The 72,089-nt window shown below is 41.8% G+C and overlaps 3 protein-coding genes and 2 pseudogenes across 4 annotated transcripts; 3 read left to right on the top strand and 2 right to left on the bottom strand.

The window, feature by feature from the left end:
• Nucleotides 1-16,661: 16,661 nt before the first annotated feature.
• LOC127785686 (protein DETOXIFICATION 16-like) lies at nt 16,662-19,502 on the top strand. 2 transcript variants are annotated; one of them, XM_052313086.1, is made up of 8 exons: nt 16,662-16,965; nt 17,064-17,608; nt 17,822-17,908; nt 17,999-18,055; nt 18,151-18,389; nt 18,512-18,630; nt 18,726-18,812; nt 18,918-19,502. In XM_052313086.1, the coding sequence occupies exons 1-8, from the start codon at nt 16,690-16,692 to the stop codon at nt 18,966-18,968; spliced, it is 1,461 nt and encodes a 486-aa protein (XP_052169046.1). In that variant the 5' UTR covers nt 16,662-16,689; the 3' UTR covers nt 18,969-19,502. The 2 variants fall into 2 exon arrangements, with proteins under 2 accessions (XP_052169046.1, XP_052169048.1); XM_052313088.1 differs by having other exon boundaries at nt 16,771-16,897.
• A 5,700-nt stretch (nt 19,503-25,202) lies between these two features.
• On the bottom strand, nt 25,203-27,839 carry LOC127752850 (protein DETOXIFICATION 16-like). Its single transcript, XM_052278283.1, has 8 exons — nt 27,538-27,839; nt 26,884-27,428; nt 26,543-26,629; nt 26,390-26,446; nt 26,049-26,287; nt 25,807-25,925; nt 25,583-25,669; nt 25,203-25,480 (listed from the first exon to the last, which is right to left on the bottom strand). Exons 1-8 carry the CDS (start codon nt 27,784-27,786, stop codon nt 25,430-25,432), a joined length of 1,434 nt encoding a protein of 477 aa, XP_052134243.1. The 5' UTR covers nt 27,787-27,839; the 3' UTR covers nt 25,203-25,429.
• A 3,066-nt stretch (nt 27,840-30,905) lies between these two features.
• Nucleotides 30,906-31,773, top strand: LOC127785823 (metal-independent phosphoserine phosphatase-like; annotated as a pseudogene).
• A 1,541-nt stretch (nt 31,774-33,314) lies between these two features.
• LOC127785822 (protein DETOXIFICATION 16-like) lies at nt 33,315-56,650 on the bottom strand (annotated as a pseudogene).
• Nucleotides 56,651-61,311: 4,661 nt separating this feature from the next.
• Nucleotides 61,312-71,088, top strand: LOC127752767 (protein DETOXIFICATION 16-like). The gene is made up of 8 exons (XM_052278175.1): nt 61,312-61,650; nt 61,754-62,298; nt 63,694-63,780; nt 63,864-63,920; nt 69,891-70,129; nt 70,284-70,402; nt 70,552-70,638; nt 70,731-71,088. Exons 1-8 carry the CDS (start codon nt 61,312-61,314, stop codon nt 70,779-70,781), a joined length of 1,524 nt encoding a protein of 507 aa, XP_052134135.1. The 3' UTR covers nt 70,782-71,088.
• The last annotated feature ends 1,001 nt before the right edge of the window (nt 71,089-72,089 follow it).

Here is a 72,089-nt window from a genome sequence, read left to right as displayed (position 1 = left end):
TGGGATGGTAAGGACGGGCCCTCTACACTTGTTCTTTATTTCTTTTGGGGGTGGGGGCAGTCGCAAATGATGGTAATTGATGCATAATTTCTGAGCAAAACTGAGGCCAAACTTATTGTATGTCATGACTTGTGTTTTTTTAGGTACAAAAATAATATATATGTGACTTGTGTACTATGGGCTGTTTTGGGTGATTTTGAGGGAAATGTGATGGATATGCATAGGGCTGTTATTAAATGAAGTTAGTGAAATTATGGCATTTAGGAGAATACGAAGTGTTCCGATTGCCAAATATGGTTTGGTCGGGTTACTGCCTACACGCTACCGACCAAGACAAATTGGTAAACATAACATTTCGTTCAAATAAGACATGTCTAGAAATCTATTATCGTTACCAATATCCTAGATTGCTTTCAAGGTCATTTCTTTAGGGAACCCCATTCCCATAAATTCAGTATCCAAAGCTGGTTGCTGTATCTATGGGAATAAGGGTTCCCTTACGAAATGATCTTGGACGTAATCTAGGAGTTTGCTGACGATAATGTTAGGGATCTTGGATGCAATCTAAGGATAGGAAGGGTTTTGGTTGCCTGTGTGTTCTATCTGCGTCCGCCTCGTCAGCAGATATGTAGCATCCATGTTCCTCAAGGTCGGAGCAGATGGGATCTCGACCTCCACATCCATATCCCACTGGAACTTGCTACCGTTGCCATTATCTTATGGTAGTGACATTGATAGGTAGTTCGAGTGGGATACTGATGTCGAGGTCGAGTTCCCGGCTACTCCGGCCTTGTTGAGCATGGATGCTCGTGTTCCGTCGACGAGGCGAACGCAGGTAGGAGATAGAGGTATATCAAACCATCAGAGAATATGTGTAGATGCAATTTTCTGTTTAAAAAGTACTTTCTTCCTGTACAATAGGACATGTCGTAGCAAGGCGAACCAGTGTCGACGACCACTACTGGGACTACTTCGAGCCGGAATCCTAGGACCCAGAATAAGATTCCTAAGTAAGTCTACACCATAACAGAGGTGGACGATGTTGGATATCCGACGGCTTCGACGAAAGCTGTCAAAAAGTTCCCTACGATATGCGGAGTCCTAGGGAGGCGGAACTTCACTATTCTGAAGGACCACATCGATCTGGTCCCTCAAGAAGAAAAAGAAGAGGCCTGGAGGCAGTTCAAGGAAAGCTTCCAATACCCTACAGGCAGGACTCAAGCGGCAGGCTATCCGCAAGATGGGGAATTGTTGGAAAAATTTCAAGACAACGCTAGTCACGGAGTACGTCCTCAACCCCGCCTAGCCAAAACCATTTGGGAAATACCCATTCATCACTCGAACCGTGTGGGATGAGTTCCATGCCGCCAAATCAACGAAAGTGTCTCGAGCAAAAAGCCAGGCCTACCGGGATCTGCAGGCAAGGAACCTTCACCCGCACCGGCTTGGCACCGGAGGCTACGCGGGGAAACAGGAAGAATGGGACAAGGAGGATGAAGCTGCAGCAAAATCTAACACCCCGCAAGTGCTTGCTGATATCCCGATCCAGCGGGCAAGGAACTGTGCAAGGGCAAGGGTGAAGAAGAATAGTGATGGAACTCTTTTGTTCCCAAATCCCGAAGATCAAGCGGTGTACCAGAAAATCGTAAGTTGAACACATAGAATAAGTTTCATTATGTTGTATCGTATTCTTTGTCTAACGCGTCCTAACTGTACCCCAGGTCGAACTGAATGCTGAGAGACAAGCCTCCCAAGAGGTCTGCTCACAAAGATGCGAGGATGACATCCTCACGAAAGCGTTGGGAAACGAAGAACACCGTGGACGAACAAGGGGCATTGGCTCCAATGTTCCATGGAAGTTTAGGTTTCCCCAATACGCGTGGCAGTACAAGAAGCACAAGCTTTCAAACGCATAGAAAACTGCACGCCTTAAGGACCAACTTCGGGTGGAGCACAATCCCACGCAGAGGCGTAGCAGCTGCACATCAACTGAGGCTCCGGCAGAACAGCCTGAAGGCCCCGCCGCGGTGGACCATATAACGGTAAAAACAACTTAATAACGCAAATATTGTATGAGCACCACAATACATTGCAACATATTCTAAGGACACCAATGAATCTATCGCAGGAACCCACATCGTGTACCCTAGTCATTAGAGTGACACCAGGATTTGCAATTCCTGCCGCAAAGGGTCAAGCGTTCAAGCCTACCTCGGAGACCCGAGTGCATGGGGCGCAGCTGCTAGCCAGCAATGCCAAAGTTCAGGTGGACTTAGTGAAGCCTGATTGGGTTGGCTACACTATCCCGCACCCTCCTAATGACGAAATTCTGACCCTTGGGGCTGCACGTGGGACCTTTATTCAATGGCCCAAGCACAGTATTGAGATCAATATAACTCCAAGGCCAGCGCCAACTTCTCGTCCGCCGCCGTCGTGTCCCCATCCAACTGTTGTATCTCTCCCTCCTGCCGTTGAAGAAAGAGATGAAGATCTCCAATTACAGTATGATACAGATTTTGGGGTTGATGATATGGAGGTCGACAGCGGGCCGCACCTCCCCCCTACTACCAAAAGGAGCAAGAGGGCGAAATCTTCTCCACCCAAGCTTGACACACGCAGAAAAGCTGCTGGAACGGGGAGAGGAAAAGGAAAGGTGCCATTAGCCCCAAAGAAGCTTGATCTTGGCAAGGCGCCAGTAGCTGCTCAAAAGCCTCCGACCGAATTCACATTGGGCATGCCATTGGTCGGAGACGATGCCTTATTCAAGATGGACCATGCATGCAAGGAGTTGCACGGGTACTACATGGGGAAGTCCAACGCAAGGAGGAAGAATAGAGAGACCTCCATGTTGGGCTAGCATGATAGTCAGCCGTTCCTCGGGCCTACTGCCTTCATCACCGTAAACTTCAAAGATCTATGGGACCTCTACAGGGTGCGAGCGATCGATACCAACCTCCTTGAGTGCTACTCCTTGTAAGTATTTCTGGGTACGCGATATGGTAGTAACTGTCCATAAATTACGCTTACCCTAACTCTTGTCTTTCTCGTAGGTTAACCTGGAAGCATGTCCATCGTAAAGCACCCCATGTTGCCTTACTCGATCCAGCTGTCGTCAATGAGACAATGCTGAAAAACGATCGAGCCAACTTGGTGGACTATATCAAGGACTACTTATTTGCCCGTCAAAGACAAGGACTTCATTATGTGTGCCTACAATCAACAGTAAGCGTGTACCCCCTACTTATACTCAAATGCGCGACGCGTACAGCTGTAGTATGTAACTAGCAATTTATTAATTTCGCAGGCGTCATTGGATTCTTCTGGTAATAACGCCGAAGTGGAGTTTGGTACACTACCTTAACTCCAATATCAATCCAAAAATATACGATTGGTCGGCCATCGAATCTGCCTTGAACGAGGCATGGGACCAATACGTGGCAAGAGGCGGGAGGCATAAGGATGGGCATTCCCAAACTCGGTCACAAGAAAGACTTCCCAATACGTCAACAAGTTGGCAACCAGTGCAGGTTCCATGTCTGCCATAACATGAGGACTTCGCAGATAAGGTGACATTGCTCAATCCTGAGGTGTGTCCTTCAATTGTTTATACACACATAGGACGACAATTTACAAGTATGTAGACAAACTTGGCGCCGAACATGCAGGAAAAAATTTCAACGATTACGGAAATCAACTTCAATATCATTAGAGAGGAGATAACATAATTCATACTAGATGATCTCTTGTCACCGAAAAGGATGTTTAAAGTGAAGTCCTAGGTAGCTCGTCTCGGAATGGCAGAACATTTGCAATGTATATGCGACAAACATTTGAGTTTTGTAAATATTCTTTGTAATACAATTAAATTCTTTAGAGTAAAGTCCTAGGTAGCTCGTCTCTGTATATACTTGTATTTCTAATTACATATAAAATTGTTCCAATTTATAACTTAGTTTTGCATGTTTTGATGCATGTCGGTGGTTTGGAGAAAAAATGGTTGTGAATGACATATACTTCCTCCGTTTCACAATGTAAGACTTTCTAGCATTGCCACATTCATTTAGATGTTAATGAATCTAGACATATGTATGTGTCTAGATTCATTAACATCTATATGTATGTGACCAATGCTAAAAAGCCTTACATTATGAAACGGAGGGAGTATATGTGATGTGAATGCATGTGTTGTGATGGAATATAAATGTGAATGAGTTGTGATTTGGCTGTGAATGCATGTGTTGTGATGGAATGTAAATGTTGTGATACTGAGAATATAAATGCTATGAATTGGCTATGAATGCTGTGATGCTAGCAATGGGGTTGCTGGGAATGGGACTATATATATATGTGCTTCTGTCAATTTTTGCTGCGAGCATGGCTAGCAAAGGCCTGAGGCTAGCCAAATTATAAAATTTTATTTTTTTGTTCCAAACTCATCCCGGACAGGCATTTTAGTAATGCCCGAAAGAGATATGTCATCCTGTTAACGACCAAATTTGGTGAGTTTTGGACCTGCACTGGAGTTAAGCAGATCTCCCAGGCCTCGTGTTTTCTGTCAACACATCCATGACGGGCTTTTAGAGTAAACCCGATAGAGATAAGTCATCCGAACCGGGACTCGTTTGACTCAACACGTGGGGTTAAACCAATCGGTGATGGGCTCTATCTAAATGCCCGATTGAGATGACTACTCATCCGTGACGGGCTTAGTGGTGTGCCCGATTGAGATTAGTCATCCATGACGGGCTCCTAACTACGCTGGTTTGACTGGTCATACTCATCTGTGACGGGCTTTGTTTTCGGCCCGATTGAGATAACATCCATCCGTGACGGGCTTTTGCTCGATTGAGATTTTTTTCTCACATCAGTGACCTTTGCCTAGTGACGGAGGCCTTACCCGATAGTGATGAGGCTTTCAGCCCATCACAAATATGCGATCCCGTTCTAGTGGCATGCATTCCATTGGAGAAGTGTGGAACTTTAATTTTGCATTTATATAGGTGTAAACACGAAAATACGGTGACAAAAAAAAACACATTTTAGCAATTCGATCATTTTGTACATCTTTTCATATCATCAAAATGTCAGAAATGCTAGAAAACAAATGATGTGTTGTACTCAAAAGGATGTATCTCATTGTGTTGTATTCATACATTGTCCCTCCCTGTTGATGGCATGTACTATTTTCGTGCATTTTTTCCCATAAGAATTTTTTATGGTTACTTCCTTACAATCAGACAATTTTTTTAACCATTATGATATGATGATGCTTACATAAAAAAAAGAGAGAAATCATACTTCATAATTCATTGTGCATGTCAACTTGCATATATATATAAGACTTACCAGCAATGTGGAGCATTGAGCCCTGAGCAACTTCAACATAAAAAAATTGGACAATTACGGTTTTATGTTTCTACATCTTTTTACTTAGCTCCATATTTAATTTCTTTTACAACGTATACTTTGTGAATCTCTACTCTCTAACAATATGAAAAAATGGACATAGCTAAGGGGGTGTCTTGGTAAAAAAAGATGTTACAGCTGAAATAAACACGATAGATATAATTCTTTCTAATTGATATCAAGAAAAACAGGCTGGGGACATACTATCACTGTTATCGTTGGCTGAGATCATCAGGATTGTTGTAAATACTGAGTCCCTAGAGCTGAGAGACACAGTGGCGGATCCAGGATTTCAACACGTGGGGAGCAACTTACCGAGTAATAATATAAATGATATTGCCCATATAGTTATTTTCAGATAGAGGTAGTATATAATATTTACAGTTTTGTACTTCCCTCCCTAAATTATAGTAATTTCATATACACATGTTTTTGAGAATTTAACAATATAGTAGACTCGTGTTCAGCCGCGCATATCATTTGGCAACATAAAGTTTTATCATGGTGAACTAGGCAAAGCAAGGATAACTTAGTAGTAATCGAAATGTTTTGATGCGACTGTTGAATGCACATCCATAGGGACTAGACAGCTAGCACAAACTCCACGGTACCAATGGCCTAAATCTCAGAGGACTAACCTTAATGCTTATTTAATCCTATGATTAGTTAGATGTAATTAGGAACATATGTACCGCAGACTAGTAATTAACTTACTTATACTCCACACCAAGTGTTCATTGGTTCCCTTGTAGTATATTTGAAGATCAAGGATCTTTTTAGCCTTTTTAATTTACTTAATCATAGTTCAGAGATTAGGTCAGTTATGGAGAAACCAGAGATCTAGTGTGACTGAAGAAATAATTAAAACCGTATGGTGTGCTCAGGCAGAATGCATGGAACGTTGCACGTACGTACGATCGACGTGCGCTTATTTTAATTTAACTCACAAAGACAACTAACCCATGAGCAAAAACATGGGCTTAGTCTCACTATTATGTTCTTCATCACCTCACCTAACAAAAATGCTCGATGCCTGAGAGAAAGGAAGACCAGCACTCCAACAGCCACGTGGATATATACATTTCATAAAACTCATTGGTAATTTGGTACACATGCACCGTCATGCAGCTCTGGAGTGCACAAGCAGCATAGAGCAAGACCAGTGCAAACCAACAGCAAAACATACACAAACAACTCCATGGGTATTAATCTGCCCATTGAACCCAGCAGTCCGTGGAATGGTGACCCAACACTTGCGACAAATTTCCAAGGGAGAGGAAAAAAAATGATTTCTTGGACGGCTTGCTCATGTATACTTTTAATTTGGAATGTATGGAAGGAGCGCAATATGAGAACTTTTCTAATAATATGTATCAAACTGTTAGACATATGTGCAGATATAAAGTACATAATAGAGAGAGTGCTTTGAGAGCATAGCCTTTCATAGGTTGGGGCCTAGGGCCAAGTCCCACCTAAGATGGCATGAGTTAAACTTATATAGTTTAGCATTTGAAGATTTATGTTCATAGATTTACTATGAGAAATGCTTTCATAATACATATAATTCGCATGTTTTAAAACTATATAAATATTAAGAAATTGATGGTTAAAGTTAGAAAAATTTGATGTAAAACTTAAAACAAAGGAAGTAAAACTAGTCCCTACTCGATCTATACATAACTTGAAGTAAAAAAAAAATCACGATAATTTATGTCTTTGCTTATTGCATGATTTGGTTATATATGTTCTCCAATACATATATATCTTCAATCCTATTTCCTCCGTTTCATATTATAAGACTTTCTAGCATTGCCCACATTCATATATGTTAATGAATCTATACATATATATATATATATGTGTGTGTTTAAATTCATTAACATCTATATGAATGTAGGCAATGCTAGAAAGTCTTATAATAGGAAACGAAGCAAGTGTCTTATAATTTCTTAGATCAATTTTAGTCATCAACAAGTCTATAATTTTGATGATCAAGTTTACCGGTGAAAATTAGAAAACCCCATATGCCAATCTGTTTGTGGTACGATAGAGAATTAATATAGACGATATCAGTTCATCCCAATGACTGATTGACTGCATACAAGTTTTATGTCAAAACATCCAACTGGAGCTTCAAAATAGGATATATCAAAAACTGCATCAGGCCCAGCTTCCTCATCTTTTATGCATTACCAACATCAAAATGCAGCCAACATAAGTCAGCATTAGGTCTACACATGGCTGCATTTTGAGACATTGGCGTGCGTCATGGCTGCGTAGGTGGTGGACACAACAGCTCTGATGTGGATTGTCAATTTGTAGGATTGGCAATATAATTTATGGGATGCGCTAGATTAAGGAGAGATTGTGATACAGATTTATGCTGGTTCAGTCCCTCAAGAAGAGGTAATACTCTAGTCTAGTTAGAGTAGATTGGATCTGCATCGGGGTTCACAGATCAATAATAGAATGGCTGATGGCGCGTAAGTGTGGAAAAGCGCATAACCCTTAGGGTTCCTGCAGACGCCCCTTATATAGTACTAGGCCATCCGGTGGTATACATGTTGCGGTATCCCTTATAATCCAAATACCTACCATCTATTTACATGGGATTGAATAGACTTTCTTAGCTCTTATCCATTTCTATACAACTGAAGTGCCGCATGGGTCTAGGGCACTCGGCCCACCCTATGCAATATAGCCCAAAGGCCTCCTGTGGGACATCCGGGTATCATATCCCCACATGAATAAAGGTCGGTTGATATAGTAATGTACTGGCAAAATTATTCTGAACTCTTCGAGACATCTTCTCATTATTTACATGATATCTAAATGGTTATGAATTTTTTTTAACAAAATAGATTAATATGTAATAAATTACTCTATAAATATGCAAGGTTAAATTTAATTTCTACAGGTTGCAATAAAAAAATAAATTTTAAATATGAATATACACTAACTAGTCATTGTTTAATTTATTTTTTCTGCAATTTGTAAAAGTTAAATTTTAACTTCTCTGTGAGTAAAGTGTTGTATCACATATTAATTAATCTATCTAGTTTAATTTTTCATAATCATTTAGATGACATACAAATAAACAAAAGGATGTTGCGAATGTAAGGTAGAGCAGGTAGAGCGGAAGCAGCTTGCAAGGGTGTGCGCTGGATGGCTCGATCGAGTGGCCTAGCCAAGCCCGACTTTTCTTGAGAAAATAGCGTTGCCTCCGTAGACAGTCAACACTCAACAGAAAATCCGTAATTTTCATATGAATATTTAGGGGGATGAGTCTACGGGTCGGGCGCCTGATCAATTTGGAGAAAAATCGGGCGCTGACGTCAGCATGACGTCAGCGCCCGATTTACGTGCAAAACTACTTTAAACTAATTTTTCTCTTAAATTACTTATAAAAAATCATAATCCGATTGCACCATTAAATTCGTTGCAATTAAATCTTCAAAACAAGACCACACATGGATATATTCCGATGAAAAAAAATTTTAGCTTATTATTGAATTATTTTGAAATATTGCACGATGTTCCACTAGGTATATCGGAATTGTTTCACTAAGTAGATCAAAAATGTTTCACTCGTTTAAATCGGGTGTTGTTTCACCTTATAAAAAAACAATGTTTCAGTAAATAGCGAAAGAATGTTTCAGTTCACTGTAACATTTCATCCACACATAGTGAAACATTATAAGTATACTAGGTAAAACATTTTTCGGTGGAACAAAAAATAAAATGAATTCCCTTAATAAGGGGTTTCCAAAATATGTGGGGTTTTTGTTGCAATGGAATATTTCAGTTCACTGCAACATTAGATCTATACATAGTGAAACATTGTGAGTACACTAGGTGAAATATTTTTCAGTAGAACAAAAAATAAAGAACCGCTATATGGCTGCCGACAGAAAAAAGATGGCTAAATCATTCGTTTTCTAAGCCGTTGATATTTCTTTGAGATTAGTGCAATGCTGGATCAGGCTTAGCTAGTTTTCGTTTGGGTTTCTTGGTTGGATTGGGCTTTTGCTTGGGCTTACGTGGGACCCACTTACATTGTTCATTTTGAAAGCCAACCCTGCTTTGGTTTTCTCGTTGCTTCGAGAGAGTGAGGGAGAGAAGAGAGAGATACAGAAAGGAGAGAGGAAGCTTACCTTTTCTCCTCGCCAAGGTGGAGGCAACGAGGTGGGGATTTTGGCTGTCGACGCCGTCTCGCCGGCGAAATGCCGTTTCCTTGCTCCGGTGACTGTTCCTGCTTTGATGCCTACGTGCTCCTGGTACTCTTGTTGATTTTTGTTTGGTTGTATTTTCTCCTCCTTTTTAGAGTTTTGATTTGTATTGTGTTTGTTCTGTAGGTATTTTCTGGATCTGTCATTTCGATTTGGTGTTTGTAGCGGAGATCTGATGGTGGTATCTATGGTGAGTTGTTTTGTGTTATTTGTATTCGATTAGGTGGAGCTAATGTTGATCATTCGTGGATTTATGTTTTTTTTTTGTGGGGATTTGATTTGTGAGCATCGAGTTCGATATGGTCTCAGTTTATTGTTCGATTTTGACTCGGTGAACATTTGTGATTTGTCCTACATTGGAGATAGATAATTGTTCAGACCGAGATAGATAAACATTTGTGATTTGTGTATTGTGTTTGATTCGTATGAACTGTTCATCAGAACCTTACATTCATCATATATAGCTTTTTTGGTTTACGTGTTGTTGAAATATTTTAGGGTTTGGATGTAGATCTGAATGTATTTGTACCTGCTATAATGTTTTTGTCTGTGGCCGAGGCAGCACTATATTGTGAGAATCTGTTGATATGATGGAATTTTTTGTTTGCTCGATGTGTGTGGTAAAGAAGGTTTCATCCCCCCCTACAGGTCTCAGTGCTTGTATCTAGCCTGCCTCTGTTCTCCTGCTTGTGCAAACAAATACTATAACTGATGAAGTCTGCCTATGTGTCACTCTCCATCCAACTACAATTTCTCTCTCTGGTTGAAAAGCAGCAGACTTGTAGGCAATGCCACTCTATTCTTCTGCCTTTTTGCATCATTAATATGCTAGCAGTGCCTTTTTTTATCCATAATCGAGTGTTATTCCTTCAGCTTTCTGATTTAGTGTAATGATACATTAGTTTATCTGATCATCCATCTATGGTCTATTTTAGATTAGTGGTGGTGAGTGCGGATGTATACATCGATCATCCCCGGAGATGGCGATGCATGTATTGATGTACATGGATGCAAATGGCTGGTTCTTGGTAAAATACATGTCTACTACTGTAGCATCTGTCTCAATTTGACAAAGAGTATAATTAATTACTACTATACTACCAATACTACCTAGCTACTATAGATGTCATGATTGATTATTCACTTGCTTATTATTTTAATTTTCTCCTGATCATCAACTTGTTATTTTTGTTTTGATCGATTGATTCATGGAACTCAACATCAGATGTTCATTAGAGCTAAGCTCGCGTATGTATGGTAGGATTGAATTAAGGAGAGAATTGACATTCACCTGAGTCCATACATGCATAGGCACATGTGAGTGTGAGTGCTCATCTTTTTTTTATCAGCTTAATTCTTCTTGCATTGTTGAAACACACAAAAAAAAATCAATCAGTGGGGGTGGGGGTGGCGGTGGGGGTGGGTTTGGTGATTCACTCAGTGGCTGTGGCTGAATTGGAGGTGTCATTGTTGTGGTTTGAGCTCAAGATTTAGGAAGGTCTTGCAGTGCTGTAGCCTATATTTTTTGTGCAAATGTCGATGAATCACCCTCTTTTTGGTTTGTATGAAACATAGCATTTGATTTAGCTCTCATGTTGTGCCTATGTGCATTTGCAACTGTTGATGTTGACTAAATTGCCAAGGTTTTGCTTGTTTGATGTGTGTATTGGCCCTTAGCTTTTGCATGATATTTTGGCAATCCCTTAGTATTCACTATGAATGTCAGGTGTTCTGAAACTTGAATTATCACTGCAGTATTCTATTTGTCAGACTTGAAGTTGTCTAATTGCAAATTTCAACTTATTTTTCTGCATTCTTGAATCTGAATTTAAGTTTTGCCTTCAGTTACATGATTTTAACATTGTAACTATAATATTTTTCTATGTAAATATAGTACAAATGAACTGTAATTTTTTTGTGTGTACTTGGATGAAAGTAGGAATTAACTGTGCTAACTTTGTGCTATTTGGTCATATGTTAAGACTCCTCTTTTGACCTGTTCTATATAATTTTTAACTCCTTTGAACAATGAATCATTCACTTTTAACTTTGAAGTTATTATTTTGCATTTGATTTAATTTATATATAATGAAACATAATAAAATACATGGTAATTTCTTGATTGTTTTCAATTCCTATCCTTTTTTGGCTGCATCTCTATGGAACCCAAAATTGAAATTGTAGAACATTAGTGCAAAAATCATAACTGAATCAGAATATTTTTGTACACTTAAAATAATTTGAAGATCCAAATTTCTGTTTATGCATGTAGATTTTAAATTGAAAATTATGATCTAGATTAAGATAAATCTATACATAATAACCTTTTTTTTTAACTTTTTACCTAAATTTGATTGTTTCAGAATGAAAAGCTTTTGAAGATTGTAGTTGAAGAATATCTTACCTCTTGATGTCTTTCCTCATTGGAATTGCTTTTCATCACCCATGTTTAGAACATTTGATGTTTTCAAATTCTTCTCTTTTAATTCTAAACATAAAAGCATTTCAATTAAATATGTACAGATTTTGCACTAGTAATCATGATCATAATTAAAATCTTGGATTCATTTACATGATTTTAATATTGAAATTACAGTATTTTTTCTATGTAAATATAGTAGAAATGCACTGTAATTTTTGTGTGTGTGCGCTAGGAAGGGATTAGGAACTAATTGTGCCAACTTTGTGCTATTTGGTGACAAGTTAACAATATTTGTGGACTATTCTATATGATTAGTTTGAATTTTGTAACTTTAGGAATTTGTATGCTTTCAAATTTGAAAATTGTATAGTATTAGTGCAAGAATCAAAAAATATTATTCCAACATTGAATATGTAGTTTATTTATGTTCACACAAATCATCTAGTTTATTTTTGTAGATAAACTGGAGTACATTTGTGCTATTAATCTCACACGTCAAATTTGCATATTTGCTCCAACAAACTGACATGGCACAAACTTTGAATTGAAGTTATTTATTTTTCTTGTTGACGTAACTATTCCATATGATTAGTTTCAAATTTTATTTTCTACTTGCATTATTCTACTTGTTGTGTGGATTCCTGACTATGAAATGCATTGCCTAGGTATATAATTGCATATCTCTTCAGTTTTATGAATTTGATTTAAAATTGAAGTGTACTAGATTGGTGGACTATTTGAAGAATAATCTTCCAGATGGCTGAGGACACATTTTATAATAGAAATCTTGATTTAAAATAAACATATGGCATCCTTTACATGAGCTTTATATTGAAGTTACAGTGTTTTTTCAATGTAATTCCTATACAATTTCACTGTAATTTGATTCAAAAGTTATAAAATATTTTTTCCAAATAACTGAGATGCATATAGTTTTGAATACAAATGAATTCCAACATATCTAAATAGATAAAATTTGTCACATTCAGCTATTTTGAAACAGAAGGGTAGAGTTGAAATTGAATAATTACATACCTTTGGATTTTTTTTTTCCAGAATGGAATTGCTTTTCTTCCACCATCCTTAGAATATTTGACATTCCTGAATCTAAATGCATTTACAAATTGAAAAATACAAGTAAGCATGGAAGGTATGCAAATCATCCTTCTCGTGCTCAGAATTAACATTGTATAATTCTTAAATGAACAGAGTACACTCTTTTCATATTATATACTTGCAGAAAACAAATGTTTCAAACTCTACACAATAAATTTGACATATGTACTTTGCAAAGAAAAGCAAATTGAAAATTGTGCAAATATCTGGAAGAATTGTGTACCTGATGATTTTTTGATACCATCACAACTAATTTCATCTTGTTCACCATGCAAAACTTCTATGACATTGAATTCTGAAGATGGTTAGTGCATTAATCAAAGAATAATAATCCAACATTGAACACTTACTCAAAATTAAAAATTAAAACATACAGGGACAATGTTCAATCAGAATTTATTGTACTAATTGTTTTTAATTGAATATTCTGATTGAAATAATATGAAAACAAATGTTTCAAACTCTATAAAATAAATTTGACATATGTACTTTGCAAAGAAATGTAAAGTGCAAACTCTTTATGTCAATTTTTTAGAATTCAAAAGTTAAATTCATGGTTTAACTTTAGTTACATAGTTTTACTATTGAAATTATAGTTTTTCTTCTATGTAAATGTAACACAAATGTACTATAAGGGCCTCTTCAGATTATAGTATTTTCAAAGGATTTTTGGAGGAATACTGTTCACAGGGATTTTTTTCCTTTCCTATCATTCGGAAGGCACAAACAGGTCATAGGAAAATCTAAGGAAATATTCCTTTGCTGCTGATTACAAAGAAAAAACACAGGAAAAATAACATCCACTCCGACCACATTTTTGTTTTCCTTTGCGTAAGACCGAGGTAATCAAGCAGTAAACAAGAACTTTTACGAATACAAGCAAAGCAACTGAGCAAGAACTCTGAAGGATAGGAATAAGAAGCAATCCAATTAGAAAACAACAAGGGGAAGAAGCAACTCGAGGTTGCCAGCTGCTCGAGCTTGTGATGGCCATGACGGCAGCTCGTTCCTGCCTCTGGAAGATTGGGGAAAAGGATGATGCGGTGAAGAGGATAAGGCTTTCCTGTCTAGAGAGTACTCGAGAATAGTGACTAGATAGAAAATAGTATTCTATTGCTTAATTAGATTATAATCTACGCGGTTACTCTTGATCGTAAAATTCCTGTGTTGTATATATTCCTGTATTCCGAATGCTTTCTATCATCAAATTCCTTAGTTTTTCAATCCTCCGTTTTCCATATGAAATCCTATGCTATTCCTATTCCTGCATTTTTCCTATCCTGTGTTCCGAATAAGCCCTAAATTTACTTTTCATGTACTGGAATGTGTTTGTGTAGTAAACTTCAATGAGAATATTCAATTAAAAACAAATAGTTAAAATCAAAATTGAATAATCATGTACCTTTCAATTTTTTCCAGATTGAAATTCGTTATCTTCAACCATCGGTAGAATGTTTAATATTCCTGTGTACAAAACATTATCAAATCATTCCTACTTTGAAAAAAGACTGTTGTTGATTCCAATTCAAATGTATTTTTTTATTAAAGACATTGTTATTTGTGTCTTCTTTACAAACAGTTATTTTCTCATGAAAGGCATTTGTTCTTTATTTTTTCTTTTTGTGAATAGTTTGTTCTACTGTCCTCAATTTGTGTTTTGTTTATGTAATCGTACTGCTGAATTGCTTTATGATCGAAAAGATAGGTATAGAGTCAATTACTGCAAAGTTATATTGGAAATACAGAAAAAATTTTATGTAATTTGATTATAAAGTTATAAATAAAACTCACAGAGAGAATTATCTAATCATTTCTACAACTATTAAATTGATAATCAATTTTGTGTACCTAATTGCTTGTAATGCTACTGTTCAAGATTAAGACTTAATTTTTGGTTTAAGTGTTCCTGTTCATAACTTTTTGATTAATCTGATTTGTAACAACTTATATATACAAATTATACTAGAAATGTAATCAGTTGTTGATATCACTGTTGTTACAAATAGAATCTGATTAATTTATTTTGATTGCATTTTTACTGAGTAATGTTGAGATCGCCGCAATCTGAATTTGTTTTCATTTTAACTGAATAATGTTGACCTCGCTGTGGTTATACGAATTATACTACATGTTCAGCAACTATACTGCCTTTGAGTTTGATCAGATGTTTTATTTCTTAACTTTGTGTTTGATTTTTGAAATGTTAACTGAACTGCAGCTGTAATCTCAATACGGAATGTGATTTGTTGAATAAGTAATCTGGACTCTCTGACTCAACATATCTGATTTTGTAGTGACTACATGGATCTAAATTGCAAGATTCAGAAGAAGAAAACGATGAAGAAGAAGAATCAGAAGATCAAATCAGAAGAAAACGATTCCTACATGGATCTGAGTTTGCTTGTGTGACTTTGCTGTTTCCAGAATTGATATCTGATCACGTGCTTTTGTCAGCCATCTTCTTGGCAAACATGTTTTCTGATGGGTCACGTGAAGAAATCACCAAATTGGGCTTTTCACTTTAGAATCATTTCGGTTTGGGCTTTGGTTTGGATTTGGGCCACGATAAATAGGCCCTGAAAAATTGTCCATACTTTATTTTGCTGTTTGTATGGCCCATTTCTTTTTTTATATTTTTTTGCTGAAAAAAATGTGAGCTGTTAGATTGAAATCGTATGGTGACAAAATTTGACAGATTCTAGATGCTATTTTCTGTCGACAGGCTATAGACGGTCCCAAAAATAAAACGAATGCCATAATAGGGGGTTTCTAAAATATATGGGTTTTTTTTCAATGGAATATTTCAGTTTACTGCAACATTAAATCTATACATAGTGAAACATTATAAGTACAATAGGTGAAACATTTTTGGTGAAACGAAAAAATAAACCAAATTCTCATAATAGAGGGGTTCTAAAATATATGTGTGATTTGTTGCAATAGCAGATAGGAGCGGAGCAGATACACGGGAGGACAAGGCCTGCATGCAGCGTGGGGGAGGGGAGGGGCGTCGCGGTGCGGTCCCCCGCGCCGGTCGTGCGGGTCAGAGCATTCGCGATATTTAGGGTCCTAGCACTGCGGATTTTCTATTTTGCCGACTTAAACAAACCACAACGGGGAAGACCAGTACTCTCATTGCCGTGGTCCACGCGTCGCACGACTGAGTACCGTGCCGTGACTTCCTTCTCCTATCGACCAGGGACGGACGCAGCAAGTTATAAACAGTAAGGCTCAACTATCTAATTCTATTAATTTTGGTCAAATCTCATCTGAAATTTAGTGTTTTTTCTTTGAATTTGTTTATGCCACGTGAGCTGCCTCACACGTGTCACACGGCGCCGACGGCAGCGAGCGAGAAAACAAGCTCGCGGACAGCCGCAACATAAAAAGGCAAAAAAAAAAAAAAAAAAAACAAAATCTGTTACTACGCCGAAACCCTCCAATCACCAGTTCACAATCCCCCCATAAAAGGCGGCCCGCCTTACATTTCGGCACGCCCCCAAATACACCCGTCCAATGGCCGCCGCCGCCGTCCACGAGCCGCTTCTCGCGGCGGCGCCGCCAACGCCCGGCAAGGCCGCCGACGGCGACGGTCCGGAGGAGGGGCGCCGGCTCGCCTCCGCGGAGGCGAAGCGGCTGCTGCGGCTGGCCGGGCCGATCGTGGCCAGCTGCATCCTGCAGTGCGTGGTGAACATGGTGTCCGTCATGTTCGTCGGCCACCTCGGTGAGCTCCCCCTCGCCGGCGCCTCCCTCGCCACCTCCCTCGCCAACGTCACCGGCTACAGCCTCCTCGTACGCCTGCACGCACGCACGCCCGCTAGAAATTTGAATCGTGGATAGATTGTTTGGGATTCTCCATCGAATTGATCTTTCAAATTCTCCTCTCGCAGACGGGCATGGCGACGGCGATGGACACGCTGTGCGGGCAGGCGTACGGGGCGAGGCAGTACCACCTGCTGGGCGTGTACAAGCAGCGCGCCATGGTGGTGCTCGCGGCGGCGTGCGTCCCCATCGCGCTGGTCTGGGCGTCCGCGGAGCGGATCCTGCTGCTCCTCGGCCAGGACGCGGGCATCGCCGCCGAGGCCGGCGCGTACGCGCGGTGGATGCTCCCGTCGCTCGCCGCCTACGTGCCGCTCCAGTGCCACATCCGGTTCCTGCAGACGCAGACCGTCGTGCTCCCCGTCACAGCGAGCTCCGCCGCCACCGCGCTCCTCCACCCGCTCGTGTGCTGGCTGCTCGTGTTCAGGGCCGGCATGGGGAGCAAGGGAGCCGCGCTCGCCAACGCCATCTCCTACGCCGTCAACCTCGCCATACTCGCCGTCTACGTCAGGGCGTCCAACACCTGCAAGGGCAGGTGGAGCGGCTTCTCTGGCGAGGCCTTCAAGGAGCTCCGCCAGTTCGCCGCGCTCGCCATGCCCTCCGCCATGATGATCTGGTGAGAGATGGGACCATCGATGTAGAGTTGACTCTCAAAATACATATCTTATTTCAAATATTCAGTTTGTGATCGAAAAGAGTGATCATATCTGCAGCTTAGAACATATCTTATTTCAAAAATTCAGTTTCTCATCGACAAAGGTGTAGGAGTAATTTTTTAAGCTATGCTTCAACCAAACCGTTTAATTTTCTAGACAATTTTCTTTTGCAGCTTGGAGTGGTGGTCATTTGAAATCCTTGTGCTGCTCTCTGGACTTCTGCCTAATCCTCAGCTTGAGACATCAGTGCTGTCAATATGGTAACCACACAGTTCTACTTTTAGTGGTTCAGATTTTGTTTTAAAGGCACATTTTGTTCTTAACTCCAGCTAACAGTTTTCAATATTCAGCTTGAACACTGGGGCTCTGCTGTACATGGTACCATTGGGTCTATGCTCTTCTATAAGGTGCAAGTTGTCAACATGAAACTCCACAGTTTATAGTGTTCATGTAATAATTTCCTTGTCGATTTCATGTTTTTTTCTTCTCTGTCTTCCTGCAGCACGCGTGTTTCGAACGAAATTGGAGCCGGGCAGCCTCAAGCAGCGAAGCGAGCAACGCGAGTGGTGATGTATATGGCTTTGTCCGAAGGATTGGTGATAAGCTTTACCATGTTCTTGCTTCGCAATGTCTGGGGGTACATGTACAGCAACGAGCAGGAAGTTGTGACATACATTGCTAGGATGCTGCCGATTCTCGGCATATCTTTCTTCATAGATGGGCTTCACAGTTCTCTGTCAGGTAGAATTAAAATGCATTGCACATGACAAAAATCTGAATCACAAGTTCACAACCACCTAATAAGCAAGTTATCCTGTACATCATTTTTAAGAGTTAAAATGAGTTGTTCTTGCACTTTGCAGGCGTGCTCACGGGTTGTGGCAAGCAGAAAATTGGTGCAGCCGTGAACCTCGGGGCATTCTACCTTGTAGGCATTCCGGTGGCTGTTCTGCTTGCATTCTACCTCCATCTGAATGGAATGGTACTTACCTCTGCTGAATTTTTCCCCCATGTAAAAAATGACCTGTAGAACAACATGGATGCATCTGAATTCTTAAACTGATGTGCTTTCAACAGGGCCTGTGGCTTGGCATCGTCTGCGGCAGCATCATCAAACTACTGGTGCTTATAATTGTCTCGTGTTGCATAGACTGGGAAAAGGAGGTAAATATAGCACACTAAACGAATTCTTTCAGGATAATGATTAGGACCTTCTGCTGTTAAATCTGGACAACAATATGATGTCTTTTTTGATGTATCCAATTTCAGGCGATCTTGGCAAAGGACAGGGTCTTCAGCTCATCTCTTCCAGTAGCATGAAAATGTAGTGTGCCACATCTCACATGCAGTGCACCAGGCAATTAATAGGATGCAAAATTGGTCTATAGCACATCAGCATCAATCATCATTCTAAAAAGCATACGAATTGATCATCGTTCGGAAAAGCATACGAATTGATCTGCAAGAGGAGAATAGGAGCCGTCTTGTAACTTCTATTGGGATTTCGAAGAAGTCGAAGGAAAAACGTAGTTGAGGACTGCATCAATCACAATATGATCGAGGCCATGACAGCAATTTTGGACTTCGCGTGTTGTGTATGACTATTGTTTTTGCCAACAGTGTACAACTGAGCTCTAGTTAGGATAGGTATAGGTACAGTGAGAGTATGTACCTAGTATGAATTTTGATGATTTTTGATGTCTCTGTCAGTGACATTGTAATGAGCAGCGCACAACATCTCGGAATGAACAAATGAAAACTTTGACCCTTTTTGTCTCTGAAATATTGGGCAGTGACAAGAAAGCACAATCCTCACCTGTTTTGATCAAAGGAGTTTACATGGTAAATCATAAATGACTTCAGATCAATCCATTAATCATTATTGGTATTATTATTATGTGCATTATAGTAGACTGTCTAGCAAAAGCCACATTATAAAATTGATGATGATACTCCCTTTGGGCTGATAATATTTATCTTTTGGACAGAACACGGTCTCAAACAACAACTTTGACCACTATTTTTCATTATAATATAAATAGAAATATCAATAAATATATGATTTTACTGGAATACTTTTTAAAACCAACCTATGCATATGTTCTCCATAATTTTAAGATAGATATTTTAGAAATTATTCATAGTCAAAGATTTTAAAATTTAACATCAACCTTATCCAAAATGATAAGTATTATCAACATGAAGAGAATAATGAGTTTCCAACACAAAGAATTATCATCACTGAATCCATAAAAGCATCACTTATGTTGCCATCCACGTGGATTGGGCAATACTAGCTCAAAACATGCTTTCCAATGAAAATGCAACCACAAAATTTATAATTATGATCTATCAATTAATACCACAAAATCAAATCGACCCCATGTTTCATCCATAGAAAATCGAAATCGAAGTCTTATTAAAAATCCATTCACATTATTCACAATCGCCTATACCATCCATAAATCTATGCAATGGCGGACCTCAAGATGCTACAAGTATGGTACTCCAGAATATTGACTTCTTCTTCCACATGCTCTTATCTTTAGTGCTACTAGCTTTCTTCTCTTTGCAAAATCGTTGGTGATTCCCCTCACTAAGGCCCTGTTTCTTTCAGCTTGGGATTATTATAATCCAGATTATTGGGAGTAAGTTGAAAGAAACAGACAACTTATTGAAGTAGCTTATTATAATCTGGAGTCCAGCTTATTACAATCTGATAAGCTCATTTAGGTGAGCTTTTTCCAGATTATTGGGTGAAAAATTACCCACCATGCCACCCCACTCCCTCTTTAGACTTGCAAACCCAATAATCTAGGCTCTAATAATCAGGAAAGAAACAACTAACCGTTTATTCTACTATAGATTATAACAATCTACCTTATAGTAATCTGACTCAATAATCTAGATTATAATAATCCTAAGCTGAAAGAAACAGGCCCTAAGTCATGCACTTGTAGCCCTGTTTGATCCTGCGAGGGACTAGCTACCTCTCTGTGTCCACTGAAATTCTTCCACATATTTCTGTAAGGGTGATACCTTGGGAGAAATCTCATGTGCCCCATGTAGACCATCTTGCATGAATGCTTCAACTTGACTTTTTGTTTCATCCATACACTCCGACACAAGCCCTCCATCCTATGACAGTTTACCCAGAAAGGATACCAAGGGTCGTATAATCGTTTATGGTGCAAAACAACAACACTTGGAGGCTGAAGCACTCCCACCTAGATGCGTCCCAAGTTCGTGTGCCATAGCCTTTCTAAGTCATGATTATTGGTTCTATGAACATATCGATATCATTGCCAGGTTATGTCAGTCTTTGAACGAGCATTGCAGGCATAATGTACTTCCTCTTGAAGCACAACCAAGGAGGAAGATTGTAGTTCACAAGAACTGGCTATATACTATGACGACTGCTCAAATCACTGAATATATTAATGTCGTATGTACACATGGCGAGATGCATGTTCCTCGGGTCCTTTGCAAATTCGGGGTAAATTCTATCAATTGTTCTCCATTGTATTGAATATACTAGGTGCCTAAGCTTACCGTCGACCTTCCGTTCTTTAGCATGCCATCGCACTAACTTATCTTGCTTCAGATTTGCAAACATTATGTTCATGCGCTCGGCAATTGGAAGATACCACACCACCTTTGCGGAGCCACCCCTATTTGACTTACGACCTTCACCTTCACTTAAGTCTCACTTATATCTAGAAGCCTCACAAATAGGGCAAGCATCCAAATCGGCATACTGTTTGTAATACAATATGCAGTTGTTCCGACAAGCATGAAGTCTTCTGACCTCCAGACCCAATGGGCATAGGACTTGCTTTGCTTCATATGTCATCTGCGGGATTTTGTTCCCCTCTGGCAATAAGTCCTTCAACAACTCAAGAAGTTATGTAGAACTTTTGTTGACCAACCATTACTTATCTTAAGCTTCATGAGTTTCAAGACAGCGGATAACTTGGTGTGCTTTGGCTTACACCCAACATACAAAGACATCTCAGAATCTACCACCAATTTACTAAACTTCTCAAAATCTCTCTCGTTGTGATATGGGTCTTCAACATCACGCAACATATCAGACAGTTTCAGGGTCCAAATATATGGTATCACCGCCTAATGGAGATGGGACAAACATGACATCTCTAGCTGTTGCATTGTTCACTATATCTGGCACTTCATCAGCTGCAACATCATGTGTCTCTTGGTCTCCATGCTTCCTCCAACATTTGTAGTGATCCATGAATCCTCTACAGATCAGGTGAGAATGTACCCATGAACTCTCTTCGAACATTTTCTCATTTTTACAATCTGCATATGGACACAACATATATTTGCTCATCGTATTTTTCCTATCATTATCCGCAAAATTTACGAATTCAGTGACCCCCTCCCTAGGTTGAACGGTGAATATCGTATATCCAACTTCGGTCCATATGCAACTAATAAGATAACAATTGTAAGACACGATATGTAATATACGTAATTAAATAATAATTAGCACAGTTTTTTTACCTTCGATTTCAACAAAAATTCGCCCCCTTGCTCTCCTACCCGAAAAATGAACAGTACACTGAGTTAGGATGGAAAGCGGTTGGTAGGTTGGGGGTATAAATAGGCCGCAACTCACCTCAAACGAGTTAGGGCTAGAGCTCGTTTGAGATGAGTGAAGGCCATCTCTGACGGGCTATATCTTTATGGCCCATCACAGGTACGTGTTTACCTTTGACGGGCTGAAACTAGCATCCGATAGAGGTGTCACTTTAACGGGTGTCAGATTCAGCCCGTCATAGGTGACCACCTATGACAGGCCGTGACCGGATGCCTCATTTGTTACGGGCTGCCAATGGACCCATCAAAGGTGAGGCCATCCGTGACGAGCTCTTCAGCCCATCACTGGTGGGCCATAAGAGATAAGCGGTTCTGACGTAGTGGGTACATTAGAGCTAGTTGACTCTGGGGCCATGAGAATCTTTCATTATTCACACATACCTAGTGAATTCTTCGGATGTTAATACCGGTCACCAGAATATCATTTTTGAGGGATAAGGCAAGAGCTTTGCCGTTCAATATTGCAAGTAGTTTGAATGCACTTCGATGCTGGAACTATCTAAAGCAACTTCATTGTACATATGTAACTCCATAAATTATTTATTATATCAATATATACACACTCTCCTACATATTTACATAAAAAAATTATTGTCTAATTGTAATTGTCCGATGGTCAAAGTCAGGTGAAAGGATCATATGTAACACTTTAAACCACATCACCATCAACTCATTGTCACCGAGATATATAGTGGACCCCATCCGTGCATGCTTTATATATAGAGTAATTTTACGGTCCTTGAGGAGGTATCATGAGGTACCAAATTTTACACTATTTTTTTTACCTCATATAGTACCTAAGTACCAATCTTGGTACCAATTTTACAATAGAAAAAGTGGTACCTCATAGTACCTCCTCAAGGACTATAAAATTGCTCTCATATATAATACTCTTTTTTCAACCAAAAGTTGGAATATTTCATTTTCTTGTTTTCCAAATGAGATTATCATATTTATAGTTTCCATACCTCCGAGACTTAAATAAGGAGATTGTATTTTTTATTTTGCAGCGAAGATTGCATGGGTTCAGTTTCGTGGTCTTCGTTACCTGCGGGATGGGTTAAGAAAAGTAATACGCTTGAGACCTTTTCGATGGTGATAGTATCATCAATCCATGTATTTGTCAGCAACACTCATATGTCTTCAATTATTACCATGTATATAAGAGGACGTCAGGCATGACGATGGTCAAGGAAACAGACAACAGGTAGAGTTTTGGATAAACACGGTGCAGCAAGTTTAAGACAGTTTGGACTTCACTTTATGTGAGTGAGGGATTCCTACACTTTGTGCAACACCGATGATTTTACAGTTGAGTTTTAACTGTGCCGAATAACAAGTGAGAATAGTTTTTTACTGGTGGTCATGGAAGGTTATTTTTATTTGCAGGGAAATGTTTGCAAGAAGAGGTATTCGACTATTATTTGTGCTTATGGATCATCACAGCTGCAGAAATAGCCAAGACAGATGTGTGTCCAAATGCTCATGTTAATTTCTCAACTCCCAAGAAGTATGACCTGTAAACAGCGCGTCTTTTGATGTGTGCATTGACTTGAGCACACAACAAGTTAAATCGATGCTACGTAATTGCACTTTAAAAAATGTTTTTTGTATGTATGCTGCTATGCTTGGTAGAATGTTTTGTGGAATTTGCATTTTGTAGAATCCTGTGGCATCCATGGAGGTGTGAGAAGCTCAGGTGGCCTTGCTCGGCACTTGTAGAGCGTCGTCCCAGACAGTGTTCTTTTATATTGACCAATTAATAACGGTGTGTGTTTTAGTTATGCAGAGATCAGAAATATTCTCACCTTGATGTAATAGGCTAAGTTAAATAAAAATTCCATTATCTTAAAGAAAATGTTGACCAATTAATAGTGCATGCTAGTGTTCTGAAAAGGTCAAACTTTATAAGATCATTTGACCATCAATTACTTAAACTACAAATATATTTAGTGTGTGTAAGTTACATCAACATATTCATATTTCAAATGGCTTTCATACAATGTTTGTTCTGCAGAAATTGATTGTTTGCTCAATACTTTTTCAAAATAACATTCACGCTATATTTTTCTGAGGGAGTTGTACAAAATCAGAACTGGAAAATGCACAGCTACATTGCAGATCTGTAATAGGTACAGAAGTAGTTTCATGCCTTCTGATACACCGTCTTATCATGGAAGTACTGTACATGATCCGGCACGCAATGTTTCAAAAGTCACTTTGCGTCCACTGTTTTTGTTTCAAATTTTCAAACAAATCTGACCACTTCTCAATCAGTCAGTGTAATACGATCAGAAGAGATGAAGCACCAGGTTGATAAATCTGACAAACAAGGACTTATCACAACCTTTGTGCTCTGATAATATTTTACACTCATGGCTCCTATGAAGGTTTCAGCATGATTCGAAATTTCATAGAACGTCCTATGGATTTTCAATATTTCTTCAGAAAAAGTTAGCGAAGGTTCCAAAATGCTTCGTCATTGTTTGCAAATTTCTGCAGAGTTAGTCCATGCAATGAAAATTTTCGTGTACACAGACATTGCAACCAAACGTTAGTACTCCATCCATCCTAAAATGTTTGATGCCGTTGACTTTTTTAAAAAGTTTGACCGTTCATCTTATTTAAAAAATTTAAGTAATTATTAATTCTTTTCCTATCATTTGATTTATTGTTAAATATACTTTTATGTATACATATAGTTTTACACATTTCACAAAAGTTTTTGAATAAGACGAACGGTCAAACATGTTTAAAAAAGTCAACGGCATTAAACATTTAGGGAACGAGGGAGTATATCTTGGAGGCTAGTAGAGACCTACTAGTACCTTTGAACAGACGACTAAGATAAGATCAGAGTGATTATAGCTCACACACTGTTTTATGTAGAACTGGTAGAACCGTTTAATTTCCTATAATATGCTTCTTAGATTTTCAATTAATCGATGCATATAAGATATATCCTTTGTTTACAGAGTACAATCTGAACAAGAAAAAAAATATTAAATAGGTGTTATAACAAGAACAAAAATTCATGTTACAAATGTTAATAAACTGGGTGCTTAAAGATGAAAGGCGAGCTTCATAACATTTGGTTCTGTGTTGCTTTCACAATAACAATTGCACCATATCATGAAATTCTGATGCATCGTTTTTCTTCATGCTACAGGAAGAGATGAACTGAACACCAATTCTTTCGCCCTGGTTGACTGAAATGAAATTGCAAACATGAGCATATGACACATTTTACAATGAAAGGAAAATTGGTAGCTACCCTGATATAAAATGGTAGGCATCCTCAGATAACTTACTTCCTTCTCCCAGTTTATACTCATTGTGATCCAAAAGAGCAAGATAAGCTTGCTGAGGCTCCCGCAAACGATGCCAAGCCAAAGGCCCTAATGAAAGCACAAAATTTTCAGTCTTTCAGAGATACATCCATGTTGTTTATACTGAAACATGTGCGAAGTGCTAGATGTGAATCTGCAGCTATTTTTTAAAAAACGAAAGGGAATATTCAGACAAATAGCAGTACCATTCCATTCAGATGTAGCACAAATGCAAGAAAGACGGCCATAGGAATGCCTGCCAAGTAAAATGCGCCAAGATTTACCCGTGCGCCGATCTTCTGCTTGCCACATCCAGTGAGCACTCCTGAAAAATATTCAGACAATGATCTTCTGATCATTCTGTTCCTGACTTATGCATCAGGTAACTTCATTTACATGCTTATAATTTGGCAGTGTCACTGACATCATCCATGCAGGAGGTTTTTACCTGAAAGAGCGCTGTGAATCCCATCAATGAAGAATGATATGGCTAGAACAGGTATCATACGAGCAATGTAGGTGACAACTTCAGCCTCATCACTGTACATGTGACCCCAGGAATTGCGCAACAGAATCATCGTAAACGCAACCACCGAGCCTTCGGTCATGGCCATACATAAGACCACTCGAGTTGCCAGCTTCGCTGCCTGGGGATTGCCGGCACCTAGTTCGTTCGAAACACGCGTGCTAGGCAGTAGAAAAGAAAGAAATCAGCCAGACTCTAAGCAGAAAAAAGGATCAAAATAGCAGAGTATCATATCTGAACATTTTATTGCAGAATCTCAAGACCTTATAGCTGTGCTGAGACCAATTGGAACCATGACCAGCAGAGCACCAGTGTTGAGACTGCAGAATCCAGCAAACAATTTAGTAAACATACTTCGTTTCATTCATGTTAATTTATTAAATTTGTATCAGAGACATAATCTTGTGATTGATTACCATATCGACAACACTGAGGTTTCAAGTTTAGGATTGGGCAGAAGACCAGAGAGCATCACAAGAAATTCAAATGACCACCACTCCAAACTGCGTAATCAAGAAATTAATCCAACATTAGTCAAGCTATAAATATAATTTTAGACAATGTAAGCAGTTTTCGATCTCTGCAAATTTTACCATCCTTGAAAAGGTGTCATACCACATTTTCTAGTGTAAAATTTAGTACATCTAGATACTAAGCATCTTGAGGTACCAAAATTTCTAGCGTAAAATCATGGTACCTCCCGTTGCTTTCTCAAGGACTACAAAATTTCTAATGAAGTACATGATGTTGTCCTTACCAGACCATCATTGCCGCGGGGATGGCGAGCTCCGCATACTGGCGGAGCTCCCTGAAGGCCTCCATGGAGAAGCCAGTCCATGTCTTCTCGCAGGAGCGCGACAGCCTGACATAGAGAGACATTATGGTGAGGTTGACGCCATAGGAGACGGCGTTCGCCAGCGCGGCGCCCCTGCTGCCCATGCCGGCCTTGCGCACCAGCGCCCAGCACACGGCCACGTGGCTCGCCGCCGTGACGCCGCAGCTCGCCATCACCGGCAGCACGGCGCTCTGCGCCTGCAGGAACCGGATGTGGCACACCAGCGGCACGAACGGGACGAGCGACGGGATCAGCCACCGCGCGTACGCGCCGGCCTCGGCGGCGATGGCCGGGTCCTGGCCGAACAGGAGGAGGATCTCGCCGGCGCTGGCCCAGACGAGCGCGATGGGCACGGCGGCCACGGCGAGCACCAGCATGGCGCGCTGCTTGTAGACGCCGAGGAGGTGGTGCTGGCGCGCGCCGTACGCCTGCCCGCACAGCGTGTCCAGCGCGCTCGCCATGCCGAACTGACGATCGAAATCGACCAACCAAGAAAGCATTCACAAATCCGACCAATAAATCGACAGGGATCAAGCAGTTCTTTGCGTGCGCGCAAGGTGTTCGACCGATGCTTACGAGCAGGCTGAAGCCGGTGACGTTGGCGAGGGAGGTGGCGAGGGAGGCGCCGGCGAGGGGGAGCTCGCCGAGGTGGCCGACGAACATAACGGACACCATCTGCACCACGTTCCGCAGCACGCCGCTCGCCACCAGCGGCCCCGCCAGCCGGAGCAGCCGCTTCAGCTCCGCCGCGGCCGCGCTCTCGCCCTTCTTCTCGCCAGCGCCAACAAGCAGCGGCTCCTCCACGCTCGCCGCCGGCTTCTCCATGGCCAATCTTTCTTGGCGAGCGTGAGCAGACGACACGACTGACGAGTGACCACCGAATTGTGGGAGGCAGCCGCCATTGGAATGCGTGGAGATTACATACAAGTAGCCGTTGATTGATTGGCTTTTTCTGTGTTGTGTCCGCAGGTGAGGTCACACGGCTTGGCTGCCAAATCTTAGTAGTAATTGTATTTTTTTTTTTTGCGAAGTAAGAACATGATACTATGTGTTATGGTGCTAAACTCTTGGCATCCATAGCTAAGAGTCTTTTGTTTTATTTTGGATGGTGTAGTACTTACGGAGTGACGTGCTAGAATTTATTGATTTTGGAAAGTATTTTTAGGTTGAACTTATTTATAGAAAGTTGAAGGTCTGCCTCATCATCTTATGATCTTATGTGTCTTATGGTAGAGGTCGGAGATTAAAATCAAAAAAGTAGTAATTTTAATTAGTTGTCGTTTGTCAGACTATCAGAGATCTGAATCCAGCTACTACTAGTTCACTAAGCTTTGATACTTTTCCTATCTGTGACCAACATACCGGATCGAGGGAAATTAATTTATTGGCTGTCAGTAGAGAGTAGAAACTAGAGAATACTTATCCTAGTATTTTTTTTTAAGAATTGCACAGTACAATGCAAACTCTCACAACACATGCGCACTCACCCCTATGAACACACGCACGTAAACCCTACCTCTATGAGTATCTTCGAAGACTGGGCCGGCAAATCCTGGAGAGATTGACGAAGTCACCACAGACGTCTCGCTGTCCATGGGTACGCCGCCTACCACTGAAAGCACAACGTTGTTAAATCCTGAAAAATTCGCTCCCAGGAGGAGTCGAACCTAGGACCTCAAGTGCTACTGAGGCAATGAGGCTGTTGTAACCACTAGGCTACAGGCTCTTTCGCCCTAGTATTTATTTATGTAGATATGATGCTAATATTTTTTTTGGACATTTATAGTGATATTCTTTAGATATATCGAATATAGAAATTTAGATATTGTACTTAACCACAAATTTGGGCTTTTGGAGGGTATAGTAGTTAATACCAGTGTATTTTGGATTATTGGAATTTCATTGAAATTTCGGAGTAAATTTGACTTGCTTCAAACATGTGAACTTTTCCATTCTCTACGGGATTTGAACTGATTATACTAGTTCATTTTGCATTACAATCAAGTAAATTTGTCAGACTATAATGGAGTTCGATATGCAAGTTCTCGAGAATGGAGAGAGTAAGAAGTAGAACACATACAAACTGCTTCTATTATGCCTGCTCGACAAACTGATCCACTGTTTCACTTAAAAAAAAAAGAAACAAACTGACCCACTGCGATTTTGGCTTGGATCCCTGTTTCTCGGACAAGATTGCTGACAGGTTAGGTATTGACAATTCTACACGTGCTTTTCACAGTCTCATCGTTTTTTCTATATGGAATCACTGTCAAATTGTAAATTTTAAATTTTAAAGTTGGTTTTAGGATAATTTTAAAGTATTTTATTTTTTAATATTGGCTTTTAAGTTACTTGATAACACATGTATAAAAGTTTTATCTATATGTTGTTGTTTTATCACTAATAATTAAGCTGTGGAGCTGTTAGAGTAAGGTTGCCTTCGTTTGTGGCCTTTCTATGATTCATAGTATTATGATGTGTTGTTTTATATTCTTTCTGTATTTTAAATTTTAATGTATGATGCTATTGACTTTTTAACCAACATTTGACCATTCGTTTTATTAAAAAAATTATGTAATTATCATTTATTTTATTGTGACTTTATTTATCATCAAATGTTCCTTAAGCATGACATAAATATTTTTATATTTGCGAATAATACGAATGGTCAAATAAAAAGTCAACGACGTACTAAAATACGGAGGGAGGAGTAGGTTTGTTTATTCTAGAATAAAGATAATAGATGATGAGCACCCGGCAGTGAATGCCCGGATTTTTCCTCTCTTTCACGGTACCAACAACTGAATAAACCAACCAGATTATTTTCGGAATTGCTATATCTCTGTCAACAGATTATTGACTGCTCAATTTGTCGTTTTTTGGTCCATTCGTTTTGTTCTGTGATTCGTGCATAGTCTGGGTTTGCTCTGTGTGCTGGATTGGGTTATCTAGATTGGATTGGGCTTAGTGGGTCCCGCCTTTACTGTTCAATTTTGAAATCCGCGCCTGCTTTCTGATTCCTTTCGACACGGGGAGAGAGTGAGGCGAAATTTCTTTCTTTTTCCTCTTTTCTCTCGTCGTCTCCGTCGAGGCTATTAGCCTGGCGAATCTTCTCGTCGCTGGCTTCTCACTGGCGTCTCGCCGGCTTGTCTCTTGTGGTTTGCTTGTTCCTCTTTTCATCAGCGTTTGTGCTTGCATCCTGCTACGTTTTGCTCTTTTCCCCTACTTTATTTGTGGATTTGCTCTCTTCTTCACTGTTCGCCGCTGAGTTTTCATCAATGTTTGCGTATCACCGCCGTGCCGTGCTTGCGTGCCGCAGTGCCAAGTAAGGTGGTGATTGCATCGATTTGTTCAACTAATTTGTGTTTTTATTTTTTTTATTATAGGGTTTTCTCTGTGTTTTGCAGCGATCTAGATCTCCTTCTACGAGTTAAATATGATGAGTCCCCTTATTTTGTTGATTTATATGGATCCATTTTTTTTGCTCTTTTCCTTAACTTTTTATGTGGATTTGTTCTCTTCTTCATTGTTCGCCGTCGAGAATTCATCAACGGTTGCGCATCACCGCTGTTGTGATTTTGAGTTTTAATCTCTATTTTTGCGAGGAGACGGCGGATCTGTTCGTCAACCTTTTTTCTTCAGTGATTTGCTTCTTCCTTGATTCGGCCGTGTGTGTGGTTGAAGCCTTTGAGTTTTTGTTGCTTTTGCCCCTATTTTCATTGTTTTTTGTTGTGATTTTGAGTTTTAATCTCAATTTTGTTTGGGTTGTAGGTTATTTCTTTGGCTGAAGCGTCGATTTGGAGCTGGCATATCAGATGAGTTATTTGAGTGTTTGTTTTTTCTTATTTGTATGCGAATCAGTGGATCTCCTGTTTGGTGAATCCTGTAGTTTATGGGTACAATTGCCGTGGATTTGTAAAATGTGTTTGAAATGAATCGATCTAATGCAAACTTGTAAGGTGGCTCATCGTCTGGCAAGAGAAGCTAGGCCAATTGTTGTATAATCGTCTGATTTGAAGCGTGCTGCTGAGACTGTAGAAATCATAGAGAAAGCCTGTGATGTATCAAATGTGAGTTCTAGCCTACTTTGTCCTGCCTGTTCCTCCATGAGTAACACCAATAATTTGTTTCAGTTAGTGTTGACTGAATCACTAAGAGAAAGGCACATGGGATATCTGCAAGGTTTGACGTGGGATGACATTGTGAATAAAAGCCCATGTGTTTTCAAAGGCTTTGCTAATTTTGAAGTTAAAAATGGTTTGGACTTTGATGGCAGAAACCAAGAATTGCCGATAAGTTCCAAACCGTATTTTTTCTTTGGAACAATTATAACCCAGAAATGTAACTTTGTCTAGGTCTGTTAAATAAAAAATGGAATAAGTGTATAACATTTTGTAGCTGTAGTACTATATAACTTTGAAAAGTTTATCACTGTTCCAGATGATGTTTAGGGTGGTGGAGAAAGTCTTAATCAGTTAAGTAAGCGCTGCATCTCCTACCTGAACAAAGTTGCTCAGAATCATATCGGCAAGTATCAAACTATCATAAAAAAAAATTGAACTTTTACTCCATTTCATTTGTGTATACCATTTTGCACCTAATCCTGACTAGAATTAAGAACTCTGAACCTTGAAGATGTTTTGTTGATGCGGGTGATTGTTGTCGGCTATGGTGCAGCCATATTGGAACTAAAATATTTTGCTACACTGACAGGGGAGCTTTGTTATATCTGCAGGTTTGATTTTTGTGACCATAATATTTGATTTTGTATCATTTACATGAAATTGAATCTAAAATTACAGGTTTTTATAACTGTAAATTTGATATAAAAATACTGTAATTTTATAAAGATGGCTCATACATGTACTTTGTCTATGTTTCTTGACTATCTTGAAAATTCCCATCTTTAATACCTTCAAATGGAATATTCCAGAAATCACTTTTGATATATATATATATATATATATATATATATATATATATATATATATATATATATATATATATATATGTGTGTGTGTGTGTGTGTGTGTGTGTGTGTGTGTGTGTGTGTGTGTGTGTGTGTGTGTGTGTGCTCAATTCACTTGTTTTCAAAATAATTAAGCAGAAAATATGTAATCTGCAAACCTGTGCAATTTTTTCCAGACTGTCGATTGTCCTCTTCCACCATTTTTGTAATATTTTGATAAGTTCCCTTTGTTTGATGAGATTCCTGCAAATAACTGTAGATAATGAACAACATATGAAATCATTCAAACTCGAACTCAACTATGAGATTGTATAATTTTTCAGTTATTAATTATCTATGATATTGTAAGATTTTTTCAGTTAAAATCTTACTCTTTTAACTTTTTACTGTATCTGTAAGTTTCAGATTCAGATTTAGTTTATTTTGTATGTTCCTCATTCAGATGGAGTTTGGTTTGGTCAGCTATGAAAATAATGTATCTTGATTGGTGTGCCAAATTCTGAAACTTAATCCTGTCAATTTGAAAATTGCAAGTATAGTATCTGATGATTTGATTTAGTCAGTAATCTTATGTTGCAAAGATTGAAACTAAAACAATTTAGTATGCAAGATTCATAGTATACTAATTTTTGATAAGTTATCTTGCATATTAGCCTGAAACAACACTGAAACAAAAAAATCGAGCAAGACGCTTTCATTGTTGATTTCTGCACTGGTATTTTCATATGTTAATTTTCCGTCTACCAATTTGACTGAATGTTTCATTTTGTTTCCATTTGATAGCAGAGTCGAAGTACTTTGTACATCAACATCCAAATCAAAAAACCAAAAGAAGATTCTAAAAGTTTGAGGTGTGGTCCGGATTCTGGATTTTAGACGCAATTTGAAGATCAAGAAACAAATGAACATGTCACTGGATTCAGATTCAGAAGAAGATTCAAAACAAGATTCAAAAAGTGGTAAATGTAACTTCAGATTTATTAAGTGCTTGAATTTTGACTTCAACTCTTTCCCCCTATGCATTGTTCGTGATCCGCTTTTGCTCCTGAATTTGATCTTTTGACTTTTCTTGTACCTGCAACTTTACTTGCAAAGTATATGAAATCTGATATGCTTCATCTGAAATCTGATTTCCATGAACTTTGTGCAGTTGGTACATAAGTAATATAAATTCTCTGATATATAGATATACTTTGTGCAGTTTCTAGATACATGCCTAAATCTGATATACTCTGATTTTTTTGACATATTTGCTGTTGACTTTGGATGTAATATAAATTCTCTGAAATCCAAATTTTGATATAAGTTCGGTTCTGAATACAGTACATATGCGGTACATATTTGCATGAGTTCTAATATGACCAGAAAATATGCAATGCAAAAGTCATATGTCATTATGTTGTTCAACCTAAGAATACACATAACATTTTTGTAAAGTCTTAAATCTACAAGATATCAATTACATATTTTTAGTATTGAAATTACAGTTTTTGTTTTATGTAATTCTTATACAAAATGACTGTAATTTAAGAATTAAATTTAGAATGCTGGTGAATATTCTCAACTTTTGAAGCATTGCGTTTGATTTGAAATGTTTATGGCAACTTTCTGTAATTTTGAGTTAAGTTTTACATTATAAGATTTGGTTATTTGAATATTTTGCAGTCATTTTTTTTATTTGAATCTCTGTTTATATATGAGTTCTACATAGTTTACAGATTATGTGTTTATATTTCCCCTAATAGAGATTTAATGATTTTTTTAGTTCTGCATGAGTTTTGATATCTGATTTTGCATATAATTTTCTTGTTCTCCACTAATATTTCTCAAATCTGTTGAAATATGCAATGCAAGATTCATATATCATCATGTTGTTCAACCTAAGAATACACATAACAATTGAATTCTAAGATAATATGATATGTGATGTTTATATAAAGTCTTTAGTCTACAAGATGTCAGTTACATCTTTATATTATTAAAATTACAATGTTTGTTTTATGTAATTCCTATACAAAATAACTGTAATTTAAGAAAAAAAATTAGAATGCTGCTGAATATTCTCAATTTATGAAGCATTGTGCATGATTTGAATGGTTTATGACAACTAGGAGCAATTTTTAGTTTAGTTTTATATTATAATTTTTAGTTTTAAAGTTTGATTTGATTATCTAAATACTCTAACATCTGTTTATTTGCAGCTATATGTTTGTTTTGCCTGATAGAGGTATTGCATCTAATTTTCTTATTCTGAACTAATACATATGAGTACATAAATTCCTACCATTAATTTGTTTTGTAAAGTTCTGTGATGTTTCTGTAAAGTTTTAAGTCAAGAATTTTTTTTTGTTATGAATTTAACTGGTGATTAATTTTGACAGATGAAGATTTATGTATAAAATGTAGACCCATAACTCAGAAGATATTTTTTTGGAGTGATGAAGCTTTGTGAAGTTTTTTGATGGAGATTCATATGAAAATCCGAAGCTAAACACTCAAATATTTCGATCTGTGAACACTCTGAAGTCAATCTACTTAATATATAACCAATTGAACAATTCTGATTTCTGATTTGAGGTGTGTCCTAAATTCTAAATTTTCTGACATTTTTGTTGCTGTGCAGTAATGTGTCTGTATTCCGAATTACTGATTGACTTGTGGGCTTAATTCTAAATTTGTTGTTAATTAATTAGCTCTGCAATAATGTGTTTGACTCCTCTATTTCTGATTGACTTGTGGTCTGTTCTCTGAATTTCTACAGTAATGTGTCTGCAACTCTACATTTTGGTTATCTAATTTGAGTTGTGGTCTGCTGCATTAGAAGGGTCCTCAGAGTGACTTTAACTTGTTGTTTAATTTTTACAGTTCAATCTCATTCGACAGAAAAGTAGATCAATATCAGAAGATTTGAGTTAAGTTTTGTGATTTATTCTGATGAAGATTCATATCAAGAAGGTTCAAAGAATTTTTTTTCTCCCTCTAAATCCTTTCTGAGCCGTTGTTCTTTGATTTGGGCCTTTAAATTGACTACAATGTTAATTTGGGCTTTCATTTGATGTAAATTTTGTATTCGGGCTCAATCTAGGCTATTTGATTGGGTCGGGTTGTGTTGAGCCCTTTGAAAATGGGCTTCCAAACCTATTTGTGTTTGTTCATTTATGTATTTTTAATTTTTATTTGTCAAATAATATTAGCTGTTGGATATAGATCTGTTGGTTAAAAAAAATTGACAGATTGGAGGTCCAAAAATCTGTCGACAGTGCACTAGACAGTCCCGATTATTTTTCCAACTTAAACAAATGAGCAGATCAAAGCAGTAAGAACAATATTAACCGGCAGTATGTATATGAGCGTCGCAGTGAATTGATTTTGTCTCTCAAAACAAACAGCAATAACAGATAGTAGTTTTAAAGCACTGATACTTATCAACGATCTGCAACTCCACCCGTGTGGCAATACACACGATCAGAGAAGATGGAACCAAACCTGACTCCAAGCAACACTCCCTGGAGAAGTATCCTGGACGTGTGCTCCCTCCACACCTCACGGCGGCAGCGGCAAATCAACAGGATGGGATCGCCATCCTCCAGTTCGACAGGAATAAACCCTAGACGACTTCACCAAAAGCAAAAACTAACTCTCATTACAGGCAGGGGCCAGGGGCGGATGTACTGTTGGGGCTGGAGCCCCAGCTCCACCCGACAGCACCCCCCCCCCCCCCCCTCCCCTCCCTCGCAAGCTGGGCCTGGCCCATTGGGTTGGCGACCGAGAAAGCAAGCCGTCACAGCGCCACGCAGAAGGAGGCGCGATACAGGAGTCGAGGCGTCACTGCGTCAGGCGACAGCGCCGGCGGCAGCAACGATCGCGCCACCGCGGAGGTCCTGCAGGACGGATCACGGGACGACGAGTCGACGAGTTGCTTGCAGTTGCAGCCTACAACGATCTCATCATCTGCTGCCCGGCTGGCCAGCACAACGCCACAACCAGCCACAACCAGTACAGGTAAATCAATCTATTTGCTCTCTACTCTAAGACTAGTCTCTTCAGTTTCAGTTTATTTTATCATCACTGCAGTAAATTTCAGTAAATCAATTATTTATTTTAAGCACACATAGGACAATTAATTTGCAAGGATGGAGAATCAAACATTGCATAATTTTTACCCACGAAGGAATCTAACAAATGAGAACAACATGCCGAGGCATGTTTTAGATCCTAGTGAAATTGTTGCCGATCCAGCGTGTCGCAAACAAATTGAAGATTATCCTAAGGAGATTATAGATCAAGTGAGGAGGGCATATACGTTGAAGGGTCCAACTCAGCCATCAGGACAACATGCTGAGGCATGTTTTAGTATGTTTTCATTGCATTGTGGGTTGTACATAGGATATTAGAAGCACCCCCTCTATTTTCATCCTAGATTCGCCACTGAAGCGGTGTCAGCAAAACCTATACTAAAACTGTTTATCCATATATTATAACACTATGATCTAAACATAATTAACATACTATGACACCAATAAACACGTCAACGAATCGATTTTCTGGATCCGCCACTGATTACAGGCCACGTTGGGCTTTTATATTGCACGCAGGCAATACAGGATCAGAGTCCTACTCGAGCAGGCCCAAACAAACAAATAAAAAGTAATCTAATTATGTGATTAATGGTAACGATGCCGCTAATAGCACTTACCTTAATTAACCTATAAAAGTACTGCTCGCAGCTAGGCCTTCTCCTTTCTTTCGTTGTTGCACGGTACAAAAGAAAGATCCAACCTGAACAATACTCCTAGATGAGCTATTATGCAAACATGTAGAAGCATCGATAGAGATAGATGGAACTTTGATGGTCTCATCAGAACGCAACCTAAATAGTCTGAATCAGATAACTTGGATGTTCTCTACGATCCGATCTCCAACAACTTGGAAGCCGCACGCTTAAGCACGGCTTAATTAGACAAAAACACAAGAATCTTCACACTGCTTTCCATAACAGCTAACTTCCCACAGTTAAAATACACTGGTGAGGAACCATCTTTCGTCGGTCGGCCTAATTCCACAATAGTCCCGGTTGCAACAAAAACCGGGACTAAAGATGATCTTTAGTTCCAGTTAAAAAGGGTAACGGGCATATTTGATCTTTAGACCCGGTTGGTAAAGATCATCTTTAGTCCCGGTTCAAATGCTGTCAAGGCTTGTGAGGCTCCCCCGGGATCTTTACCAACCGGGACTAAAGATCCCGGCGATCTTTAGCCCCGGTTCATAACACCAACCGGGACTAAAGTCCCACCCCTATATATATGTCTTCTTCCTCCTCCAGCCCGAGCAAGCTTTAAAATTTCTTCAAAAAAGAGGGGAGGTCATGCCAAAATTTATAGTGAATTTATTTTGGTGATTATATACAAATCGGAGGTGCCTAAAAGGTTAGCAACTTAATCCTCCAATGTTTTTTTGTCATATTACATTTGGAGCTATGTTTTGCACACTTTTTTGTCTCCAAAATTTTATTGTAAGTTGATGAGAGAGAAAATTTGTGTGGGGAAGAAAGAATATATAGAAATTTAGTTTATTTGCTAAAGAAGGTTTTATAAAATAGTTGAGAAGGAAAATATAGTGAAAGTTAATCTTGAATAATAGAAAACAAACTAAAATGAAAATTAAAAGAAGTACAACACATTAATATTAGTTTAAAACTTTAGAATTAGTAAATAAGAATTATTTGGTGTAATATTTCATAATTTTTGTATGAATAATGATATATCATTATTGTATGACTGTTGAAAGAGTTTGTAATTATTTTATAATTATTGTATGACTGTCATTATTGTACGAATAATTATTTGTGTACAATTTTTTTTCATGTCATGTAGATGGATCGGCAATGGATGTACGCTGACCGGCGGTCCAAAGAGTTTATTGACGGTGTGCATTATTTTTTGAGAGTGGCCGAAGCTAACAGGCAAAAGGGTTTTATTTGTTGTCTATGCAATAAGTGTAAGAATCAGAAGGAGTATTCTGCATCCAGGACTATTCATTTCCACTTGTTTGAGTCAGGGTTCATGCCAAGCTATAATTGTTGGACATCCCATGGAGAGCAAGGTGTTGAAATGGAAGAAGCTGAAGTGTAAGACGACAATATTCCGGACTTTGCTCAATACGCTGGATTTGAAGGAAATCAAACAGGCGAGGAGGAAAGGGATGCTGATGGTAACGACGTTGCGGATGATCTTGGTCAGATGTTGCAGGACGCCAAGGAAGACTGCGAAAGTGAAAAGGGGGCCCATAAATTGGACAAGATGTTAGAGGACCACAGAACGTCGTTGTACCCAGGTTGCGAGCAGGGGCACAAAAAGTTGGATACCACTCTAGAGTTTTTGCAATGGAAGGCAAAAAATGGTGTTAGTGACAAGGCATTTGGTGATTTATTGAAACTCGTCAAGAATATTCTTCCGGAGGGAAACAAATTGCCCGAGACAACGTACGAGGCTAAGAAGATAGTCTGCCCTCTAGGACTGGAAGTTCAGAAGATTCACGCATGTCCGAATGATTGTATCCTATATCGCGGTGAGGAGTACGAGAACCTAGAAACATGCCCTGTTTGCAAAGCACTACAATACAAGATTAGACGAGATGATCCAGGAGAAGTTGACGGGCAACTAACAAAGAAGAGAATTTCTGCTAAGGTGATGTGGTATTTCCCTATAATACCACGGCTAAGGCGTTTGTTCAGGAACAAGGGGAATGCTAGAATGATGCGATGGCACGCTAAAGAGTGTCAACAGGACGGGATGCTGAGACACCCCGCCGATGGTTCGCAGTGGCGAAACATCGACAGAAAATTTAAAGACTTTGGAAAGGACGCACGAAACATACGGTTTGGTTTAAGTACGGATGGCATGAATCCTTTTGGAGAGATGAGCAGCGGCCATAGCACTTGGCCCGTTAGACGATGTGTATCTACAACCTCCCCCCTTGGCTATGCATGAAGAGGAAGTACATAATGATGTCGATTATTATTCAAGGCCCCAAGCAACCTGGTAATGACATCGATGTGTACCTAAGACCACTGGTTGAAGATCTTAAACTGTTGTGGAAGAAGGAAGGTGTCCCCGTATGGGACGAGGACAAACAGGAGGAGTTTAACCTACGAGCGCTGTTGTTCGTAACCATCAACGATTGGCCTGCACTTAGCAACCTATCCGGGCAGTCCAACAAGGGGTACAAGGCTTGCACTCACTGTATGGATGAAACAGAAAGTACGTATCTTAAGCATTGTAGGAAGGTTGTGTACATGGGTCATCGTCGATTCCTTGCAGCAAACCACCCGGTACGGAAGAAAGGCAAGCACTTTGAACAAAAGGCGGACCACCGTACGAAGCCTAAATATCGCAGCGGGAAAACAGTGTTTGCTATGGTTAAAGATCTTAAAGTAGTGTTTGGAAAGGGGCCTGGCAGCCAGCCTATAGAGAGTGAAGATGGTCACGCGGCGATGTGGAAAAAGAACTCTATATTTTGGGAATTACCCTATTAGGAATTCTTGGACGTCTGCCACACAATCGACGTGATGCACCTCACTAAGAACCTTTGCGTAAACCTTCTTGGCTTCCTAGGTGTATATGGAAAGTCGAAAGATACATTGGAAGCACGTAATGGTCTGAAGCATATGGAACAACGCGGCGACCTTCACCCGGAACCAAAGGAGAAAGGAAGCCATTAATTGAGTCCAGCCAGCTACACTCTTATTAAGGCAGAGAAAGAAAGTATGTTTGAATGCTTGGAGAGCATCAAGGTACCGTCTGGATACTCCACGAATATAAAGCGAATAATAAGCACGAAGGAGAAAAAGTTCACAAACCTAAAGTCTCATGACTGTCACGTGTTGATGACACAGCTGCTACCAGTTGTAATAAGGGGTATCCTCCCAGACAATGTCTGGGCAACAATAACAAAGCTATATGCTTTCATGAACGCAATTTCGCAGAAGGTCATCGATCCGATAGATTAGAAGCCCTGCAGAATGATGTGGTGCAATGTCTTGTCAGCTTTGAGTTGATATTTCCACCTTCATTTTTCAATATAATGACGCATCTGCTTTGTCACCTTGTCAAAGAGATCGGTGTTCTCGGTCCTGTGTACCTACACAACATGTTTCCTTTCAAGAGGTACATGGGCGTTCTGAAGAAGTATGTTCGTAACCGTGCTCGTCCAGAGGCAAGCATCGCCAAGGGGTATGGAACAGAGGAGGTCATTGAATTCTGCGTAGAATTTATCGAAGACCTTTGCCCAATCGGGGTACCTGAATCACGCCATGAAGGGAGACTACGGGGAAAGGGGACTCTTGGAAGGAAAGCAATAATGACGGTAGACAACAATTTATTCCGTAAAGCCCATTTCATGGTTCTGCAACAATCTTCTTTGGTGGCTCCCTACATCGAGGAGCACTTGGCTCTAGTTCGCGCCAGAAACATCGGTAAGTCCGATGCATGGATTACACGGCATCACATTAATACTTTCTCCGCGTGGCTGCGACAACATCTCATGGGTAACGAGACGATTAACCAAAAACTAGCCTTCCTGGCGAGGGGACCATCTGGCTCGATCACGACATTCTAGGGATATGAAATCAATGGGTACACATTCTACACGAGGGCCCAAGACATGAAGAGCACGAACCAGAATAGTGCCATGGGACACGATGGTACAACTGGCACGTATTACGGTGCCATCGAGGACATATGGGAACTTGACTATGGACCTCTCAAGGTCCCTCTGTTCCGGTGCCAATGGGTTAGGTTGACTGGTGGAGACGTAACGATTGATGACAGTGGAATGACAACGGTTGACCTTAACAAGGTTTGATACTCGGACGAACCTTTTGTCCTTGCCAATGATGTAACGCAAGTTTTTTACGTCAAAGACATGTCTAGCAAAGGAAAAAAGGGCAAAGGGCCTGACGAGCCGAAGCGCCACGTGGTTCTCCCAGGAAAAAGAAAAATCGTCGAAGTAGAGGACAAGACTGACGAGGATTATGATCAGTTTGATGGGCAACCCCCTTTCACGGTGACGATTGACCCTAGCATCCTTCTATCAAATGAAGACACCCCTTACTCACATAGCGATCACAAGGAAGGAACAATAGTGAGGAGAAAGTACGTGCGGTCAACCGTCACCACCGATGTATTGCCGTAATTGTTGTGTACACGATGTAAACTATTTTGGATGTATTGAATATCCATACAAATCATTTGTTGTATGGCATATGTTAATTATGTATGATTATTAGAATTTTTATCAAATTGATATCATCCATATGCTAGTTATATATGATTATTAGAATTTTTAAAAGTTTTAAATCATGCACGTGGTATTTACATATGTTAATTAGAATTTTCAACAATTTATTATCATGATATGCTAATTATATATGATTATTAGATTTTTTTTATTAATTTTAAATCATGCATGTGGTATTTACATATGTTAATTAGAATTTTCAACAATTTAATATCATGATATGCTAATTATATATGATTATTAGAATTTTTATAAATTTTAAATCATGCATGCTATTTACATATGTTAATTAGAATTTTTAATAATTTAATATCATGCATATGCTAATTATATATGATTATTATAATTTTTAACAATTTTAAATCATTCATGTGCTTATTATATATTATCCACTTATTCTACGACATACACCAATAATTTTTCGAAGGTTTTGTCATTAATTGTTCGACTTTAAATAATTGTAATGTATTATTTACTAGTTTAGAAACACATATGTAATGAAATTCAAAATTCAGTGCTATTATCTTTAGTCCCGGTTCTTAACCCTAACCGGGTTTAAAAAGAATTTGGAAATAGTGGGAAAAGATCTTTAGTCCCGGTTGGTGAGAACATCCGGGAGTAAAGATATCTTTATCCCGGTCGTAACAACAACCGGGACTAAAGATCTTTTCTTTACTCCCGGTTGTTGTTACGAACCGGGAGTAAAGATATCTTTACTCCCGGATGTTCTCACCAATCGGGACTAAAGATCTGGGGGTATATATATTCCCGGTGCGCCCTCGTTGTCACGTCCTGATAAATTCATCCCGAAATAAAAATCATTCTCTAAAAGGAATAATAGAATTAATTAAAATTCGAAAAGAAATTAGCAAACATTAAAATGCGTACAAGAAAAATTCGAATATGGCCCGAAGAATTTTCGTTAAATTCTCCTTGGTCTAAAAGGAGCCCTCAAATTTTATTTGAATTTTCAGAACACCGGAAATAATTACTAAGCAACAACAACAACTATCAAAGTTTACTAAAAAGAAAAACTAAAAATAATCCCCCTCCTCCCTTTGGGCAAAGTCTGGCCCAAAGTCCTCCCTTCCTCCCTCTTTTTCTCTCCCTTTCCTTCTCTCCCTCCTTCTCTTGGCCTCCCCTCCCCCTCCCGGCCCACTCCCTTTTCCTCCCCTCCCGCCTGGGCCGCCTCCCGGCCCAAGCTGCCCCACCCAGCCGCCCCCTACCCGAGCCGCTCCCCTCCCGTGTTGCACGCGCGCTGACCGCGCGCCCGCGTGGGGCCCACACGCCAGTCGTCGTCTCCTTCCTCCAGCCGCCCGGCCTCCTCACTCTCTCCCGTGAACCCTAGCTCGTTCCCTCCTCCAAATCTGCCTCATTCAAACCAGAGATTCCAAAATTAAATAGGGGGAAGTAATACCCATTTATTCCTCTCTCTTTCCCCCATATTTCCCCCTTGATTCGTGCTTTTAATCACCCGGAACGCCCGCGCCAATCCCGACCGCTTTCCATGGCCGCCGGCCGACTTTTCCGCCGCCGTTCCCACCTCTCCCGTGCCCGGCTCCCTCCCCCATCCTATAAAATGGAACCCCCTCGGTCCGTTCTCCAGTTTTAGCCCCTTCCTGCGCTCTCCCGTGGCCGCCCCGCCTCTCCCCGCCTTCTCCTTCTCTCTCTCCGGCGCCGGCCGACCTCCAGCCGCACCTCCCGCCACGACTGTGCACCGTCGCCACCCTCGGCCTCGCAGGTGCATCCTCTTCCCCGGCGTCGCCTCCATTTCGCGGGAAACCACCGGAGACGCGTCCTCGTCGACGACCAGTGGTGTCGCCACCACTCCACCGCCTCCAGCCGCCTGTGCCGCCTCGCCGGTGCAGCGGCTGTCGTCATCGCCATCCTCCCACAACGTCGCCGCGTCGTCCTCTACCCCAATCGCTGCCCGTCTTTGCCCGGAGGCCACCGCGCCGGTCGTCCTCGCCAACGTCTCCTCCGGTCGGCCGTTCCTCTCCGTCGGCTTGTCGTCCCGTGGCGCCGCCTCCGTCGTCGGCAACGCAGTGGCGCGTTCCACGCCGTCCTCGTCTCCGTGCAGCTGCTGCCGGCTGCCCTCGTCATCCTCTCGTCGTTCCCGCTCGTTGTCGGCCCTCCCTTCGTCAAGCCGTGCTCATTCATCGCCCGCGTTTCGTCAAGAGTGTGTCGTAGCCCTGTCATTGTCTTCGTCCTCGGCTCCACGTCGTCAAGCGTTGCGCCGGCCGCGTGTCGCCTTCATCCAAGGATCGCCGCCAAAGTGTCATCCGTTCGTCTCCGTCGTTTCCATCCATCTCCGCCGAGCCATTCGTCGTCGTCGTTCCCATGCCTCATCGCGTGGTGGTAAGGGTCCGTCCTCCCGCTGCCCCGTCCTCGTCCTTTCAGTGTTGCCCCGTGCCCGTTGTGCGGTTGTCGACCCCGGTACCCGTGTACCTGTGTCGGTAGTCGTTCGTGTGTGCGTGTGGTGACCGTGTTAGTGTGCCCGCTCGGTAGCCGCGTGGTTTCCACGTGTGCAGCCCGTGTGGTGTCTAGTGGAGTCCGTTTATCGGCCACTCGCCTCGGTTGACACACGGGGTCTGCTTCCGTCGACCTGTGGACCGTCTCTGTGTACTCGGTCTACCGTGGTTCCTTAGGTTGACATGTTCAAGTCAACCAGTTCAAGTCTTTTAATGTTTGTTATAACCTAAAGAACCCTGCGCTTTCTTTTTATGTATTGTTATTGCTTCTTTATAGGCTTGTAGCTTTGCTTGTGTTCTCCGCGTAGCTTCTGTCGTTCCGGAGGTTCCAGCAGCGAGGTTCGCGGTCATCGCCGAAAGTTCGGAAGGCTGTTCTCTCTGAGCAAGGCAAGTCGCATCATCCTTGAGCATATTGAGTCCCACTTTATAAAATTATTTTGATTTAAATTAATGAATTATCGCTTTATTTAAATTCCCGCGTTATCACTGTTTTATTTAGCCATACCTATTTACCTTTGTTATGACCTTATTATTATTGCTATTGTTATTTATCACCTTGTTCACCCTAGGAAAATAAAACCCCAACTAGTGGGTAATCTATTCATGGTTCCACTAGTATGAATTTAGGTAGATGCTTCGCTGATTAATTAGGCAACACTAGGTGGTTTCATAACTTTAGACTTTGGGAGTTCTCATATCATTTGGACATTGTGAAATGGTTGACTTGTGATGGAATTGACACACACCTCCCCCCTCTATTCAAAACTTCCAAAATGGTTTTAGGCTGGGCTCGAGGTGCATGGTTTTGCTAGGAGCACCTCGGCTATCATAAGGACCGGTCTTCGGGCCTCTGTTGCAAAGCACTACCGTACTAACCACATGTCTAATCGGTAAGGCTTAACTCGGTGCTCAGTCTAGTCCTGAACAAAAGGACACGGATAGAGGTGGATGAAGTCGTTGCGACGATGGATATCTCTGAGGCAAATGAAGGCTACACGAGCTGCGGCTCGGTAATCGAGATGTCTAGGCAAATGAAGGCTACACGGGTTGGTGCCCGTTAGTCGAGATGCCATGGCACTGGACTAGTACGCGGGTGGTCTCACCCCAATGTGTGTGGCGCACCCGGTCTAGATCCTGTTGCTAGGGGCTCAATCCTGGCCTGCCTGTCTGGGATACCGGCCGTAGGCAGGGTTGGGTCGGTACTTTTGTTCACGGCTAGGATGGGTGAAGGGTTATGTCACATGTTTACGACGGGTTCCAAGGCCATGGAATGCGAAGTAAAGATGTGTCTTGTGGGTAAAGATGTACACCTCTGATCAGAGTAAATCTATTCGAATAGCCGCGCCCTCGGTTATGGGCAAGCCTAGCAATGTACCCAAGTTAGTGGTTTAATTCTTAAAACTTGCTTAACAACTAAAATGTGGAATGGTTGGCCTGGGTTGGCTTGGGACGAGCTGGGACCCAGGTCGGGTTGCCAGTTCGGTCCGAATCATCGTAGGCCTTGGGTTAAGGCAGGTTCGTGAGGGTCCACGGCCTTGATTAATATTATTGTGTAGCTCTAGGATCGTGTTTATAAAATAGCTTTGGGCAACTAAGTGTCTTTTAAATGCTCTTTACTGCAAAACCTAACCCCTATATTATTACCCCTTGTACCCCTTTGCATTAATCATGCATCTCCCGGTGAGACTTGCTGAGTACTGTGGTTGTAATCATTCTTGCTCTATCTTGCCGCCGTCGTCTCTCGCCGTCGCTTGGCGGTCCTCGCCGCCTCTGCCGCAGACGCCGCCGTCGCATCTCTTGGGTGAGAGCCGCCGCTGCCTCTCTCTTTCTCTCTCTCTCGTTCTCGATCTCTCTCTCTATAAACTGCCGCCGCCTAGCTCGTTGGCGATGCCATTGACACGCCGCGGTCAACCGCCACCGCCGACGACCGACTTCAACGCGGCTGCCACCGCCGACGACGCCATCGCCACTGCCACGCCGCTGCCCCCGCCTCGAGCTCGCCACGCCACCGGGCCGCTACGCCATGCCGCCGTGACTCCACGCCGCCGCCGCGCCCGCACGCCGCCGGGCCGGCCCACGGCTCCCCGACGCCGCCGCCGTGCCGCCATGCCACTGCCGCACGCGCCCAACATTGCCGAACGTGAACGAATGTGATTGAAACGTGACCGAATGCGAACGAACGTGAACGAACGCGAACGAACGTGAACGATACGTGGACGACCGTGAACGAACGCTTAACGAATGTGAACGAACGCGAATGAAACGTTAACGAACGTGAACGAAACGCGAACGAACATGAACGAAACGTTAACGAACTGGAACGAGCGTGAATGAACGTGAACGAAATGCTGACAAACGTGAATGCACTGGTACTAAAAGTGTGAGAACGAACGCGTTTAGACTAATACATTTTCCTGGTAATACATATATGATTATATATATGTAACTTGGCCCGTTTAGACTAATACATTTTCCTGGTAATGTTGTAGAGAAGACGACGTCGTCGTCCCTCAAGCCGAAGTGGTAGCTAGCCATCGAAGGAATTCGCTTAGAGATTTAAAATAAGATTGTTAGACTTAGCATATATGATTATTACAATTTTAATATAAGATTTGTAGCGGTTTAATATAAGTATGTTAGACTTAGCATATTTGATTATTACATTTTCAATATAAGATTAGTAGCAATTTAATATAAGATTGTTAGACTTAGCATATATATATATATGATTATTAGAATTTTAATATAAGAATAGTAGCGATTTAATATGAGATTAGTAGAGATTTAATATAAGATTAGTAGCGATTTAATATAAGATTGTTATATTTAGCATATATATATATATATGATTATTACAATTTTAATATGAGATTAGTAGCGATTTAATATAAGATTGTTAGACTTAGCATATATGATTATTACAATTTCAATATAAGATTGTTAGAGATTTAATATAAGATTGTTAGACTTAGCATATATATATGATTATTACAATTTTAATATAAGATTATTAGAGTTTTAATATTACGGTTAGCAAATATGACCTATAGACCTAACAAATATTTTTTGTATGCACATATGGCTGATCGCGATGAGGAACATATACTATACGATACAATCGCAGAGGGAAGCAGCCAGTACTGGAACGAAGAAGAGGGGAACGAGGATCCAAACCAGTACTTGAACGAGGAGGGGAACGTGGAGAGGGATGCGGAGTGGAACGAGGAGGGGAACGATGAGGAGGCTAGTTGAAGTCATCCCTCCGCTGGACAGAAGAGGGCACGCGGACAACGAGGTGCCGCAAAGAAGATAGAGGGTCGGCACATCATAACTGAGGTGGACGAAGACAGCCGACCTAGTGACCCGGCAGAAGCAGCCATGAATTTTGTACGCCACAGCGGTTGGGTTGTGAGGGACAACGTGCCCGTCAGCACGGTGTACTGGCACAGAACAAGGGCACGCGGGGATAATGACAGCTTTGTCCCGGACTCAGAGAAAGAGATGCTGTGGACCACAATGCTCGAGACGTTCACGCTACCCACGGGTACGGAGAACATAGTGAAACAGTGGACTCTAAAGAAAAATGGCAGAACAGTTCCAGAGCTTCAAGGGAGATCTCTACAAGAAATACATCCTGAAGGGACTAACACCGAACTTCGACGTATTCCCAAAGCTAAGGGATCATTGGGACGAGTTCGTTGCTTACAAGACAGGGCAACAAGGGCAAGCGATGATGGCCAGAAACAAAGAAAATGCCGCCAAGAAGAAGTACCATCACCACTTGGGGTCAGGCGGATATAGCGTCGCAATGCCGAAGTGGGAGGAGATGGAGGCAAGTTTGATTGGGAGGAGTATCGAACCGGCCACCGCTAAATGGCCGGATCGATCGAAGTTCTGGTACTATGCTCACGGTGGAACGCTTAACCCAGTTGATGGCTCCCTTGTCTTCAGCGATCAGATACGCGAGGCTGCCAGTCGACTAACGGACGCAGTGGAAGCCTCTTCTCAGGGCACATTCCGACCCGACAGAGAGAAGGACGAGCTGTTACTCGCCCTACAGACTCCCGAGCATCCAGGACGAACACGAGGGAAAGGCGTGATTCCCTGGAAGATTGGATTTAAGGAGGACATCCATACGTACAGGAGTCGGATGAGGAGCAAGAGAGATACCGAGGTGAAGATTGCAGATCTTGAGTACAGGGTATCGAGCTACGAGCTCAGCATGCAAGAGGAGGTGGCAAGGAAGGTGGATGAACGTATGGCCGCACATCGGTCCAGGATCCCCAACCGTACATTCCTCCTGCAATGGTCAGCCCATCAGGCAATCGTAGTAGCTGCGCCTCAACGGGGCAGGTAGGATCACAGAGCATAGACGCCATGCAAACCTAGGACGAAACCACCTGCCCCATTGATGAGATCACGCAGCGGACACCATGTGAGCTGCATATTCCCTTCAAGAACTTATCAATCAAGGTATGCTCGTAGTTTGATGATTTTTGACTTGTACATTCCACAAGTTGCTGCTTAGGTTGATTATTAATAGATAGCCTCTCATCACGTGAAGGTGGCGTCGGGAATGGCCATCCCAACTTACCACTGCAGGCCGATTCCAGCAGGATACTCGAGGGTCGAAGTTGAGCTGGTGGAAGCCGCGTACGAGGACCTCGAGTTGGACTACCTAGGAGGAGACGTTGAGACGCATCTACGAGACACAAGCCACGCCATTATACTATGGCGCAAGCGGTACATCATCCTCCCTGGGCGACAAGCGGCGTCTCATACACCATCTCCTCCGGCTCCGCCATCTCCTCCTGCACCATCTCCTCCGGTTCCTCCGCCACGTCCTCTTGCACCATCTCCTCCGGCTCCTCCGCCACCTCCTCCTGCACCATCTCCTCCGGCTCCTCCACCTCCACCGTGTCCGCCTGCACCTCCCAAGACAAGGTCTCGTCAAGCTCCACCGCCTGCCCGCACAAGGGCAACGAAGAAGGCGAAAGTTGACGCCACCAAAAACAAGGAGCCACCATACGATTGCAGTCAAGAGGAGCTTGATGCTTATGTGGCAGGAGAAGTGAAGAGGCAACTCAAGCCTCGGAGTCCTGAAAAGAAGATACCTATTGACCCGAGCGTGAAGAACTTCTTCAAGGGAATGTCCGCAACAAACAAGGAGGCCTTACAGATATCGGACTATGACCGAACACTTCAGAGAGCCTATCACAAGAAGTCCAAACAGTCCCTCAGCTTGGAGAACAACCAAACCAAGAGGTCGAGCCGTTGGTGACCGGCGAAGATTTTGGCATAACGGAATTCATTTCAGACACCGGTCTAACTGTGGATCAGCTGATTCGAGGCGCACCAATCTCGAAGGCGGAAGTGGCATACAAGTTTGAACTCGGTAAACCGCTTGTCACGCCTGAGCAGCTGTAGTCCCTACCGACATAGATGTACAAATTCCATGAACGGTACATGGAAATGAGCACCAAGGGTAGAGAGATGTTCGGAGCGAGGATCAGAAACCCTGACTTCTTGCAAGGAGAAGATGTTCTCTGGATCCATTTCAAGGATCTCTTCGATCTGTACCATCTGGACGCTCTCGACGTCTCTCTTCTGAGCGCATGGATTTTGTGAGTATCTTTGAGTTCGATTTGTTTCGTTCAATAATTAGCTCCTGGCATATATGTAAGCAATAATAATTTCCTTTCATCGTTGTAGAATGGAGATTCAAAGGGCCCGACGGCGGAGGGTCTACGATACTGGGTTCATCGACCCTCGGAAAATCAACACCGAAATGATCGACAAGTACAAGAAAGACACAGAGGACAATCTCATCCATCTCCTAACGCAGCAGCATTTCAAGACGTACATACTACTATCGTACAACATAGAGTGAGTTTTTATTCTCGTTCAAACAAATTTCGTTCCCATACATATAGCATCTACATTTTCATATATATCTCATCTCACGCATATTCCAAATTCCACTGGGTCCTGTTATTCTTCAACTTGGACGCATGCAGAGCCACTGTGTACGACTCAATGAATAAAGAGGAGACGATTTTTGACAAGGTCTTCCAACTGATAGACATGTAATATAATGCCATCTATTCCAAAGTCGCGGGGAATCTATTGTTATTATGTTGATCTCGGGTAATAATTAATTAATCATAGCTTGCAACTGCATATGTAGGGCTTGGGATCGGTTCCGTCAATTGGTCCGCGGGACTTGGAAAGAAAAACTTGGACGGAGGTTTCATTTTCCAGTGAGTACATGCATGATCCAAAATTATATTGAATTGAATCTCTAATTACAGTTAATATGAAGAGTATATTAAATCTCTCATCGTTTCTCATGTAGTGTGCAAAGCAGGACCAGGGAACTAACTTATGCGGCTACTGAGTATGCCCACTGCCTATCAAACCAAATATGCACAACACGAGAGCTCGATGTACGTATACATAAACCATTCAAAATTTCATTGCATATCGATTTGTTAAGTTGTTTATTAATTTCATATATTGATACGTCATTATTTTTCGAATGATAGCGTATTCACATGAGGGATAATCTCCCACACAAGGATTTTATCATGGTTGTTCAAGAACAACTGATGGGATTAATCAACGAAGAAGTCCTTAATCCTGATGGTGAATTCTACTACGACGGATCGACAATTCATAACGCCGGTCCTTCCTCTCCTGACATAACGCCGGCATCGAAGTCGTAGCTATAGCTACCGAGCAAATGAATTGTACTATATATGCATGTATATATATATTTATATATGTACACATTTACTTTAGTGTTAATATATATTTTGGTAACATATATGCACATAAAATGTTAAGTGCTTTAAATTATACATATGTGTGTAATATATGATTTATACATATACACATATGCATACACACACACACACACACACACACACACATTATATATATATATATATATATATATATATATATATATATATAATCAACCATGCAGCAAACAGGGCCATGCAAATAAAAAAAATGGTGCACCGATCTTTAGTCCCGGTTATTTCTATCTTTAGTCCCGGATTCGTAGTCCCGGTTAGACAACCGGGACTACAAACGGTTTCTCCACCAGTGATACAATTACTTCACTGTCTTCTACGTCATCTCACAGAGTTTCGGACTATAATCCATTACGAAAAGGGATTGTCTATAGATCATTTGACAGAAAACCCCCTTACAAATCTTGCAAATTTTGGAGCATTCGATTGCTTTAAGAATCGTGCAGGCAACCAAATCCTAAAAATCCTCTCTCCTCTCTCCACTCCTGATTCTTCACGCCACCGCTCCTTAGTGCTTCCCCCCCGCCTCCGCCACCGCCGCCGTCGCCCTAGCGCGCTGCCGCCCGGCCTCGCCGGCTGGCCGAAAGGTGTCAACAATGCCGGCGAGGCCCCCCCGGCCAGCCCCCTCCCCCTCCCCTGTCCCCTCCTTCTCCTCTCCTTTGCCTCAAGCCGGCAGCGGCGAGCTGTCCGTCGTCTTCTCCGTCACTGGCGGCGGGGCGCTACCACCGGCCGCCTCCTCCTACCACTCTTTCCGCTTTGCTCCCGCCGCCTGCTCCTGACCCCGCGGCTTCGGCGGCGCCGCCGCCGCCTCGCCGCCCGCCCGATGCGCCGCCCACCGCCGAGCTGCCGCCTCCCACGGCCATCCCTCTAAAGCCGGCGAACTCCCCCGCCTTCCCCCTCCCCTTTCCCCTTCCCACCCCCACCCCACCCCGGAACCCTAATTCGTCGGCCCTCTGCCGGAGTTTGGGTTCACCGGCGCCGGAGAAGAAGAGGTGGTTGCCGGAGTTGGAGAAGAAGAGCACGAATCGTGAACCACATCCAGTGATCCAAAATTTGCAAGATTTGAGGTTGGATTTTCTGTCGATAGAGCTTTAGCAATTCCATTACGAAAAAGACAACCTTGTCACAGATGCTCGATTTGACTATATTTGTGCCATTGGACATTTGGACTTGATTTATGTGTCGGTAATATAGTAACTTGGATTTCATCTGAAGGACTTGCCGTAACTAATTTGATTTGTATTGGAAGATATTATTCGTTTTAACTTTCTTAAAGAGATGCTGATAAAACTCAGACGAAGTGGTGTTCTCAATTAGAGTTACGCTCCGGTATTCTCTACTTACACAGTAGAAATCATGAAAAAGGATATCGTGAGAACGAGCAATGTATTTGACAACTTCAGCCTCATTGCTGTACATATATCCCCACAAATTGCGTAGCAAAATCATCGTGCAGGTGATGATAAACCCTTCAGACAAGGCCATACAAATGACAACTCTTGTTCCCAGCTTTGCAGCTTAAGGCTTCCCTGCTCCAAGTTCGTTCGACACACGCGTGCTACAAATGAAAATTTAAAAAGGAAATCAATCAGACTATGTACAGAAAAATTTGGAACATATGTAAATGGATATTCAGAATTGATTGAGTGAAACATGGAACATATATTTAAATGAATATTCAGAACTGAGTGAGAATTTCATACCTTATGGCTATGCAGAGACCAAATGGCACCATGAACATCAGAGAACCGGTGTTGAGACTACATAATTAACAAGTGAGAAAGTAGAAAAGAGGAAGATGTATTTCGATAATTAGTTCCTTTATGGTATATGCAATTAATAATCTTAGGGTTCATCGCATACCATATTGACAACGCTGAGGTTTCAAGCTTAGGATTGGGAAGAAGCCCAGAGAGCAGCACAACCAATTCAAATGACCACCACTCCATGCTGCACACACACAAAAAAAGACTTGTTCATAAATCAAGTAACCAAAGATTGCATCGTGAAAACTCAACTTATATTATTTTCTATTCTTTTTTTAGAAGGGAACACACACTTACACACACTACACTCACACACACGTGTGCGTGTCCCTAACATACGCTAGAAAAACTCAACTTATATTATTTTCTATTCTTTTTTTTTTGAGAAGGGAACGCACACTTACACACACCACACTCACACACACGCGTGCGTGTCCCTAACACATGCTAGGAATGAGATTGGAGGCACTGGGCCTCAGTGCACGGGAAACGTGCAGTCCCACTGAACGCGCACGTGTGTGTACCCTATTACCTAGCCGGGTCCAACCGAAGTCAGACCCGGGAAAAGAGGGGAAAAATCCCCCCGGGCGAGCACGAGTGTCGAACCTGGTGTTCGAAGTTCGAACGCTCGCGGGCAGCGTGCCCACCGGCGACGCTTGCCACCCGAGCAAGCGCTCGGTCTCTATATCATTTTCTATTCAAGCCCATTGCCATCGACATATATGGGTTTGGAACTTAGTTCACATTCCCGGCCCACACATGTGAATTGATCGAGATTGAGGCCCATCGAAACAACACCTGGAATAATCCAAACCATCATGGCCGATGGTATGGCAAGCTCGATGAATCGCCGGAGCTCCCTGAACGCATCCATGGAGAACCCCGTCCATGTCTCCCTGCAGCTGGGAGCCTGACATAGAGAGCAAGCATAGCGAGGTTGATGCAGACATGCAGTACAAGATGGCAATGCTCAGCGCCCGCGGCGCCCCTGCTCCCCATCCCGGCCTTGAACACCAGTGCCCAGCACACGGCAACGTGGCAGATCGCCGTGGCGGCGGAGCTGGCCATCACCGGCACGACGACGCTCTGCACCTGCAGGAACCGGATGTGGTAGGGGACGTACGAGCGATAGGATGGTCCAGCGCGCGTTGGCGCCGGCCTCGGCGGCGATGTCCGCGTCCTGGTCGACACGCTGGCGGATCTCGCCGTCGTTGGCCCAGACGAACGCGACGTACGGGGACGCAGGCCAGCGCGAGCACCGCCATGGCGCGCTGCTTGTGGAGTGTTTTTTTAGATGAAAGGCCAGAAGGCCCGGCTTTTACTAGAAAGCCAAAATGGCGAAACTCGCTGGGGACGCCAGTGTACAAAGAAGTTCTTACAGAAACGACTGTGAAGCACAACTCACACAGAGATCCAGGGACATACCCCCTGTGACCCCTAGACAGGAAACTGAAAGAGGGACTCCAGCATGGGAACAGAAAGAAAACTACTAAAAACAGAGAGACAACTCTAAACTTCCTAACCAACACCAACTCTTGGAGGTCTTAGACTCAACACCACCGATCTCATCCTTTCCACCAGCGCGTCCAGCTTGCATTCTTCCTCAGAACGAAAGAGTTTTCTCCACTGCAAAAGATTAGAAATAATTTGAAAAGGAATAGTTAGTGGAGAATAGACCAGTTTCTCTCTAAACACCATGTTATTTCTTGTAATCCAGAGATTCCAACAAACAGCAGCTAACAGACTAAAAATGATTCTAAGTTGAGTATGGTCTGAAACCCCATTGCAAAGAGAAAAGAAATCATCAAAGTTTCTAGGAATGGTATTCCAATTGAGGACATCTCGGCAAAAACACTAAACAAATCTAGCCATATCACAGTTAAAAAGAATGTGATTAGTTGTTTCCAAAACATCACAGAGCTGGCAGAACTCTGATCCATCCCAACCTCTCTTTTTCAGTTGCTCAGCAGCCTGAATTCTATCTTTGAGAGCTAACCAGAGAAATGTTTAATCTTCATAGGGCAAGGGCATCTCCAAATCTCAGTGTTTACCTCTCTAATACCTCTAAAAGTCAGGGCTCTATTGAGGGATTTGGTGGTGTAGGTTTTATTAGCTGACAGGCCCCAACCTAAACAATCTCTGGAATCAGAAGTTTCAATATTTCCTATGACTTCTTTCAGAGCATTGATCCCACTCTGAAATCTCCTCAGGACCAAAGGACCTCCTACAAGACAAGCAATCCAGACCCCCCTCTTTGACCTGAGACACTAAAATCTCCTGTTGATTGCAAACAGCAAAAATTGCAGGAAACAGGGTCCTCAGAGGGTATTGCCCTACCAGACATCTCTCCAGAAGCTGATGTGTGAGCCGTCTCCCACTTGCCACACAGACCCCAGGCTCAGCCATCTTCTAATATTTAGCAAACCTTTCCAGAATTGGGAAGCATATCTCTCTTTACATTGGAAGAACCCCCCATCATGCAGGTATTTCCTTCTCAATAACTCTATACAGAGGCTATCATCTTCAGATTCAATTTTCATGATCCACTTGCCAAGAGGGCAATGTTCATTCTCCTAGTCTCAGTGAAACCCAGGCCACCATAATCTTTGGGGAAAGCCAGATCCTCCCACTTTACCATATGGTATTTCCCCTTCAGTTTGTTTCCAGCCCAATAATATCTCCCTCTAATGCTATCAAATTTTTGGTGGACTCCCTCAAGAAGTTGGTAGAAACCCATGGCATAGGAAGGGATTGAAGAGAGACAGGCATTAATTTGAACAGCTCTTCCAACATGGGATAGATTATTCCCCCAAGAATTCAATCTCTTCTCAAGTTTTTGGCCCAGGAAATCAAAACCAAGGTTTAGGATTTTGTCAGGGCAATAGGTAAACCAAGGTACTTCATTGGGAACTGACCCACTGGACAATTAAACATCATTGCAACTCTGTAAGTATCATTGTCAAACAGACCCAAGGTAAAAATCTCACTCTTGTGGTAATTAACCTTTAGGCCAGCCATCTCTTCAAAGCAGTAGAGAATGAACTTTGTAGCCACTATTTGCTTATCATCATTAGCAACAAAGAGAACAGTATCATCGACATATTGGAGGTGGGTGATACCCCTAGGAAAAATATCAGAAACTAAGCCACTGAGGACCCCTTCCCTTTTGGCACTATCCAACATTGCAGCTAGGGCATCACTAACCAAGTTAAAGAGAAGCGGGGAGAGGGGGTCACCTTGTCTAAGTCCCTCTAAAGGTCCTAAAGAAATCAGTCCTCTCTCCATTAATGTTAATACACACTCTACCACCCATGACACAGGTTTTAATCCAGTTAACCCACTTGCTAGGGAAGCCTTTTCTAACCATCACCTCTATCAAGAAGTCCCAACTCACCTTGTCGTATGCTTTTTCGAAATCAATTTTCAAAATAATTCCTTCTAGATTCTTTCTTTTCATCTCATGGAGCACATCATGTATAATCACACAGCCTTCCAGGTATAAAAGCAGTATGGGTTGGGGAAATGACATCTCCAGCTATCTCAGTAAGTCTATTACAAACACACTTACTGATGAATTTAAACAGTCATTCAGAACACATATGGGCCTGAATTGTGGAGTGTGGACACCGAGAAGGCAATGCCGCCTGGCGCCGAACGCCTGCCCGCACAGCGCGTGTCCAGCGCGCTCGCCATACGCCGAACTGATGATCAAAATCGACCAAGAAAATCGCAGAGATTAGGCACTTCTTGTACGCGAGCAAGGTGTTCGACCAATACTTACGAGAAGGCGGAAGCCGGTGAAGTTGGTGAGCGACGAGGCGAGGAGGCGGGCCGGCCGACGAACATGACAGGGGCACCATCTGGATGATGTTCTACAGCATGCAGCTCGCCACCAGCGGCGCCGCCAGGCTCACCAGTCTCTTGGCCTCCGCTGCCGCGGCGCTCTTGCGTTGCTTGTGATTGGCGAGCGCGCCGAGCAGCGGCGCCTCCGCCTCGGCGGCTGGCTTAGTGGCTTGTCCATGCGTATCAGCCTATCAGTATCAGGCTATATATCAACTAAGTTTCCTAGAGGCTAGACATGGGAACTAATCCCTCTAATACGTAAAACGGAGTGACTCAACGTATAACTAATTAAATATTAGCTATTTTTTTTAAAAAATATATTAATATAATTTTTTAAGCAACTTTCGTGTACAAAATTTTTATAAAATACACCGTTTAGCGGTCTAAAAAAGAATGGGTGTGGAAAATGAGAGACGTGGGTTGGGAAAAGAAGGAAACAAACACAGCCTAAGTATTCAGCTAAGCTCTTGTTCAATTGGAAAAAAATTTGCTCATACATGTTACATCGGATATACGGACACACATTTCAAGTATTAAACGTAGTCTAATAACAAAACAAATTATAAATTCCACCATGAAACTGCGAGACGAATTTTTTAAGCCTAATTAATCCGTCATTAGCAAATGTTTACTGTAGCACCATATTGTCAAATTGTGGTGTAATTACGCTTAAAAGATTTGTCTCATGATTTCCTGACGAACTGTATAATTTATTTTTTTTTTGTCTACATTTAATAATTCATACATGTGTCAAAATATTCAATGTGACAGTGTGAAAATTTTGTTTCGAAACTAAATAGGCCCTAATTCTCAAGTCTAAAGATTGTGATGAAACAGTGAAGTTGAGAAGATGACAGGACGTCCGGAAGTCTGTTTATAGGGTTCAGCTGCAGTGAAATGTTTTGGAAAGTTCCACGCAAGCAGGCAGCCGGTCGCGAGTTCTAAAGATATTTTATTCTCTTTAAAAAAAATCAATTTACTGTTTTGCACGTGGTGGAACTTGCTTGCGAAGTATAGAATTATAGGAATATCTGATGTGATGTGATGGTAATGTTTTTCTTAGAGAGATATGGTTGATTTTATTGAAAATTTCAGGATTTTTCATAAATACTCCGTTATGCCAGCAGACGAGCATAGCCACGAACCTAGCCAATTTTGGCTCGCGCAAAAGTAAATGAAAAGAAGGATCAGCCACCCATCTTCGTTCCATTTTTGAGAAATCATCAAAGCGGCATCACCAAACAAATCGGTGACTCGGACTATAATTAAATACGGCAACACACTGATCAATAAGATATACACAAGCTACCTTCCTTTTTATTCTTTTAAACCCAAACAAGTCTTCTTAGATCATCATTGAGGACGAAATAGCCAGCGATGATAGACCGACAAACATGAAGAGCAAAATAAACTAAACGAATCAAACTTCGTGGAAAAATATGTTGTAAACCATATTTGTCAGTTAGATCCACTACTACAGGAACTGTCCTTGCAGTCGGCCAAAACCTGTTTTGTAAATGGCTGAGCAACTAGCCTATCTTTAGATATCTGTAGAAATAGTTGGCAATTTTTTGTGACAAGTTGACAACCACGATCGCAGCACCTAACGCCTTGCGGTAATCCTAGAGTCGCCAACCACCTTAATCTAGCAAAAACTAGACCAAGATGGGTTTTGATAACTAAACCGGCTAGCGGAGCCGATTTTTAGATAATTACCCGTCTCGTGGGCAAAACAGAAGATTTTCAGGACAAACCTACAAAGAGATGTCGCACTCTCGCAGCGGCGGCGGACGATTTACAGCGCAAATCGACAAAGATGAATGAACTAAAGCAAAAACTAAAAGCAATATGAAAAACGATTCGATTGATTGATTGTAGATTGATCTGTTACAATTGAACCGGCCATGTCCCTTATATAGGGGTTGGTCTTGCCCTCTATAGGCTCTCCTCCATGTCCATCTCGGGATAGAATCCAAAGGAAACCCGAAACATGCCTTTTCGAGCAAGAAAACTTCGAGACCCGGCGAAACACACACTCGGACTCGGACCTGCCGGTCAGACCATCCACATGCCGCCGGTCTGACCGGCCCTCAACCGGCGGTCTGACCGGCCAACACACGGCGGTCAGACTGGCTTACTCGGAGGAAACCGGCAGATTTCTAAAATTTGGCAATTTTTCCTATCTTACTCCTAGGTGCCAAATTTGGGTGTAAACAAGATTATCACAGGCGTACTAACAGGATATCAAAGCCGCTTGTATTTGAAAACGAATGGAGAGTGATGAACCCTGAGTTCCTCTCGACACTCAAGGCTGTTGTTGGCCCGATCTTTCGGTGAGTTGTGATAACTACGATTTGGGAGAAACGTTGACGATCCGATTACAACCGTACGAGACGTTGTGTTGCGCCTTAGCGATCGATACACCTCTCCGTGGGTTGTTGATCTTGCCGGTGCAGATCAACCTTATTCCTGCAAGCAAATCGAAGAAACAAGCAAGAACAAGATAAAAGCAATCTAAATTGCAAATAGGAATGAATACACACGATAAGTTGGGGTTTCGAATACAAGCAGACGGGCGGTCTAGCCGACACGCGCGCTGCAAACGAAGTAGCAATGGCTAAACTTTCATCTAAACAAAACCCAAGAAACTCTAAAGGGGTACCTAACTATTTAAGGAGGTGGGAGGACGACCTAAGGGAACCCTAGGGTCGTGCTCCACCTGGTTGGGGCACACCCCACTTGGGCCCCACTTGGGCCGGGGTCCCAGACGAAGTTACAAGCCCATAAGCCCATTATAGGTAACGCAGCACCTTCTTTTTGTGATTTCGGCCGACTGGGATGGAATTTGGCGATGAAGCTGGATCCATTGAAAAGATGACTCCGAGAGCTTTCCATCAAGTACTCATGGACCTAAAACGGAGCTCGCATGCATATTTGGCGGCCGTTTGAAGTCGACACTGTAGCAGGTGGCCGAACTGGATCGCAGAACTTGGACGGCTTGATCTTGATGTGAACGACGGTTGTATCTATAGTAGCCATGGTCACATCAGAGAGGGGCATAATCACTTATATATTTAGGATGTGATGGAGGTGATAAAAAATCGCAGTCTAGTTTTATTCATTTCACCTTTGAGGCTTTGATTTTGCTATATATTATTCGAAACAATATATTTTTTAGCTACCACTTGATTTCTGGACCGTATAATTTGCGTTGAGATGTGTGCCTCTCAGTTGAGGTCATTGCGCATCTGCAAACCAGCGAGTGATCTTGTTTTAATTTGTATACAACTGGTTCAATTATAGTAAAATTACATTGTTATTACATTGTAATTATACTTGTGATTTCTTTTTTTAAAAAAAAAAATCTTTGGAGTGATATATAGACAGTTCCGTGAGGCTATGAGCCAGTTCCCTGAGGGCTATGAGCTTCACATGTCTACTCACAACAACACTATCGGAATAATCGGTCATACGCAAAATATGTTATGCAGGTGCTTTCTGTTTTCTCCTGTTTCATTCCCAAGTCCTACTACAATTTTGCTGGAGATTCAGACTTGCACCCCAAGATAGAAAGTCAAACTTTCTTTTGAGTCAAAATTGCGGACAGATCTAAGACCAAACAACACACATGTCGTATTTATTTGAATGAGACCTACAAATGATTAATTAGCATGCAAACGACATCAGAGCGGTATTGTGCCTTGGCAACCACGATTTGAGCGGTACAAACAAAACAAGTCAACACGTCAACTGAGTGACTAAACGCAAGAATCTTCAGTAGTGCGTTTCTAGGTCCCTTCCACGGATCGAATCGAATCCGTCCAAACACATTCCGAGTTCCACTTTAATTAATTAATTAATTAACTCCCTATAGGTTGGACAACTATCCACTCTCTTCAGTCTTCAGCCTCAGCTTGCAAACATCAGCCCAAGGAACATCCCCAGTATTTTCCCGCTCATTACTAATTAACACTCTGACCAGTTTTTCGGTTTTTAGATATCACACAATGATTAAGTTACATTCAAAACCATCTTGGTCACTTTTGAAGTGTTCTCACAAAGTAATCCCACTGCTCTGTTTCTCTCAAAATAAAATTTTTCCCCTTTGAATATTCTTTCCTGATTTTCAGTAATTTTCCACACACTGGATCGCGACTACCTTAATTTTCCACACCCAAACCCTGGCACCACTGTTCCATCATTGCCCATAAAATTTGATGATTTCACACTATATATTTGCTGCCATTTTGATTATATTAGCACTCCTGACCATGGTATAAGAAACCATATTAGTCAATGATAATGCATTATGATGTTAAATAAAATTTACTCTTCAAGAGTATAAATTTCAAAAAACCGAATCTATCATGGTCCAAGCTGCATAAAACCATATGTGACACAATGTCAAGTATTATGTTTCTAAAGTTTCACAAAACCACACAGCTAGTCATTTTGATAATTAAGTCACATACAAAACCATCTTTGTCACTTTTGAAAAGCGCTCTCACAAAGTAATCCCACTATTCTATTTCTCTCAAACTAAAACTTTTCCCCTTTGAATATTCTTTCCTGATTTCTGGTCCACAAATACTGGACTACCTTTTCCACACACAAACCCTGGCAGCCACTGTTCCATTATTGCCCGTAAAATTTGATGATTTCACACTATATTTCTTGCCATTTTGATTACATTAACACTCGTGACCATGGTATATGAGACCATCTTAGTCAACGATAATGTATTATGATGTTAAATAAAATTTTCTCTTCGAGAGTAAATTTCATAAAACCGAATCTATTATGATCCAAACTGTATAAAACCACAATGATTTTGATATGTAGCACATGATATTACGTATTATGTTTCTAAAGTTTCACATAAATACACAGTTAGTCATTTTTATTTTGATCAAACAAATGCTACATCTATTTTTAAAATTTTCATATAGGAATATGTCTAAAATAGTTAACGGTGTGGTTTACTAAAATTTTATAACCACGTACCAAAATTCGTATAATTTATGTAACTTGGACTAAAAAAATCCTATAATTAATTTATGTAACTTGCACCATAAAATAAGTGTGATAAGATTTACTGTTAAACAATGATGGAATGCCAGCATGTGGAGGGTAAAAAGAATCACTCCTCTCCGATTTGACCGCCACAAACGAAACATATCAAACCCATGAACACACTAACTTATATGCTCATCCCTATAAGTTGGACAACGATTCAACGAATCCACCATTTTCAGCCCAATAAACGTCTCACAGTTGGTGATTCGATCGACATGGACGAGCCAACCGTGGAGGTGCCACTGCTCGCCGTCCGACGCGGCGGAGATGGGACGGCGGCGGAGGTGAAGAGGCTGCTGCGTCTCGCTGGGCCTCTGATGGCCGGCTTCGTGCTGCGGAACTCGGTCCAGATGGTGTCCGTCATGTTCGTCGGCCACCTCGGCGAGCTCCAGCTCGCCGGTTCCTCCCTCGCCGCGTCGCTCGCCAGCGTCACCGGCTTCAGCCTCCTCGTACGCACCCGTTGAACACCTTGCTTGCACGCAATAACTGCTTTGTCTCTCCGATTTCTTGGTCGAATTTGTAACTGATTTCTCGGTGGGATGATCTGATCAGTCCGGCATGTCGAGCGCGCTGGACACGCTGTGCGGGCAGGCGTACGGCGCGGGGCAGCACCGGCTGCTCGGCGTCTACGCGCAGCGCGCCATGCTGGTGCTCGCGGCGGCCGCCGTCCCCATCGCGCTCGTCTGGGCCAGCGCCGGCGAGATCCTCCTCCTCTTCGGGCAGGACCCGGCCATCGCGGCCGAGGCTGGCGCGTACGCGCGGTGGATGATCCCGTCGCTCGCGGCCTACGTGCCGCTCACCTGCGCCCTCCGGTTCCTGCAGGCGCAGGGCATCGTCGTGCCGGTGATGGCGAGCTCCGGCGTGGCGGCGGTCGCCCACGTTGCCGTGTGCTGGGCGCTGGTGCACAAGGCCGGCATGGGGAGCAAGGGCGCTGCGCTGAGCGGTGCCGTCACGTACTGGACCAACTTCGCCGTCCTCGCCTTCTACGCACGGCTGTCCGGCGCCTGCAAGACGACGTGGACCGGGTTCTCCATGGACGCCTTCAGGGAGCTCCGCCGGTTCACCGAGCTCGCCGTGCCGTCCGCCATGATGGTCTGGTCAGTGGCACGCCTGACACCATTTATTGAGTTGCATGCACTGACTAGTTCAACCTAAAAGCTTAAGCTGATGAAGAATGATGGGCAATTCACTTTATATTCCAACACTCCCCCTCACGTAAGGGCCCCCTCAAGCCTCTGGTGTGGACTAGAAGTAGGCTGTAATTTTTATTTAATTGCATGCCAGCCATTTAGAGGTAGTTGGACCACCGGCTTAGAGCGGCGACGGTGGCAACTTGGAGACACGGTGGCTATGCTCGAAGTAGACAAAAAAGAACCCGAGTAGCTGGCGATGACCAGTGCGAACACGAAATTGTTGATGCTCGAACGGCAATAAAGACGACAAAAGCGGTGAAGCTGTTGTCCAAGAGGACAACATATAGCTGCAGCCCCTATCGATGCAGCGGCGAGAAGTCCACTGGTGATAAAGCCATGCTAAAAAGGGCGTCTCTTAGCACTGCAACAACCAGTAGAGGTAGATCACGGGGCGGTGGCACTGTAGCCCGAGGGGGCAACGCAGTGGTAACCCGGAGTTTGATAGCGTAGTAGACTTGCTCGTAGATGATCGGCAGCAAGATCTCGTCGTAGCCAGGCGTTTGAACGGATGATCAAGCCAAAGTTGTGTGGGGCTAGATGATGAAGAGAAAGTCAGAGTCGATGCCGATGTCGGAGACGTGCAGCTATCGATAAGGCAGTGGGCGATGCCAACTCGTTCTTTGAACGGGAAGAAACAAAAATCATGCACAACATTAGCAACAGTAGCAATACGGCAGCACCACGTCCAGCACTCTCCGTGCTGGCTTTGACCAGGTCAAGGAGCCCTATGTACCCATCAAGTCTCTCTCTCCTTTCTTGGAGGGAGTTTTTAGGAGAGATTGTGAGTTTAGAGGGATAAGGCTATTAAGTGTTTTGTTTAGTTGAGAGACATGGGAATTTTAGTGGGATTGGGATGGAGAATTGAGGAAGGAACTCTCTCCTTTTCAATACCTGTGTAGGGGCAGGTAATTGGGAGAGAATTCCTCCTTTACTTTCTCTACGCAAATCTCAGCCATCCGTTTTTATTAATGACCTAATCTCCAACTAAACTCCCTACCAATTTCCATCACCTCTACCAAACAAGATATTGGAATTAAAAATCAAATTTCCATCTTAATCTAATCATCAATTCCCTCGTATAAACTTTCAATCCCCTTCCCTCGAATTACCAAACAAGCCGAGGAAATCTTGCTTGCTTGCTTGCAGATTGTTTGGAATCTTTCAACACCATCGCTGGTTTCTTGCTTGCTTGAGCAAATCTTGGAACATGTTTTGTGATCGAGAGAGCAAATTAATCTTGCTTGAACAAATTTTGGAATATTTTTGTGAGGATTAGCTGGTTGATTTGGTTGTGTGCAGCTTGGAGTGGTCGTCGTTTGAGATACTTGTGCTGCTCTCTGGCATTCTGCCGAATCCTCAGCTTGAAACTGCTGTTCTGTCAATCAGGTAATTTGATCATAAGCAACACAGATACAAATCAGCTCTCCTCCTTCCCATGGGTAATTTGTTAACTCCAATTTAATTTGCAGCTTGAGCACTGCTTCTCTCCTGATCATGGTGCCACGTGGCATTGGCTCATCTTTAAGGTCTGTATCGCCTCTAAACTCCATTACTTCATTATCATCTTTTAGAACAGTGCCCTACTGAGTTGTTCTCATACAGGGTTCGCAATTTTGTATTGCACTTTTTGTATTTTTTTTGTGGGGTTGTGGGACTGAGATTTTTGAAATCTTCTAAATTCCCCAAAATTTCTGAACGACGATATTTGAAATCTATCTATCTACCTATCTATTATCTGTTATATACTAAAGGTTCATTAAATTTCCTACAAACGCTCTCATGCCGTCACGTGGGATTCGTTCCTAAACCACCACATGTCATTTTAATAAATTACAAAAAAAAATACTAATTAAAAATTCTAAGAAGAAGAAAAAAATCTTACCATTAATTGTCACTTATATTGGTGGACCTGTTATTTTCAACCATTAGATGTTATCCCTAAAATATGAAAACAAATTCCGATCCCCTCCATCTTAGAGCTTGTTTAGATCCTTACCCAAAATTTTACACCCTGTCACATCGAATGTTTGAACACCTGTATGAAGTATCAAATATAGGCTAAAAAAATAACTAATTACACATATTGCGACTACTTTGCGAGACGAATCTATTAAGCTTTGTTGCTCCATGGTTTGAAAATGTGGTGCTACAGTAAACATGTGGTACCGACGGATTAATTAGGCTTAATAAATTCGTCTTGTGGTTTAATGACGGATACTGCAATTATTTTTTTATTAGTGTTCGAACACCCCATATGACACCCTATATAATATCTGATGTGACACACCAATACTTTATATCCCCTGGATCTAAGGGCCTTTCACAGTGCTCCACCCTGGACCGGTGCTATGGGGTGCCACGGAGGATTTTGTCCGATGTGAAACGAGCGCCCGCGACCAAGTTAGGCTCCTCGCGTCCATACTAAGCGACGCAGAACCTTGTTTGCTCGAGTCCACGCGCGGCCAAAAAAACGAGAGGAGCCTGCGCTGTGGGCTTCGGTTCTTCGCCGCGTCGTGACCTCACGCCGCATCCAGTGAAGAAATTCCTGATTCGCCCACGAAAAACCCCATCCCGCCCCAGCGATTTCCCATCCCGCCACAACCATTCTTCCTCCCGCCACCGAATCAAGAAAAAGCAAGAAAAACGAAGAACCGAAGATAAGAACATGACAAGCAAGTATAGATAGGAGTAGGATCACAAGAACTGAAGATACACATGACAAGCAAAGATAAGAACAGGAGAGCAATTCTTGATTTTTCTCATCAAGAACTGGAGAACAGAACATGCAAAAATGTTAAGAACAGTGATTCGCTTCTTGATTTCTTGACGGAGCTGACAGTGGCAGCGCCGGCAGGGTCAGGATCGGCGGTGGGCAGCGTGAGGCCGGTGGTGGTGGCCGACCGCCGGATCTACTGCCCCACCTCCTACTCCTCCTCCTCGCTGCCGCCGCGTTCAGTGGGTGGCGACGCCTTCTTGCTCCCTCCTCCCCGCGGCGTGGGAGGCGAGGAGGCGCGGCGGACCGGGAGGAGGAGCGGCGGCGCGGGCTGTGGTGGCCGATGCCGCCGCGGGCCCGTTGCAGCCGGGACGCCTCCCGCCGCCAAGAACCGGCGGCCGCTCGCGCGGCCGAACAAGAACCGTCGGCCCTCCTCCTCGCCGCTCGCTGGATCTATTCCCCCACCTCCTCATCCTCCTCCTTCCCCTTGCCCTTGCCGGTCGGCGAGGCGGCGCGGTCAACCGGGAGGCGAGGCGGCGCGGTCGACGGGAGACAAGGCGGCGCGGCTGACCGGGACGAGGCGGCACCGTCGACAGGAGAAGAGGCGGCCGGAGCGGAGCGCCACGGTGGACGAGGCGAAGGGCTGGGAGAGGAGTCGCTGGAAGGGTAGGTTAGGAATTAATTCGTTCCGCTCCTCGTGACCACTCGCCTCGGGTAACGCCCACTGTGGGCTGGGTTTCTTTCCATATATAGTACCTTCATCCCATTTAGCCACACATATATGGGTACTTGCACTGTGGGATGAGTGTCTTTGAGCTGTGACTTTGGGCTAGGGGTAAGGGCCCCATAGCTTGTACTGCTATTGCCCTAAACACCCCCTTACTATGGGCACGGCCACCCTGCATCCTCTCCTCTTATTTCTCCGCTGTAAGTAAAATCGAAACCATCGTGTATAATGATGTGGGCCTGCACCGGTTGACCGGCATGGTGCTCCCATCTGTACACGAGGTATCTCAGGCTATCAGCTAGTACTCACGTTAATTCAGTGCTGGCACCACAGCTTCTCCAAGTTTCCAAACAATCTGCAGTTATATAGTTCACGATGGGAGCAAAATTGCAGTCCTCTAGATGAATGTACGTATATATATAGTTCACGATTAACTGGGTTTTATTATCTCCGTAGCGTCACAGCTGTTCACTTTACCTTTTCTCGTTCATCAGAGAAATCAGAACTCATCGGTATCTTTCTACTCCTAACCTTTTGTTCTGTCCGATTAGTGTATTTCTGTTCGCTCCCTTTTGAAAGGAACAAGCGTCCTACAGAATGCAATTTGGCCATGTTCCAATGGTAATAAAAATATATTCTAACACGGATAAAAAAACCTTTTGCTACTGATCCCTAAAAGTCTATGAGAGACCCTTTAGTAGAGAGTCTAAAAACGGAGAAAAATATAGAAAATTTGGAAAAAACATAACAGTTTAAATTTATGGGAAGTATTTTTTTCCTATCAAAATCCATTTTTTAGGGATTATAAAAAATAGAATATTCTACTATACCATAAATATTTATCGAATATCCTCTACTCTTTATAATTAGTTATATTCTTCCGATAAAACCATTAATATGTAGGGCTCAGTCTACTATACCCCCAAATATTAGTGCCATGTATATATCCATATGTATGGAGCAACTGAGTCACAACTGCCCATTAGATGCTAATAGGTTAAGGCTGAAAAAAAGTCATGTTTAATATAGTTTTGGATTCATGATTTTTTTTAACTGGATATTCGTAGCTCCACAAATCTATCCATCTAGATTTTTTCAATGGGTTTGCTTATAAATCCAAAACCCATAGATTTTTTTTAAAAAAAAAGCTGAGGTAAAAATATGAAAATTAATGTTGGAATTCTGATAAAGGGAAAAAAAACCCTCCCATAATTTCATCTTTAGTTTGGTCATCACTACGTCATGTGCCTAAATAACGATGTTCTAATTAATCGCAAAAGAACACCGATATTTCTTACTTTGCACAAATTTAACATCTTATGCATCTTGCATGTCATGTGTACAGATACTAAGAAAGTAGGAGTAAGCATAAGTACCAACTAGTTGATACCCTGCGTGTTGCTGCGGGATAGCTATATCGTGAATTTGTAAGATGTAATTCTAGAACTTTTGATTATTGGTATAGTATCATTACATAGAAGGGAACATATAGTTGTAAATTTATCATAATTGCATGATCAACATGCTTGAACGTTCTATCTGTACATTGTATTGCTATATGAATAGAAATGACATGATTCCAATTAAGATACTCCTATTTTGAAGAACCATAAATAGTAAGCAAACATGACACTATTTTTATTATGTACTAAATTGGCTTAAGATCTCACTCAGATATATTAAACAACTAATAAAATATTTCTTTTTTGAGAAAACAAAGAGAAAATATGGATAATGTTGCATACATATGTTGGTATATGATCTTAAAAAAACATATTGGGTGCATGAATCTAGTAATTTCAAGAAACAGCATGTTCACCTATGAGTAAATGGGAGGAATTGTGGAGAAACAAATTCAGTGATCGCAAGTCTGAAAAACACAAAATTTGGCACAGCCTTTTAATCAGCCTTTTAACACAAAGAGTGGACCAATCCCTCAATACTTTAAGTTACCATAGTTGTGATACATTGACATATGAAGCTTGGTGATAAATGAAGAAATCAGATATGAAAAGAAGCAAGATCATGATAGAATACCAAAAACCAATCACCATAGGAGATAGACATATATAGATATCCTTGCAATTTGTAAAGATCATCGAGTGTTGTAATATGTCCCAATAAATTTTCGATGTCATCTATGACAGTGGCAAACCAAAATTTCATTGGACCATTGACATTTCCTCCTTAGATGACTGAGGAAGCATGTTCAAGCATAAATATTCCAAGAAAATCCACTGCATCAGCCTATATATGGCTAGTAGATGCAATAGAAAAATTAAAGGGAATAAGAAAGAGGTAGACACAAATGTAGTGGTGTAGGCTTCCTGTGGGAGATGTATTGGTTAGTGGTTAGTAATAAAGGGAGATATAATGATATGCATGAGGTAATTAAGAGGAAGACAAAAAGCATTGGTCCTCTCACATGCCATTGGCTGAGAAGAACTTGATTTAACGGTTGATTTGCATAGACGCGAGATGATCTAATGATCAATATAATCTTGATGATGTGGCCTCACAGAATTTGAGCTTTATAGCATGAATGACTTGTAGTGGGTACCAACTATATAGGAAAAAGGATTAAAGAGTAGGCTGGTATAAATGAAAACATCCATCCACACAAATGTTTCTAGCATGACTAATATATATTATGTATGTTTGTACTTATATAATCTACCTTTTATCTAATAGACGATGAAAGTTTTTTGGTGTTTGTTGAGAAAGAGAACTACAGGCATTTATTTAAAAGAGAAATCATCCGACCTTCAATTTATCCTTAATTTACATGTCCAATTTTTAAAATAATTTTGCAATAACATACAAAAGGATGGTCATCCAAGTAAGGGGCCAACTCCCTAGAATTTCGAGAAAATCTCCTCAATGTCCATTAAACACACTCTAATCCCTCCTAAGACATCTAGAACTTCTCTTGATACTTCCAACAAAATTAGAAATCCTATAAACTCTTAGTATAAGAGAAGAAAAACATCTGGCTTCCTTTTTTTTACATAAATCGGTATAGAACAATTATTATACATGGTTATATATCTAATGTCTTTTAAAAAAACTTAACAAAGTTCTCTCTTTTACCATGAAATTACACATGGTCAGTTGACTTCAATATTGAGATGCCTTATGCACGAATTGGTTGTGCCATTATTTTTATGAATCCGACCATGTTCCCTCATCCATCCTTTTAAATTCACTATAGTCTTTAGTCAAATAATGAATAAAGGATAGATGATGATCCGAGCATCATATCGGGGTCGTACAAAGCATGTCTTGCCTTTGGTATCATAGAAATAGCTTATGTGTAACACCTTACCACCGTTTGTAGCATATAGTATGGTGCATTGTTTAAGGACACTTTCATTTCAACAACTCAGGTGAGATTTTCCATGGCACAAAATCTACAAAGGTCATTAGCGAGTGATTACGTAACTACTAACCATTGTATATTTGTTTTATCTTTTTAAAGAAACTTCTATATAGAAAGATTTTTGCACGAAATGCATTGTTTAGCAGTTTATAAAGCGTGGCGATGGAGAATGAGGGACTTGCTCACCCAAGTGTCCTAGAAGTGGTTGTAGTAATGGTGACAGGATATGTGCTATGCATACCCATAAGTTCGTAGCATGTAGTAGTGGTAAAAATTCCATAAAATAAAGATTTCACAGTTTCAAGTAATTTTAGTTTACAATCCACGTGTTCCTACAGTAATTGCAATGCAGTCATAACCAATGTTGAAAGCAATCCCAAATACCTTTTTGAGAGATCTCTGAAGTTTAAAATAAAATAAAATATCATCTCAACTAAAACCCATTCGAAATTGAATATTAACTTTACTCTAATATTTTTTTACAGAACATTAAAATGGAAAGCCCGCGCATATGCCCGGGCTGCCTTCCTAGTTTAAATAAGTTTTGACCAAATTCAGTTTACCCTTGTACTACTTAAGTTTTATTTACATGGCAAACATGCTTTTCTTCCTTCAGCTTTCATGTCATTGGATTAGACAATGAACTGATTAGTTCCACCAATTTTGCACTTTTGCAGCACACGCGTCTCGAACGAACTAGGTGGCGGGCATCCTCGAGCAGCAAGGATGGCAGCGCGAGTGGCCACAGCCATGACAGTGCTTGTATGCCTCGTGCTAGTGATAGCCATGATTCTGCTGCGCAATGTCTGGGGATACGCCTACAGCAGCGAGGAGGAAGTGGTGGCATACATTGCAAGTATGCTCCCCATCCTCGCGGTCTCCTTCTTCGTAGATGGCATCAATGGTGCTCTTTCAGGTGCAAATCCATACCATATTTCTACTTGTGATCAATTATCAAAACATTTTAGCTGTACTTTTTTTCTCATTATCGATCGATGAGTTTTTCGGACAGTTCATATCGTTAAGTCGATCAGTAGTAATAAAATTGCGTGGACCTCGGAACATTTCAGGAGTTTTGACAGGATGTGGTAAGCAGAAGATTGGCGCTCATGTGAATCTTGGCGCGTTTTACTTGGTTGGTATTCCGACGGCTGTGCTTCTTGCATTTGTCCTCCATCTAAATGGAGAGGTAGCACTACTCCCTCAATCCCTTATGCAAAATATGCAGTGCAGATTGTTTTTTTGCTGATTCATAGAAAAGTTCCGGTATAGCTTTGTATGATGATGATGCATTGTGAAACCAGATGACTGAACCTGCTAGCTGTTTCCATAAAACAGGGTCTTTGGCTTGGCATTGTGTGTGGCAGTATCAGTAAAGTAGGGATGCTCCTCTTCATCACACTGCATACAGATTGGGGAAAAGAAGTGCAAAAAGCTTCACCCTGCAAATACTTCGGTTTGTATCATGTATTCAGTGGAACTTCGGTTTAATTTTGTTTCGTTTGTCCAATTTTCAGGTTATCATGGCGAAAGAAAGGGTCTTCGGTTCAAGTATTCCAACTCGATGAAGAATTCGAGAAATGTAGGTGTAGTATTCTGCAATGAAGATGTACTCAACGCGGTTCTTTAATAAGAGTCAGTGTGTTGCAAGCGGTTATCTAGCATAAAAAAGAATTATTAGCTCTCTCGCTCGCGAACAAATTTCCTGCCTCAAAATAGCTGAATTGAGGTTCTTCATCTTAAAAATTTTGAAATCAATTCTCTATTAATCGACTATTATAGTTGAATTGTAAAGTCATAGATGTCACTATACTCTATACTATCAAACATAATTTCAGTCATTTGAATTGAATTTGAAAAAAGAGAAAATGTATACAAAAGGACATCCACTCAATGGATCTTAATCAGGGAATCCGTTTCCAGGGTTTTCAATTTCCTGTTGGATTGAAATTTCGGAACTTTGGTGCCACTGAAATTTCCAAACGTTTCTGGAAGTTTCATACTTTTTTGCACAAAATTATTTTAAATTTTAACAAAATTTAACTGAATCTGAATAAACTTTAACCAAATTCAACAAAAAAAGGAAAAAAAAAAGGGGGGAAATTTTCCACCGAGATATGCTTGTGCGCAGGGGGGGAGGGGGGTTGGAGGATGCGTTAGTGATGGACAATCATTGTGCCGGAGAAATGCATGGAGCAACCAAAGGAGGTAATTTCGTGTGGACAATCATTATTTTCCCAAACGATGTACATGAGAAGATGGAGGAGGTGAGAGACAGACAACCATAGCTAGCTAAAGATGGCGCCATGTGTGCGGCAGCATGGAAGAGTGAGAGGAGGAACAGGCAAGGCCCAACTCCGCATGCACAACGGCGACAAATTGGTGCTGAAATGACTCATCCATGGGTTCTATGCTACGGATATCATATGCATCCTTGTAGATGATACGCCAGCGCTGCTGCCCGCCATGCTCAATGGCGGCCTCTACTTTGGGCCCCTAGATCCCGTATCCAACATCATCACCAATGCCATTGGCCACCTCCCGCCACCGGCCAACGTGATGGCGCAGTGGTCACTGAAAGCCCTTGTCGGGTTCTTGATATGCTACTTCTACTACATGCCCAGCCTGGAGGCGCTGTGCTACCTATGCTCCACCGAGGCGGATATCCTCACCATTGTGCACCTCATCGAGATTGATTGTTGCACGCGAACATTTGGCGTCGGCTCTGGCACCACAAAGACCTCCCCCAGCTGTGCCACGGGGGACGCGGGCCATGCTAACATGGACAGCCTCACCACGGCCATGCTTACGCTCTCCTTGAGGTTACGCAAGATCGCCAGTCTTCTGTCCACAGAAACGGGTAGTCATTCCCTGAA

Source organism: Oryza glaberrima, chromosome 10, assembly GCF_000147395.1.
Source record: "Oryza glaberrima chromosome 10, OglaRS2, whole genome shotgun sequence".
Taxonomy (NCBI): Eukaryota; Viridiplantae; Streptophyta; class Magnoliopsida; order Poales; family Poaceae; genus Oryza; species Oryza glaberrima.
The sequence above is the reverse complement of the archived record's forward strand: the minus strand, read 5'-3'. Positions and strand labels throughout refer to the sequence as shown.

Bases quoted from the DNA above. Each gene is read 5' to 3' on its own strand.
- LOC127752850 (XM_052278283.1), bottom strand. From the start codon at position 27,786: ATGGAGAAGCCGGCGGCGAGCGTGGAGGAGCCGCTGCTTGTTGGCGCT. The intron at 26,447-26,542 runs GTAATCAATCAC...TGGATTCTGCAG, and splicing joins ACCTCAGTGTTGTCGATATG to TCTCAACACTGGTGCTCTGC. The intron at 25,926-26,048 runs GTAAAAACCTCC...AATATTTTTCAG, and splicing joins GATTCACAGCGCTCTTTCAG to GAGTGCTCACTGGATGTGGC.
- LOC127752767 (XM_052278175.1), top strand. From the start codon at position 61,312: ATGAACACACTAACTTATATGCTCATCCCTATAAGTTGGACAACGATT. The intron at 63,781-63,863 runs GTAATTTGATCA...TTTAATTTGCAG, and splicing joins ACTGCTGTTCTGTCAATCAG to CTTGAGCACTGCTTCTCTCC. The intron at 70,403-70,551 runs GTAGCACTACTC...TCCATAAAACAG, and splicing joins TCCTCCATCTAAATGGAGAG to GGTCTTTGGCTTGGCATTGT.
- LOC127785686 (XM_052313086.1), top strand. From the start codon at position 16,690: ATGGCCGCCGCCGCCGTCCACGAGCCGCTTCTCGCGGCGGCGCCGCCA. The intron at 17,909-17,998 runs GTAACCACACAG...TTCAATATTCAG, and splicing joins ACATCAGTGCTGTCAATATG to CTTGAACACTGGGGCTCTGC. The intron at 18,813-18,917 runs GTAAATATAGCA...ATCCAATTTCAG, and splicing joins GCATAGACTGGGAAAAGGAG to GCGATCTTGGCAAAGGACAG.